The sequence below is a fragment of the Mus caroli genome, unplaced genomic scaffold (genome assembly GCF_978045245.1).
Source record: "Mus caroli unplaced genomic scaffold, Mus_caroli_1 scaffold_13, whole genome shotgun sequence".
Lineage (NCBI taxonomy): Eukaryota > Metazoa > Chordata > Mammalia > Rodentia > Muridae > Mus > Mus caroli.
In genome coordinates, this window is record NW_028227268.1 from 27,772,446 (window position 1) to 27,835,887 (window position 63,442).

General features: G+C 49.0%; 3 protein-coding genes across 4 annotated transcripts; 2 read left to right on the forward strand and 1 right to left on the reverse strand.

Annotated features, from left to right (window-relative positions):
- The first annotated feature begins 699 nt into the window (after positions 1-699).
- On the forward strand, positions 700-43,439 carry Acsf2 (acyl-CoA synthetase family member 2). Its single transcript, XM_085829641.1, has 17 exons — positions 700-714; positions 1,227-1,390; positions 26,720-26,915; positions 27,282-27,410; positions 27,653-27,706; positions 28,207-28,325; positions 28,436-28,601; positions 29,186-29,281; positions 29,435-29,592; positions 29,861-29,952; positions 30,665-30,741; positions 37,106-37,213; positions 38,405-38,556; positions 40,320-40,461; positions 40,933-41,043; positions 41,200-41,268; positions 41,551-43,439. Exons 2-17 carry the CDS (start codon positions 1,263-1,265, stop codon positions 41,599-41,601), a joined length of 1,848 nt encoding a protein of 615 aa, XP_085685767.1. The 5' UTR covers positions 700-714; positions 1,227-1,262; the 3' UTR covers positions 41,602-43,439.
- Positions 31,040-34,920, reverse strand: Chad (chondroadherin). Its single transcript, XM_029483753.2, has 4 exons — positions 34,150-34,920; positions 32,088-32,251; positions 31,695-31,840; positions 31,040-31,469 (listed from the first exon to the last, which is right to left on the reverse strand). Exons 1-3 carry the CDS (start codon positions 34,918-34,920, stop codon positions 31,699-31,701), a joined length of 1,077 nt encoding a protein of 358 aa, XP_029339613.1. The 3' UTR covers positions 31,040-31,469; positions 31,695-31,698.
- Positions 43,440-50,985: 7,546 nt separating the features above from the next.
- Positions 50,986-58,295, forward strand: Rsad1 (radical S-adenosyl methionine domain containing 1). 2 transcript variants are annotated; one of them, XM_021177515.3, is made up of 9 exons: positions 50,986-51,339; positions 51,623-51,756; positions 51,861-52,065; positions 55,380-55,745; positions 55,997-56,060; positions 56,466-56,613; positions 56,820-56,874; positions 57,154-57,257; positions 57,491-58,295. In XM_021177515.3, the coding sequence occupies exons 1-9, from the start codon at positions 51,112-51,114 to the stop codon at positions 57,606-57,608; spliced, it is 1,422 nt and encodes a 473-aa protein (XP_021033174.1). In that variant the 5' UTR covers positions 50,986-51,111; the 3' UTR covers positions 57,609-58,295. The 2 variants fall into 2 exon arrangements, with proteins under 2 accessions (XP_021033174.1, XP_021033175.1); XM_021177516.3 differs by having other exon boundaries at positions 50,988-51,246.
- Positions 58,296-63,442: the final 5,147 nt, after the last annotated feature.

The window sequence follows — 63,442 nt, forward strand, 5'->3', positions numbered from 1 at the left end:
CTCTGCAAAAAGCTGTCAGAGAGAGAGGGAGAAAGGGAGAGAGAGAGAGAGAGAGAGAGAGAGAGAGAGAGAGAGAGAGAGAGAGAGAGAGAGAGAGAGAGATATCTGGTCACTCTGGAGATCAGAGAGAGAGTAGTGTATTAGTGATGACCCCAGCTGAACCAGATCAAGGCAAAGGTTCACTAGGCTAACCTCCATCCTCCGCCAACTGTTCCTCTCTGCCTGGCTTTCTTCATTCCAAGTCAGGAGAAGGGAAGCCACCCGGCCGGGGGACCTTTCTTCTCTTCTTTCCCAGATCGTTCAGGACAACGAGGAGCTAGAAAGTGTAGGACTAGTGTGCTCATCTTTGGACACCCAGTGCACAGACTGAGCAGTCACCTCTTGTAGATCTTGTCACTCATCCTCCTTGGATTACATGTTAGAATACATTCCTAAGGGCACAGCTAGAGGGTTGAGTCACAAAGTCAGGGTCCTTTGGAGCCTAGGGGAGCAGCTGAGGAAATTGTGTTTAAGGCTTCAAGCTAGAGCAGAAAGAGGGAAGGTAGGATACAACAGACACGTCCCTGATGCCACCTAATCTTGTCTACCTGGTACTCTTCTCAGAGTCGTCGGGAGGATGCAAGGTCGAACTAAAGCTGACTCTTAGCCTCTGGCCGGACTAGCACCTCGGTCCCCCGAGGTCTCCGAATACAGAGGGGCTTACCCATCAGAGCGGTAGGTCCCAACTACCTTTCCTCTCCCCAGAGGCCCTCTGCTCCAGTTGGCAGGCCTCAGGGGCACTCTGGGCAGATTCCTTTGGCCTGTAGCTCAGCACCCAGGAAGTACCCACGTGACCCAAGCCCTACTGGGCACGTGGGACCAACCAGTCCAGGCATTGTCAACTGGCTCTATATAGACTGTTGATTGTTTTCCCGTTTATGAAACTCTTAGGCCCTCCAAAGTTAGAGTGATGATTGCAGGAAGGCCCTGTATTGTGCTGCAGAGCCGGTCTTGGGAGCCCCGGGAGGGGGAGGGGGGACAAGGGCGGGACTTCGAGGGCGGGCTCGAAGGGCTGCAGTTCCCACGCAAAGGTGGCCAGGACCCAGTCGGCACTTCCCGGCCTCTCCTCGCCCCGCCCCGCCCCGCTCCGCCCCGCGGGGACCCAGTCCTCCTCACCCCATAGGCAGAGCGACCCTCCCGCCTCCCCGTCCGCTTCTTAATTACCCTCGCCTCGTTCACTTTCAAAGTTTACTCCCGGCCCGGACCCGCGGCGGAAGCGAGCCATGGCTGTCTACCTCGGGATGCTGCGCTTCGGGAGGCTGTGTATCGCGAGCCTGGGGGCGCGGGGCCCCCGGACGCTGCTCTCTCGCCCTCGGCCGAACTCGAAGTTGCAGGGTGTCCGTGCTCTCAGGTACCTCGAGCAGCTCTCCGAAAAGAGAGGGGGCTGGGCAGTCCCGAGAAGGGAACTTGGGAGTTCTGCAGGGCTTGGCAGGGGCTGACCCCACTCTGGGTAGCCCTCACACACACTACCCTACCACTTAGGCAAAGGGAAAAGCCAGGCCAGCCCGGGATCTGGGGCTGCTGCTCGTAGCCACAGGAGTCCCAGGCTGAGTTCAAATTCTAGTTCAGAATTCTGTATGCGTCCCATGTGGTACACAGAGCCAGGAGTGGAGGCTTTTTAACAGTACACCCGAGGAACAGAGCTGAATACTGCTAGGGCATTCTCTCAGCTGTATTAACTCTCGTGAAAAACGTGGGGACCGTTTGGGGGGTCCTCAGGGCACTGAGTATAACAGATCTTTCCTCCCTTTGTTTTCTTTTCCTTCCTTCTTTTCCTCCACCACCCCCTCTACTTTTTGGATCAGGGTTCTCTCTGTGTAGCTGTGGTTGTCCTGAAACTCGCTCTGTACACCAGGCTAGCCTTGAAATCACAGAGATCTGCCTGACTCTGCCTTCTGAGTGCAGAGACTAACGACCTGTACCACCACTGCCCGGCTTCCTTCTGTTTTCAGTCATTACCACTTCTGGGCCCGTTTTTCATCTGTCTTCAGTGCAAGATCAGGGAAAGGGGTTGGCAGGAGAGAGTTGGCTGAATAAATCTAATATGACCAGACACGGAGGGGACTGCAGGAGCTTGCTGGGGAAAGGCCAAGCTGGGAGAGTTGGCTGTGCAACAAGGTGAATGGTGGTATCCTCTGCATCCAGTAGGCATGCACATCGCCTATCCTGCTCTACCGCACGGAAGGGCAAACTACTAAGCCTGTTGTCCGTATTATTATGCGGGCTGTAGTCTTGGAAAGGAATAGTGGAGGCACGGCAGAAAGAGGAATTTGTCTCAGAAAACACTACTAAGTTTAAAAGACACTACTAAAGCCGACGACAGTAGTGGTGTGTACCTTTAGGGCAGAGCCAGGGTCTCTGAGTTCAAGGTCAGCTTGGCCTATGAAGTAAATTCCAGAACAGCTGGGGCTAAACAGATAAATCCTGTGCACCCAATCAAAAGACAACCCTGAGAAGAAGTTGGACGGACGAGTTGGAAGATGTCTTTTTGGCTGGAACTCTCAGGTTCTGAGAGTTAAGAAACAAACCTGTGTGTGTGTGCGTGTGCGTGTGCGTGTGCGTGTGAATTAGCCCTCTAACACTGTTAGTACGTGTTCAGCTCCTGTGAAGTGCCGTCTTTCCTGAGGAGACCCAGGGGCTCATGGCTGGGTGCACATGCCCATGTGATTTTTGTTTTTGTTTGTCCTTTCTTTCTTTCTTTCTTTCTTTCTTTCTTTCTTTCTTTCTTTCTTTCTTTCTTTCTTTCTTTCTTTCTCTCTCTCTCTCTCTCTCTCTCTCTCTCTCTCTCTCTTTCTTTCTTTCTTTCTTTCTTTCTTTCTTTCTTTCTTTCTTTTGAGGGGAGGTTTTTTCAATACAGGGTTTCTCTGTGTAACCCTGGCTGTCCTGGAACTCACTTTGTAGACCAGGCTGGCCTCAAACTCAGAAATCCACCTGCCTCTGCCTCCCGAGTGCTGGGATTAAAGGCATGCCCCAACACCGCCCCGGCTGTTTGTTTGTTTTTTAATATGAGTACACTGCAGCTGTCTTCAGACACACACCAAAAGAGTGCATCAGATCCCATTATAGATGATTGTGAGCCACCATATGGTTGCTGGGATTTGAACTCAGGACCTCTGGCAGAGCAGTCAGTGCTCTTAACCGCTGAGTCATCTCTCCAGCCCTCACTTGTGTTTTAAGTGCAGGTGAAGGCAACTGATAAATGTGTTTTCCTTCATTTATCTCTACCTTACCATTTTGAGGTATGGTCTTTGACTGAGCCTGGGGCCCATTGATTCCGCTAGGATGGCTAGCCAGTGAGTTCTAGGGATTTTTCTTCTCTGTCCCCCACCCCCCTAGCACTGAGAAGTTACAGGTGGCTGAGCCATGGTGCCAAGCTTTTGTGTGAAAGTTGGGGATCCAGCCAGTGGTGGCGCACGCCTTTAATCCCAGCACTCAGGAGGCAGAGGCAGGAGGATTTCTGAGTTCGAGGCCAGCCTGGTCTACAGAGTGAGTTCCAGGACAGCCAGAGCTATACAGAGGAACCCTGTCCCAAAAAACCAAAAAAAAAAAAAAAAAAAAGAAAGAAAGAAAGAAAGAAAGAAAGAAACTTGGGAATCCGAACTCAGTTCCTTCTGACTGTACTGCAGTCGCTTTACTGATTAAGCCATTACCCTAGCTGCAACATTCCTGATCTTTGACATTTTTCTGTGTAAACAAAGCAGGTCACTTACTGGCCTCAGGCCTGTGATCTCTGAGGGCTTCAGTGTCAGGCCTCAGAGAAACTATGTCCAGAAGAGGCCTATTTATCAAGAGAGAGAGAGAAAAAAAAATTTCTGAGTATCTGGCCCAACTTCTTTCCATTCCTCTCATATTTGCATCCTTCCTTGCTGGCTTTCATCCTTCCAAACGAAGTATCTGGTTTGTCCCCTACTCTCCCCTGCAGAGGCCTCCATCTTAGGCTTCTCAAATATTCAGCACAGGTCTCTGAGGGCATTGATCTAGCCCTCAGAGGTCAAGCACCTAGGCCCATAGGACTCAGACCCAAACTGGTGGGAGGATGAAGAGAATCGGGGAGCGGGCACTAGATGGTGCTCCAGGCATGGTGGTGTGGGAAGCTGTTGCCCTCCACCCTCTGATTAGGTTACAGGCAGGCTTTGCTGCCGCCGCCCAGCACACCGAGTCCACCATATTTGGGTTTTCTTTTGTGTTTTTGAGGCAGGGTCCTGGTGTATAACCCGGGCTGTCCTGCAACTTGAAGCTATTAATCTTCCTGTCTCAGCCTCTGAAGCTGTGAAATTACAGGCATGGTTTTGCTGAACTGGAAAGAACAAGAATTGGAAGCTAGCTTGTCTTGAGATACACCCCTGGCTGCTCTACACAGACAGCCGAGTTAATGGCCAAGGAGGCATGTTACCTAATCTCTGAGTGTGGTTAGTGTGTTGCTAATGCAGTCTTACTGAAGGCGGAGAGGCAGAAGCTGGTAGCTATTGCTTTCAGCCTTTCCTTTGAGGTGAGACTGACCCTCTTTAGCTAAGATTTAGACTTGATCTGGACCTTAGCAGTTCCATCAAAGGGCAGGTGTGCTGAACCAGCCCCCACCCCACCCCTGACTCCAACCTCTACTACTGACAACTGGGTCCCTGTACAATGGCCTCGGCGGGGAAGCCTGCAACGTGGGTACCTGAACCCTAAGTATTTCAGACTTTAGAAATGTCTCCCAACAGCTGGGTGGTGGGGGTGGCTTGTGTCTTTAAGTCCAGCATTTAGGAGGCAGAGGCAGATGGATCTCTGAATTCAAGGGCAGCCTGGTCTACAGAGCATGTTCCAGGAAAGCCAGGGCTGTTACACGTTGAAAGTCTGTCTCGAAAAAGAATAAAACCCACCACAACTACCACTACCGCCACCACCACCACCATAACAACAACAACAACAAAACCCAAAATCAAAGGGTCTCCCACCAACCTCACCATTATCTTCTCTCTCTCTGTCTGTCTGTCTGTCTTTCTTTCATTCTCTCTTTCTCTCTTGTATTTTAGTGGTACCAGGAGTCAAACACAGAATCTTGTTATGCAAGTGCCACCCTCTACTTGCTCGTTTTGTAGAAAGAGTTTGTTACACTCAAGTGAAGACTTGCATGTGCTTTCTCTTTGTACTCATAAAGGCATATCTACCAGCCGTTCCCTTTGGATGGCAAAAGTGAGCACTCCCTCCAGAGTTGGGGCAGTCCTGGGCTCAAACTCTTTATTGCCCCTAAATAGTTCTTTGTAGTTTGCTTCCTTCATAGGCTGTGGGTTCCTTCAGAAAGGTTATATTGAGTGATCATAGGACTTTATGGTGTAATTACATATGGAAGTTGCACAGGTCTTAAATGTACTGCTCAGTAAGCTTTAATGGCTTGTTCTCTAGTGCTATGACTGACCACCAGAGAACAGAGCCATCGGTAAGCTTCTCTTCAGAGTTCATTTAACTCAGAGTCCAAGGGCACAGTGCCAGCAGGTGCTTGGCACCGGTGAGGGCCATCCCGCTGAGTCATGACATGGCCCAAAGCATCACGTGGTAAGAAGACCCAGAAAACACTCCAGGGAGAGCCATTTCAAAGTCAAGCTATCCCTCTATAACCTATCACTCCACAAAAAGCATGCATGGGTTGTTCCATTCCAAAGTGCAGAGGCCTCAATGATCCAAAGATTCTAAGAATCACGGGTATATGAATTCGTTCGGAGAATCATTTAAACCACGCTTAAACTCATTACTCAGTTTCCAAAGTTACTTTTTTTTTCTCAAGGCTTTTTCCTTCCTCCCTCCTTTTCGTCTTCTTTTCCTTCCATCCTCTGTGGTTTTATTGATTTTATTGGGTAATTTTTATTTTTATTTTTTTTTGTTTTTTTGTTTTTCGAGACAGGGTTTCTCTGTATAGCCCTGGCTGTCCTGGAGCTCACTTTGTAGACCAGGCTGGCCTCGAACTCAGAAATCCGCCTGCCTCTGCCTCCCGAGTGCTGGGATTAAAGGTGTGCGCCACCACGCCCGGCTCAGGGTAATTTTTAAAAATTGACTTTCAGGAGGCAGAGGCAGGAGGACTTCTGAGTTCGAGGCCAGCCTGGTCTACAGAGTGAGTAGCCAGGGCTACTCAGAGAAACCCTGTCTCGAAAAACAAAAACAAACAAACAACAAAAAATTTGACTTTCGTGCGCAGGGATGTCTTTCCTGTCTGTACGTCTGTGTACCACGCTGGGCTTGCCTGCTGTCCTCAGAGCGAGAAAAGGGCATCAGATCCCCCGGAACTAGAATTCAAGATGCTTGCGGAGCCACCATGTGGGTGCTGGGAACTGAAGCTGAGTCTTCTGGAAGGGCAGCCGGTGCTTTTAATTGTTAAAACATCTCTTTAGCTTCTTGCTGTTTTAGTTTTTGAGATGGGATCTCATTATGTTGCCCAGAAAGGCCTCAGACACAGCAATCCTCCAGCCTCAAACTCCGCCCCCCAATGCTGACGTCACAGGCATGGGCCGCCACACCCAGCTCTGCTTTTTTATTTCTTCCTTCTTGTTTATATGGGTCTCCTTTTCTTTACTTAAATACTTGACAAGAACAGTTTAAGGCAGATTGATGTTGGCTCAGGGTTTGAGGTTAAAGTCCATCCCCACAGGAAAGGCCTGGTGGAGAGAAGAGGCCTGAATGTAAGGCAGCACAGGTAAGTGGTCTAATATGGCAAGTTGTCATGTTGTGTTTCCAGTCAGGAAATGGAGAAAAACGAATGCCAACCCTCAGAGCGCTTTCTCCCTTTCTGTGCAGTAGGGAACCCCAGCCTGTGGGTACCATGATTAATCCCCACAGTGTGTGTGAATGTGTGTGTGTGTGTGTGAGAGAGAGAGAGAGAGAGCACCTGTGTGTGTGTATATGAGTGTGTGTGTGTATGAGAGAGAGTGTGTATGTGAGTGTGTGTGTGACTGAGAAAAAGAGTGTGTGTGTGTGTGTGTGTGTGTGTGTGTGTCATGGGTGTGAGTTCCAGACATACGGTCTTGCATATGCCACACAAGTGTTCAGCCACTGAGTTGGTTTCAACACCCTTGGGTCCTAGTTTTTTCTTTTCTTTAAACATTTTCAGAAACACTTACTTGTGTGCATTTGTCCATGCAACTTCTGACAATCTCCTCCCACCATGTGGGTCTCGGGGATTGAACTCAGGTCGTCCTCAGGCTTGGCCAAAAGGACCTTAAGCTGCTGAGTCATCTCACTGCCACCACCGAGGACTAGTTTTAGGAAGAAGGGGTTGTACTTGTTTGTTTGATTTTTACTGAGATAGAGACTCATTCTGTAGCCCAGGATCGCCTCAAACTCAAAACATCCCCTCCTGCCTCAGCTTCCCAAATGCTGAATTTAATATGGGTCATCGCGTCTGCATTTTTTGGGGGAGGGAAGGGGGTGACAGAGGTGGGAGGGACAGTCAAGGTCTCACTCTGTAGCAAGGCTGGTCAAGAACTCTGTGGACCAGGTTATCCTAGCACTTACATCACTCATACTGCCTTCCTGTGAGTTTGAGGCTTACCTCGGCTACATATTAAGTATAATAGGGTTTTACATGTACTCCACCACACTTGCTTTCTGAGATCCTTTTTAAAAACGTGTTAGCCTGGTGGTTGCGGCAGTGGTGGCGCACACCTTTAATCCCAGCACTCAGGAGGCAGAGGCAGGCAGATTTCTGATTCCGAGGCCAGCTTGGTCTACAAAGTGAGTTCCAGGACAGCCAGGGCTACACAAGAAACCCTGTCTCGAAAAACCAAGGGCTGGTGAGATGGCTCAGTGGGTAAGAGCACCCGATTGCTCTTCTGAAGGTCCAGAGTTCAAATCCCAGCAACCACATGGTGGCTCACAACCATCTGTAACGAGATCTGGCGCCCTCTTCTGGAGTGTCTGAGGACAGCTACAGTGTACTTACATATAATAAATAAAAAAAAAAAAAAAAAAAAGAAAAACCAAAAAAAAAAAAAAAAGAGTAAAGCGTTGGTTTCCCGGGGATAAAGTCATGTTAGTGGCCCCATCTTTAGGGATGGTTTCTTACCCATTATTCTCGCTTAAGATCTTGGCCTAGGTTACCAGGAACATGTAAATAAGAAAAGGAATAATAGAAAACAAAACAGATAGATTGCCACGAGAACTACGGCACAATAATTTTTCTCCGACAAGGAGTTCCACAATCGGTTTCAGGAGGCCTCCCTGTTTTGAGGTCAATTGCCTCAGTCTGTGGAACTTGTCACACAGATCCTACTGGAGGCGGTGTGGCAAGAGAGCATTGATTATAGCCTTTTTTTTTTTTTTTTTTTTTAGGCATGATCTGGCTAGCCCAGGCTGACCCAGAACTTAATATGTAGTCCAGGCTAGCCTCAAACTCAGTGATCTTCCTCCCCCGGCCTGCTGAATACAGGAATCAGGCGGGAGCAACCATACTTTGCTTTAGTACTTTTTTTTATTTTTTAAATTTCTTTGTTTATTATATCCCACCTCCCTCTCACTCTGCTAGCCCAGTTCACTTCCAGCTGCCTTCTCCTCTCACTCTGCAAGCCTAAATTCATAGGGTCAAGCAGTTCTAACCACTAAGAATTCTTAAAGGGCCAGGCACACAAGATAAATCACACACCACACACACACACACACACACACACACACACACACACACACGATACATATATTAAGGCAACAGGCTCAGGTCCATTTGTTTAGCTTTCTTTGTTTTGTTTTCTCCCTGCAATATTTTTATTTTGTTAAAGCGTAGAGCACCAAGTTGTCATGTTAACATCTCTAATGTTTTCATCGCACGTGTTAATTATACATAATACTGGGTTTCATTATGGTGTCTTCATACACGAGCATAGCACACATGTCAGCCATAGACATCCCATATTATCTCTTATCCTCCCCCGACTCCCAAGGGTTCTCCCGGCCACTTTCATGGGGTGCATGGGGTTTGGGTTGGGATGAATTGCATTAGGGTTGTTGATGTCACAGGAGCATAGACACCTTACCAGTGGTTACACCACCAAAGAAATGCTCCCCCCCCACCACCTCGTCGTCTGTTATCTTTGTGTAAATCTCCAGGGATGGAGGGAGTGCTCATGAGTCCCGCCTCTGCCCACAGCAGGATGCTGACAGAACCCAGTCTTGCCCAGATCCTGTGCTGGAAATCACAGCTGCTGTGAGTTCTGGCAGCTGAGCATTCCATTCCGGTCGTCTCCTCTGTCTTCCCCAGTTCTTCCCCTCTTCTCCCCTCTTCATCTGAGATGTTTCCTGAGCATCAGCGAGTGGAGGGTCCATCTACAGACAGACAATCAGCTGTCACTTTATTCTCCGTACTTTGACCGGCTAGAAATCTCCGCGCTCTGCTCACCACGGCAGGGAGAGGCTTCTGTGACCCGAGCTGTTGACACAGCTGCACCGGTCTGTGGTTATTCAGAAGGTGCACAATGATCTGGGTTTTGTTTCATTGAGACAGGTTCTCAAGCAGCCCAGGGTGGCCTCAAATTCACTCAGTCTTCAAGGATGACCTTGAACGCCTGACCTTCCTGCCTCTCTCCCTAAATGTGGAATTTCCAGGCCAGAGCCACTGTCCGTGCCTGGCCCATTGGCTCATTCATTTGCTTGCCTTAATCTTACTGCTGGTTTACATTTCCCCTTTCTCTCTCTCTGTTTTCTTTTTGATACTTTTAGTTAAGCCTGGGGGGTGAGAGGGAGGAGGTTGATGTGTGTGAGTGCAGGTTCCCTCCGCAACCAGAAGAGGATGTTGGGTTTGATGGAGCTGGAATTACAGGCAGTCATGAGCTGCCCGGTATGAGTGCTGAGAACCAAATTCTGTTAGAGCCGTATTTGCTCTTAACTGGCGAGCCATCTCCAACAGCCCTGTGTTGCGTTAGGTGATTAATGCTGCTCAAATCCGTGGGAGTATGCGTTTCTTGCTCCCTGCCCCAGTGTTCTGAGTTCCCAAATGAAAGACATACATAAGGGACAGGGCCTCTTCCAAACCTACATGTGGCTAGCACACTATCGCCTACAATAATCCTGAACTATTATTTACTAAAACCTAGATTCCATCCTGGCCACCCAGGACCCAGGCCCGTGACCCTCATGGGCCGAGATCTCAGACTCTTACATTCTGGCTGTCTCTCTGTCCTGCACTCCTCAGGCCTGGTCCTTCTTTGCTGTCCTTCCGTGGTCCCCTTGCCCATGAATCCTAAAGTCCCGCCTCTGTCTTCCTACTCAGCCATTGGCTGCAGACAAATTTATTTACCAATCAGAAGCAACTAGAGGCAGAGACCCTCAGCGTCTTACATACGGATTCTTGCAATTTTGGGAACCCACTGCTCTGTGTTTTTCTTATCTAAGAAACAAACAAACAACAACAACAAAATCAGGTGATCAGTGGTGACATACACCTTTTAATTTCAGGCACTTGGGAGGCAGAAGCAGATGCCCCAATCTGAAAAATCACAGATGCATCTCCCAAACTTAAGTCAACTATTGAAAAGTATTATGCCAACCTCCAGGAAAGCTGTTTGTTTGTTTGTTTGTTTGTTTGTTTGAGACAGGGTTTCTCTGTATAGCCCTGGCTGTCCTGGAACTCACTCTGTAGACCTGGTCTGTAGACCAGGCTGGCCTCGAACTCAGAAATCCACCTGCCTCTGCCTCCCTAGTGCTGGGATCAAAGGTGTGCGCCACCACTGCCCTACCAGCAAAGCTTTTTAAAATACAATAGAAAGTAATTCGAGTTTGAGGCCAGTCTGGTCTATAGAGTGAGTTCCAGGACAGTCAGGGCTGTTACACAGAGAAACCCTGTCAAAGCCTTTCTCAATCATATTTGTGGTGGCGCACACCTTTAGTCCTAGCACTTGGGAGGCAGAAGCAGGCAGATCTCTGAGTTTGAGGCCAGCCTGGTTTACATAGAGAATCCAGGGTAGTCGGGGCTATGTAGCATGACCCTGTCTCAAAACAAAATAAAACGCCAAAATAAATAGATTAATTAATTAAATTAGTAACTAAAATTAAGTTAAGTACATTACTGATGTCTGTGCTATGTCATGAATGTGGAGGTCAGAGGACAACGTGTGGGAGTTGGTTTTATCTGTGTTCATGGATTGATCTCAAGTCTCAGCCCTGAGCTCGCTAGTCCCCTGGCCTAGCAACAGATACCAGCAGAGAGCAGGAACAAAGGTCAGGGTTCGCTCGGGACTTGGGTCTAATCGGCAATTGCTTTCAATTTCATTTTAAAAGCTTTGCTGGCATCTGGCTTGATACTTAAGTTTGGGAGCTGCTTCTGCCACTCTTTGGTTTTGGGTACCTGGCATCAGCCCTGCCCATCTTCCCTCTCTAGTGGTGTCTGAAAAGATTAAGAGGACTTGCCCATGGTCTGGGGCTTTTCAGGCTTACCAACACGGTCCATCTGCTGACCTCTGGTTCAACTTCCAAGGGCCACAGCCAATAGATATGTTTTCAGGAAGTGAAATAAGAGGCTTTCGTCACGGGCCTGTTTGCTCAGGCATTATCCACATCCCTGCTCCATGGTCCAGCTCTGCTGTGACTGTGTCTGACGCAGACAAAATAGAGTAATCCTGCAGGGGAGGGGGAGATTCCTCAGTGGTTAGAGCACTCTTCCTAAGGACGCTGGTTCAATTCCTAGGACCCATCTCTAGGATGACCACAGGATATCTGATACCTCTGGTCTGACATGCACATGTCCACATATCAACATGGAATTAAAAATAAAACAAAAGTCTCCAAAAAATGGCTTCTGTGCCTATGTTCTTACTCACAGAGGTTTTGTTTTTTGTTTTAAGGAAAATTCTTTGTGTTGAGGGTGATGATTGCTAGCCCTACCTTTAGCTGCCCTCTCCAAAATGTGGTGACATGCTACAGATCCCATCTGATGTTCCCAGAGCCAGCCAGCTGTGTTTTCTGTCCAGGTTTTGTGAGGCTGGGCCAGGCAGGGAGCGTGAGACCCTGGGTTTGCCTTACCCGGGGGCTGTGGAGACAGACAGGTTTATGGCTCTGTGCTGGGAAAGAGGAAAGGTGAGCTGCACCCTGAGGTCAGGAGAGTGAGCTGAGACACAGAGTCAAGTGCCATAGATAAATGATAGAAGGAGCTGGTGTGCTTGCAGGCAGACAGGATCCCTGAGGGTGCCGTGGGGAGCTCCTCTGGGTGGAAGTCTCCAGAGACCTACCCTTTTAGTGCGCGCTGTAGCTTTAAATATAATTTTGTTATTGCACTTATCTACAAATTCACACATGGGTTCCATGGCACCTGTCGGAAGGTCAGAGGACACCTTGTGAAAATCGGTTCTTTTCATTCCACTACGAGGGCCCTGGGGGTCTAACACAGGTTCTCAGGCTGAGCACCATACATCTGCTGAGCCATCTCACTGTCCCTGGATATAATATATGGAAGAAATAAGCTAGACGTGTGTGTGTGTGTGTGTGTGTGTGTGTGTGTGTGTACATGTGTTTATATCCTGGTACCAAGGAGGCAAGAAGAATGCATCAGATCTCCAGGGACTGGAGTTACATATGGTTGCAAGCCATGTAGGGCTGTCTCTCCAACCCCCCACACCCAAGACATTTTTTTTAAATTATTTATTTATTCATGCTTTATTCATGCTTTATTTATTTATTTAATGTGCGAGCACTCTGCCGCCTGTATACTCACATGCCAGAAGAGGGCTTAAGATGGCCTTGTAGACGGTTGTGAGCCACCATGTGATTGCTGGGAATTGAACTCAGGACCTCTAGAAGAGCAGCCGGTGCTCTTAACTACTGAACCATCTCACCAGTGTCCACCCCCCCCCTCCCCACCCCCCCCCCCCACCCTCCCCACCCCACCCCGATATTTAAGCATAAAATGACAAGAGTCAAGAGAGAGAGGAGCTCAGAAGGAAAGCAAGGCACACCCCAGAGTGCTGGAGTGAACTTCTCAAAGAGTTACTTTGTTGCTGTCTGACACGGTGTCTCAGATACCACAGGCTGACCCCAGACTCACTGTGTAGCTGAGGATAGTCTTGAACTCCCTCATCTTGGTGTCTGCTCTTCCTTCATGCAGTCCAGGCATGTCCTCAAACTTCCTTCTGCCTTCTGGATGCTGCAAGGGCACATGCACCCCCGTGCTTCTTGATTGGCAGGTCACTTCCTTTCTCTAATTCCCAGGAGCTCTCAGTGCTAGGGCTGAGGAGAGCATCTCAGTGAGGGATGCTAAGAGGGCGTTTCCCAGTCAGTATGGCTCCTGCACCCATTGTCGTCTGGAAATCTATCCATCTGCATTCTGCTCCATTTCTCTGCAACCTAGCCACTGCTCTGCACCATCCAGCGTCCTTGTTTTTTGTTTTGTTCTTGTTTTTGTTTTGGGGTTTTTTTTTTCAATTTTTTATTAGATAATTTCTTCATTTACATTTCAAATGCTATCCCGAAAGTCCCCTATACCCTCCCCTCGCCCTACTCCCCTACCTACCCACTCCCACTTCTTGGCCCTGGTGTTCCCCTGTTATGGGGCATATAAAGTTTGCAAGACCAAGGGGCCTCTCTTCCCAATGATGGTTGACTAGGCCATCTTCTGCTACATATTCAGCTAGAGATACGAGCTCTGGGGTTACTGGTTACTTCATATTGTTGTTCCACCTATAGGGTTGCAGACCCCTTCAGCTCCTTGGGTGCTTTCTCTAGCTCCTCCAATGGGAGCCCTGTGTTCCATCCTATAGATGACTGTGAGCATCCACTTCTGTATTTTCCAGGCACTGGCATAGCCTCACAAGAAACAGCTACATCAGGGACCTTTCAGCAAAATCTTGCTGGCATGTGCAATAGTGTCTGCATTTGGTGGCTGATTATGGGATGGATCCCCGGGTGGGGTAGTCTCTGGATGGTCCATCCTTTTGTCTTAGCTCCAAACTTTGTCTCTGTAACTCCTTCCATGGGTATTTTGTTCCCTATTCTAAGGAGGAATGAAGCAATGAATGTTGCTTTTCCTTCTTGATTTTCTTGTGTTTTGGAAGTTGTATCTTGGGTATTCTAGGTTTCTGGGCTAATATCCACTTATCATTGAGTGCATATCAAGTGACTTCTTTTGTGATTGGGTTACCTCACTCAGAATGATATCCTCCAGATACATCCATTTGCCCAAGAATTTCAGAAATTCATTGTTTTTAATAGCTGAATAGTACTCCATTGTGTAAATGTACCACATTTTCTGTATCCATTCCTCTGTTGAGGGGCATCTGGGTTCTTTCCAGCTTCTGGCTATTGCAAATAAGGCTGCTATGAACATAGTGGAGCATGTGTCCTTATTACCAGTTGTATATGCTCAGAAGAGGTATTGCTGGGTCTTCTGGTAGTACTATGTCCAATTTTCTGAGGAACCACCAGACTGATTTCCAGAGTGGTTGTACCAGCTTGCAATCCCACCAACATTGGAGACCAGGCTGGCCTCAACTCAGCGATCCACCATCCTCTGACTCCCAAAGACTAGGATTAAACGTGTTTGAGGTGTTTGATTTTTTTTTTTAAGAGTTTCAGAACCTCCCCCCCCCCAACCCCCAAGTTGTCCTTGAACTCAATATGTAGTCAAGGATGACCTTGAACTTCTGTTGTTGCCTCTACCTTCCAAGTGCTGGGATTAGAGATGTGTACCACCACAGTGAAGGTTATGCAGCACTAGGGAATCAAACACGGGGCTTCGTGCATGCCAGGCAAGCACACCACCCACTGGGCTATATCCCCAGCTTCTCTAAGGCAATTTTGACTGTAGTCTGTGGGACGGTGAACCATGCCAGGAAGCTTGGTGGATAGAGTGGGTTGAGACCACAGAAACCCGGTGGGTACATACCAGAGACAGTAGGTAACTCCGTGTTATCAAATTCCTGGCCTGGATCATGTGCCACACCACTTCCCACATAGGAAACATGATCTGTGATGTCATGTAGGCCCAGAATTGAGTTCTCCATGCTAAAGAGGTACCTGGAGGCCCTGAAGGTTTATTAGCCAATAGGCTTCCCTTCCTGCCAAAGGTAGTTAATCTCGGGTCCACCCCGAGAAGTTGGTACGCTATGCTTCCATTTTCCATGATGAACAGTCTGGAACCAAGGACTGTCTGTCTCTTTCATCAAGAACCGCCCTGGGGAGCACAGAGCAGACCATCACCTACAGAGCTGATGCTTAATTCTCCCCTAGAAGGCCTCTCTGCGCTCCCAGCCCCAACCACAGCCTAGCTAAGGACCCTCATCAATGAGCTAAGCCAGAGCTTCCCCTCCCCGTTCCCCCCTCCACCTCCTGCTCCCCAGGGCCTGTGGACCCCTGACACTTCATTCTCAACTTCTCCGTGTTGTTCTCCAGCAGTGACTGGAGCCCTGAAACCCAGGGAATACCAGCGTCAGCTTTCTCACATCTCAGACTGAGCTTTCCCATCCCCTGGGGTAGTCAAGATCCCTGCATTTTACCTCCCTAGCAGCCAGGCGGAACACAGACCCACAGTAGTCCAGGCTCTAATCTATTTTAGGATGAGCCAGCATGATTGTGAGGGGTCAGGTCAGTAGGAATGCACTGACGTAGGTCCCAGAATGAGCTGTCAATTACTTGAGCTACTGAATGACCTGGCATGTAACGCTTTTACAAGAATGCTTTTTTTTTTTTAAAGATTTATTTTATTTTATATGTATGAACATCTTGACCCCATGTATGTATGTATGTATGTATGTATGCATGTATGTATATGTGTGCACCATGTGAATACCTGGTGCCCGAGGTCAGAAGAGGACAGCATACTCCCTGGAACTGGGCTTACGGATGGCTCTGAACTAACATGTGGGTGCCGGGAATTGAACGCAGGCAGCCTGTAAGAAAAAAAAAATGTGCATTTTAAAAGTGATTTATGTATTTTTATTTTATGTGCATTGGTAATTCGCCTGCATGCATATCTGCTTGAGGGTGTCAGATCCCCTGGAACTGGAGTTTACAGACAGTTGTGAGCTGCCATGTGGATGCTGGGAATTGAACCTGGGTCCTCTGGAAGAGCAGCGAGTGCTCTTAAATCACAGAGCCATCTTCTCCAGCCCCTACAGGAATGCTTTTACCAAAAGGTTTTATTGGGGTTTTGTTTGTTTGTTTGTTTGCTTGCTTTCCGAGACAGGGTTTCTCTGTATAGCCCTGGCTGTCCTGGAACTCACTCTGTAGACCAGGATGGCCTGGAACTCAGAAATCCGCCTGCCTCTGCCTCCCGAGTGCTGGGATTAAAGACGTGCACCACCACGCCCGGCCGATTTTATTGTATTTTATTTTTGATTTATGTGTATGTGTGCGAATATATACATATGTATGATTGCCTACAGAGGCCAGAAGAGAGTGTAAGAACCCGGAGGGCAGCGTTGGGAGCAGCCTGATGTGGATGCTGGGAAGCGAACTCCCATCTTTTGCAAGAACAGCAAGTGTTCTACCAGCAGAGCTAGATCCCCAGCCTCCTGCTTATCGCTTCCATAAAGGAGAATCATTTATTCCTTGAGTTGCCTTAAAGTCTCTCCGTTGACTCTCTTAGAGATTGCATCATGCAGCTGGTCATCTGGGTGGACTCTCATTTCTCTCTGGAGTGCTGTTCTTGTCTTATCTTCTGGACCAAAGCTTGGTTTCTGGGAAACCTTATGCTAACAATAATCAGTGTGTCCAGGGCTGTTCTCAGCCTTTTTCCCGCAGAATGCATACCTGTGTCTGCGACGCAGGGCAAAGTCACAGTACACAATCAACTCTGCAGAGAGCACACTACCACCATGTGGTTGCTGCGATTTGAACTCAGGACCTCTGGAGGAGCAGTCAGCATTCTTAACCACTGAGCCATCTCTCCAGACCAAAAGGACTTCTTTGGAGAGGAATTTCTTTTCTTTCTTTCTTTCTTTCTTTCTTTCTTTCTTTCTTTCTTTCTTTCTTTCTTTCTTTCTTTCTTTCTTTCTTTCTTTCTTTCTTTCTTTCTTTCTTTCTTTCTTTCTTTCTTTCTTTCTTTCTTTCTTTCTTTCTTTCTTTCTTTCTTTCTTTCTTTCTTTCTTTCTTCAAGACCAGGTTTCTTTCTCTGTGTAGCTCTGGCTATCCTGGAACTTCTTCTGTAGACCAAGCTGGCCTCCAATTTGCAGAAACCCATCTGCCTCTGCCACCCAAATGCTAGGACTAAAGGCGTGGGACACCACCAATCTGGCTTGGATTTTCTAATCTAGAAATCTCTAATAGATGGTGTTTCCTTGGTTTGCTCGGCATTATTTGCTGACGTGTGTACATATTTTACCCAGAAATAATGCATGCTGCTTTAAAAAAATAGCTCGAGCAACATGCTGTTTAGTTTATTGGTTATGACTGTATCAGCAGTAGCTTAATCCTTACAAGGCTTTTTGTTTATTTAGGTTTTTAAGACAAGGTTTCTTTGTGTAGCCTGGCTGTCCTAGAACTCACTCTGTAGACCAGGCTGGACTTGAACTCAGAAATCCGCCTGCCTCTGCCTCCCAAGTGCTGGGATTGGGATTAAAGGTGTGCACCACCACTGCCCGGCCAGGAATTTATTTTATTTTTTTAAAAAGGAAGTATATATTGAAGTATAGAAAAGCATGCTTTTAAATTATTTATTTATTATTTTCTCTGTATGGAGGGGGCCACCCGAGTGTCAGGTGACATGTGTGTGGTCAGAAGACAACTTTGTGGCACTGGCTCTCGCCTACCTTTAAGTGGGTTTGGGGTACTGAATTCAAGACTGTCGGGCTGCTAGGCGTGAGCCAGCTGGCTGGCCCCAGAGTATGGTATTTTAAGTGCTTATTGGAGACCAGGCTGGGCCTTGCAGTCTAGGCAAGTGCTGTATTGTCATTCCTTCTGTGGCCCTTTTACATTTGACTTCCATTTTCTTTTGTTGTTATTGTTTTGAGACAGGATATCATACAGCCAAAGCCTGGACTACACAGGAGTTTCAGGCCAGGCTGAATGACGTTGAAAGACCAAGAAAGGGAAGGAGGGAGGGAGGGAGGGATGATGTAGATGCTGGTCTTGAACTTCAGTCCTCCTTCCTCAGGCTCCCAAATAATTAGAACTTTTAGGACAAAGCTTTCCACTAGCCACTCCAACAGGCCATGTTCACCCACCCAACCCAAATTTCTACATAGGAAATCTAGTCAATGTGGCCATCTTTGGGGTAGTGACATGAGTGTCAGACTTGAAAAGTCAGGACGGCGGTGAGCAGGTGGTGTTGGTGATTACGAATTCCTGGCTGTGGTGTAGCTCTGTTCTTCACCTGTAGCCCTGGGAGGAAGCAAGATCGATTGCTGATAGCATGAGAGAACGAATCTGAGTCCTACAAAATAGTAGGTTGATAGCTCATGGAAAAGCTGGGCTGCATGCCTTACCTTAAGATAAGATGGGAAGGAAGGGGCCACTGTCCTCGGATCTCCATAGGTCACATGTGCACTGTGGCACAAGCATCCACAGAGATGTGTGAGCAAGTGTGTGTGTGCGTGCGTGCTCACACACACACACACACAAACACACACACACACACACACACACACCTGCTCCATTTTGCAGCTTCTCTACCCTTGAAATGGTATCTTGTCTGTGTTTTGTCCTGCCTTAGGCCCTACTAGGTGACTGCAAATTTAGTAGATGAGTGAGTACCTTTGTGCCTTCAACCTTGAAGGGAAATGAGATACTTTTATCTCTGCTTTCTGGTAGACACTTTGGCAGGAGCAAAGAGAGGTAAGCAGGTGTCACAAAGTGAAGGGGACAGGTGCAAAGGGAAGGCAGAGGTGCCAGGCTTTCCTGTGGACCGGAGTCAAAGGTTATTAGCAAAAGTAACTTCTAAACAAACACCTCTTACTAGATCCTAGGTGTGCGCCACCACTCCCTACGCTGTCCCCACCCCCTGTCTCCCTCCCTTCCCCTCCCTTCTCTCCTAACCTCTTCCTTTTAAGCCCCAATACCCTGCAGGAACATGAAACATTCTTAACCCCTGAGACATCTCTTCAGCATTTCTTTGTTTTTAATTTTACTTGCCTTTATTTTAAGTTTTGTTTGTGTTGAGATGGGATCTTGCTGTGTAGCTCAGGGTGGCCTCGAACTCTTGATGCCTTCGGTGTACTGAAATTACAGCCTCACATGCCTGGGTGAATATATCTATCTATCTATCTATCTATCTATCTATCTATCTATCTATCTATCTATCTGTGCGGTACTGGGGATCAAACTTATGCCTTTGCACACCAAGCCAGTGCTTTATCACTTAGCTAAAGCACTATTTTTGTTGCTTGAGTACAGGTTGGACTATGAACCCCAGGCTGTCTCTGAATTCTCTCTGTAACCCAGGCTAGCCGAAAGCTCTCACCAGGCAATGAGTGATGTTTATTAAAGAGAGTTTGTGACAGAGTCTCTTCTATCAAACTTTGGTATGTGGCTGAGGTTGACCTTGAACTCCTGGCTTCCTCTTCCTCGGTGCTGGGATGATCGGCAGGCACCACCACACCCAGCTAGATGTTGGTGACTTCTGCATTCCATTGTTCAAAGGGTTTCTAAGGAATTTTTTTTTCCTTAAACCTTTTCAATAAATGAGGTCAGAGGGTGGCTCCCTGGGTCACGAAGTCTATGGAATCCTTGCTATACAAGATCACAAGAGAGTAGAGTTGCTTTTACTGTTAACAAGGTAATAACCTTGTTTGTGAGAGCCTCTGAGAGCCATCTACAGCAGCCGGGAAAGAGATAAGGTTACATTCAAAGGTCATATGTTCCTTCATTTCATGCATCACTTTGCTGCTCTACCATTTTTACTTCAGATATCTCTGCAAAAAAAAAAAAAAAAAGAATATTTTCTTCACATGAGCAATCTACACTATACCACCACCACCACCCCACCAAGCCAAGACAGAGTTTCTCCTCATATCCCTGGCTGTCCTGGAATTCGCTCTGTAGACCAGATTGTAGTGTTAATTGTTAAGTGTATTGTTAATTGTGATGAAAATTTCAGCTACTAGCAAGGGAGAGATTTCAGATTCTAGCAAGCCACACTCCTGGATGTCACATCCCTTTCCTTTCCCATGATCCTTTCTTTTCTTAGTCTTCCTAGCCTGTCTCACTTTCTTCTATCTCCTGAGTTCTGGGACTAAGACACATCACCATACCTGATCCTAATGTCTTTTATTTATCATTATTTTTATAAGATTCATTCAAATTATCTGGTTCAGTCATTAAGATTTTTTTCTTTCTTTTTGTTTTTGTTTGTTTGTTTGTTTTTCGAGTCAGGGTTTCTCTGTGTAGCCCTGGCTGTCCTGGAACTCACTCTGTAGACCAGGCTGGCCTCGAACTCAGAAGTGTGCCTGCCTCTGCCTCCCGAGTGCTGGGATTAAAGGCGTGCGCCACCACTGCCCGGCTCATTAAGACTTTTGCTGTCCTTCCTATGTGAACTTATGAGCAATAAGTCACTATAAATCTTTTTTTTTTAATTGGTGAACGGGCATTTGGACAGTTGCATACTGGAGGTGGCACAAATATTCCAACCTGGCTTCAGAAATTAGCTTGCTGATTTGTGTGGTCCTGTCTCAACTTAAGTTCTCAGTCTTCAGTGTAGGGGTTGACAGAGCCCAGTAGCTTGGCCATCACTTCCAGTGTCAAGGTGTCTGTCAGCTCAGATACAGGTGTATATTGAAGCCAGTGGTTAGGTCCAATGAGTCTCTAAGGAAGGCACCGCAGCCAAAATCTGTCACCCACATAGCAAATCACAGCAAATTAATTACTTAGTAAGCATTCATCCTTCCGTCTGGTTCTAGGGAGCTAACCCCAGTCTTCATTGAAGGTCAGGCAAGTACTCTACGGTAGCCACACCCCCTTTTGTAATTATTAGAATACTTAATGTATCAGCGTTTTTTTCCCTCTTCTTTTGTTTTTGAGATTTTATTTAATTTTTACTTTATGTGTTTAGACATTTCACTTGCACAGATATGTGTGCACCATCAGAGGCCAGAAGAGGGCATCAGATGCTTTGGACTGGAGTTACAGACAGTTGTCAGTCAGCCACTGTGTCGGGGCTGGGGAATTGAACCTGGAGACTCTAAAAGAGCAGTCTGTGTTCTTAGGCACTGAGCCATTTCTGTAGCCCCTGTTCTTGATTTTTAGAGGTTTCTGGATTTTTTTTCAAATGCTTTTTTTTTAACAAGATTTATTTATTTATTATATGTAAGTACACTGTAGATGTCTTTAGACATTCCAGAAGAAGGAGTCAGATCTCATTATGGATGGTTGTGAGCCACCATGTGGTTGCTGGGGTTTGAACTCAGGACCTTCGAAAGAGCAGTCAGTGCTCTTAATAACGGAGCCATCTTTCCAGCCTTCAAATGCTTTTTTTTTTTTTTTAAATTTTATTGACACAGGATTTTTCTGTGAACTAGGCCTGGCTGTCCTGGAACTTGCTTTCCAGACCAGTCTGGCCTGGAGCTCACAGAGATCCGCCTGCCTCTGCTGGAATTAGAGGCTTCACCACCACCACCACCGCCCAACTTTAAAAGCTTTTTTTTTTTTTTTTTTTGAGGAGTCGGTTTTTTGTTTTGTCTGTTGTGGGATAGGGTCTCACTTTTTAGGCCAGGCTGGCACTAAATTCACAGTAATCTTCCTGCCTCTGCTTTCTCCCAAGTGCCAGGATTCATTCCCAGCCTTTTCAAGGGTTTTCTGTCTGCAGTTGGTTGATCCTTCAGTGAAGAGGACAAGGACACTGGCTGTAGCTTCCCTGAAGGCATACACCACATCATGTAGTCTGGCCACACGCATCCTCTGTCCACACCTCAGTCAGGTTGACCCACATCTTGTCCAGACATGGCAGTTCTGTTTGAACCATTCTCTGTGTAGCCCTGGCTGTTTTGGAACTCACTTTGTAGACCAGGCTGGCTTCGAACTCAGAAATCCGTCTGCCTCTGCTTCCCAAGTGCTGGGATCAAAGACGTGCGCCACCACTGCCCGGCTTCCTCTTACCCTCTTAATAATCCTATGTTCACTTCCTGTCAACTGGTTGCTTGCTCTGCCTCTTGACCGATGGGTGACTTTATTTAATCTTGTTTGCAATACTCAATCAGAAAGCTCTTGGATTAAAGGTGTGTCCTAAGACTGAGCCACACTGCAACTAAAAACAAATTTTTGCAGGAAATAACACAGTGTGATCCAATATCCTGCAACACTCATATACTTAAAAAAAGAGAGAGAGAGAAAACCATTATAGCAATGTTGTTTTAGTTCTTTTTATTTTAAATGAATGAGGCATGATCTCATGAAGCCTAAGGAATCCTTGACTTCTGAACGTCTGCTTCTATTGCCTCAGTGCTGGGATTATAGTCCTGAGCCACCAGGACCTGTTTCTGTGACCTCTGGCTTCAGGCCTGTTCGGCAAGTACTCCGCCTCCAGAAACACATCCTTAGCCCCATCGGCTTAAACTTCTCACCAACCTGTTTTCATTCCTAGGCTACCACATTCCCTCCAGTGAGTGGCAGGCTGCTAGAGGAGGCTGGCTGTGTAAACAGAGAAGCTAAACAGAGAGGCTAACCTAAGGGAGAGCAGAGAACAAAAGCACATTGACTATTTCAAAGCGGCTTTCCTTGTAAAGTTGGATGGAAAGGAACTATGGAAAGAGAACTGTGCACTGCCCCAAAGGTCATGTGTGTGTGTGTGTGTGTGTGTATGTGTGTGTAACAAACCTGTTTAGGAAATAAGGCTATTATCTCATTTTTCTGGCTTTTTAATTTTTCAGGTAAACAGTTGCATTTTATTTGATAGTTGAAAGCTTTAGACAGGATCTCCTGTAATTTCTCATGGGGGTGGTAGGGCAGGTGTGAGTATGTGTTGATGTATGTGCCTGTAGTGGGAGTGAGGGCAGAGGTCAACTTAAGTGTCTTAAATTGCTTTCTACCTTTTGTTTTGTTTTGAGACAGGGTTTCTCTGTATAGCTCTGGCTGTCCTGGAACTCACTTTGTAGACCAGGCTGGCCTCGAACTCAGAAATCCACCTGCCTCTGCCTGAGTGCTGGGATTAAAGGCGTGCGCCACCACGCCCGGCTCTACCTTATTTTTGTGTGTGTATATATGTGTGTGTATGTGTGTGTGTGTGAGTGTGTGTGTGCAGAGAGAGAGAGAGAGAGAGAGAGAGTATCAGAACAAAGCTTGTGGGAGTCATCTCTCCTTCCAGCTCAGGTCACAGTGCTCAGCATCAAGAGCCTCTACATCCTGCGCCATCTCCTCTTTCTGAGACAGGTCTCCCACTGAATCTGGAGCCTGTGGGTTTGTCTGGCTCGGTTGACTCCTTTCCCTGAGAGCTGCAGGCATCAGCCACACACACAGTGCCAGCTTTTTACATGGTGCCAAGGATCCAAATCCAGGTCCTCATGGCTGAATGGCAAGGACCTCACGGACAGCGTTCTCTGCAATCCCAATCTCCTGTCATTTTCACTGAGCAATTATGAGCACTCACCTTGAGTTTCTTGTTTTGGGGGGGCGCATATATTTTTACAAGTACAATTGTTAGGTCACGTGGTGATCCTGTATGTGTTACCTTTGGAAGAACTGCACCCAATTTTCCACAATGGTGGAACAAAATTTTTTGCACTCTTGCCAGCAATGGAGGAGGATTCAGTTTCTGCACAGCCTCATGACACTTAGGGCCGCTTCCTGGGATTCTGTGTCTTACCTTCTACCTTCTCAATTCAAATGGACTAATACCTCATCATAATTGCACATGTGTGTGTGTATGCACACACAGATGTACACATCTGTGCTGTAGGTGTGTTCTTGAATGAACATATATATATATGTACATGCATGTAGAGGCCAGATGACCTCAAGTGTCATTGTCCCCAGCTCTAGCTACTTTGGCTTTGAAGGCAGAGCCTTTTATTGGCCTGTTGTTGTCTGGCTAGCAGTGAACCCGGAATCGTCTTGTCTCTACCTCCCTAGGGCTAAGATAATACGTTTTTCTGGTTTTATTATTGTTGTTGGCTTTGGTTGTTTTGAGACAAGTTCCTCTGTATATCCTTGGCTGTACCGGAACTCAATCTGTAGATCAGGCTTGAACTCATAGCCAGCCAACCACCTGCATCTGCCTCCTGAGCGCTGGAGTAAAGGCATGCACCAACTTTTTACATAGGTTCTGAGGATCAAACTCGGGTCTTCATGCTTGTGTGGTAACCAGTTCCTGGCCGAGCCATCTTCCTAGCCCCTCAGAGAGAGCAGTAGTTGTAATTTGCAGGTTCTGCCCCTGTTGGAAAGGTGTGTGTTTAGATTCTTTGCTTTCTTTCCCCCCCCCCCGGCCCTTCCCCCTTCCCCCTTCCCCCAGTGCTGAGAATTGAACCTGGGGCCTCGCATATGTCAGGCAAATGGTAAATGGTTTTTCATTAAGCTGTGGCCCTAGGCCCTGTTGTCTGTCCATGTGTTATCCCAGTTGTTAGCTGGGATTATTCCTATGTTCCAGACACTTAGCACATGAAGTGTCAATACATCAGTTGCCAACATGAAGAAGTCAAGAGAATGTTGTTTTTTTTTTTTTTTTTTTTTCCTTTTTCTTTAGCTTCCTTGTTGTCTTATGAAAACAGATCTGGGCTTAAGTTCCCACACACCGATTCTCTGGGCACACCTGTGGTCGAGACTGTGCTTGTCCCTCGATCCCTCACAGCACCTCCTTGGCTCAGTCCCACCTGGCCACAGAGGGCCTTGGGTTTTGCAATCCCCAAATGAAGTTGCATTGTTACTTTGCTTTAATTGAGAGAGATTAATGGGCTCTCCTCCAACTCTATCAGCTTCTCCCATCCTCATTAAGAAGTTAAAAGTTCCCCTCCAGTTCTTTTAAAGAACATTTAAAAAAAAGAAAAAGAAAAAGAAAGAAGCAGCTAAGGTTTGGGGCCAGGTGTTCAGGGCGTGTGCAGAGAGGTAAAACTGCTCAGGTCTTTGACTTGTCTAAATGACTGGGGTGGTTCCTCTATTTATGAGCAAATTATACTGGCATGAGTTCCTAGAACTCGTTTTTTTTTTAATTTTTATTTATTTATTATTTTATGTTTTTACCTTTTATGTTTAGTCTGAGCAGATTTTTTTGGTCTGTGCAGCTTTGTACCATATGCATGCAATTCTTGTGACAGCCAGAAGAGGGCGTATGTTTTCCCCCTGGAACTGGAGTTAACACCCTGTTATGAGCTGCCTTGTGGGAGTTGCAAATTGAACCTTGGAACTCGAGAAAGGGTAGCCATGTGGTTTTAAGTGCTGAGCCATCTCTCCAGCCCTGAGTTTCTAGAACTCTTAACTCCGGAGAAACTGCTCTCCCCTTAACACTGCCCTATCCTCCTGTGTCACTTGGTAGAAGTACAGAGAAAATGAACAGAAGTTAGATACTCTCTGATGATCAGGCTTGGGATGAATACAAAGAAGAAAGGGCAGGTAGAAAAGGCTTGACCATAACATGCGGCAGTTGCGCTGGCTTCCATTTCCGACTTAGCTGTTCCCCATCCTTTAGGACCCTTGGCATCTTTGCTCCTCAGCCTCCTCACCTTGAGAATCTGAGATCCTAATTCTCACCTGTTTTTCATGGTCTTGTTACATAGTAACTGGAGCTGGCCTGCTACTCACATGTAGCTCAGGCGAGCCTTCTCTCATCAGCTTTCCAGCTGCTGAGATTCCAGGGGTGTGCGCCCCCCTCCCCCACTTTAAAAAACAACCCTGTTCCTTGAGGGTGATGGAAAGGAGGTGGAGTTTCTTTTCCAGGGACAGTCTGAGTTGGCTGGTGTAGGACATCTTTACTGGGACACCAGCTGCTCTTCTATAGTCCTATGGTGCTTGAGGTTACCATACCGTCTGAGTACCGTGGTCCTTTTCTGGATGCAATAACCTCTGCTTTGCCACAGCATCTTAAGATGGGAGTCTGAGGGCTCTGCCAGTGGAATGTGGGACTCTCTTTCCAGGCACACAGTTCTTACTCAGACCTTTCAGCAGTCCCTCCTAGTGCCACCATCCGGTCCCTAAACCCCTTGCCTATTCTGTCTTTGGAATTCTGACCCAGAAGAGATAAACTGGCCCATAAAGGAGCCAAGAAACCCAGAGCCCTGGACCCCAGCTCTGGGTCTAACCACGGGCTTCACTGGTTCCCTAAGAAGGACCACAGCATCTGCCGACCTCCAGGAGGCAAGGGCTGGGGCGCAGGTGAAAGTGTCTGCATCAGCTTCTCCAGTCACCCCTCATTGTTTCCAGGAAGGTGCAGGAGGCCCCTTGGCCCCAGCTTAGGATAGCCTGGTCCCCATCCTGCTGCTTGGAGGTTAAAACTCGTGATTAGGAAAGGAGTGTAAAAGAGGATAGTCTAAGTTTACAGGATCTGGGGACGGACTGAGGATGTAGTTCAAGCTCCAGCAAAGAATGTAACTGGACCTGGTAGTGCATGCCTCTCCTCCTAGAAGGTCAGGGGCATCCTTTGCCAAATCATAGTGAATTTGAGGCTATCCTGGAATACAGTAGACTCTCTCTCTCTCTCTCTCTCTCTCTCTCTCTCTCTCACACACACACACACACACACACACACACACACACACATCTAGAGAAAGTCTGTCGGTACTCAACATACCAACATATTATAAACAGCTGAACTCCTAACTAGCTAAGTGTGCCAGAGTGTTGGATCCAGGCTGTCCAGCCCATAGTCCCTCTCTCCCCACAGTTCTGGAATGGTGAACTGCACCAACCCCTTGCCCATCGGAGGCCTCAGCTACATTCAGGGCCACACCGACTCCCATCTTGTGAACACAACTGTGGGTGAGTGCCTCGACGCCACAGCGCAGAGGTTCCCCGACAGAGAGGCTTTGGTTATCCTCCATGAAAACATCAGGCTGAACTTTGCGCAGCTCAAGGAGGAGGTAGGTGCCTGCCGACCTTGAACCTTCAGAGAGCAGCTGCTGGGCCCTAGATGCTGTAGTTGAGTGGAGCTGGATCGTGGGCATGTGGCCGTGGGGCAGTGTGAAAGAGACCCCCGAGGGCCCCTGCTGTGGGCATTAGGAGACAGAGGCAGAAGTGATCTAGATACCTCCTGTCCCAGTACTTCCTGGAATATTTGTTTACTGTGTCCCCACCTTCACTGCACTGAGGAGTCCACCAAGGCCTGGCGATCTTAGTTCCTGGCGATCTTAGTTCCTGGTGATTCCCGGGCCTGAGATAGATAGTAGGAATCAGGGTTCCTTCCTGCTTGTTGTCACCTCACCCGTTGTCCCCTTCTGCTTGACCAGGTGGACAAAGCTGCTTCTGGTCTTCTGAGTATTGGCTTCCGCAAGGGTGACCGGCTGGGCATGTGGGGACCCAACTCCTATGCCTGGGTACTTATTCAGCTGGCTACTGCCCAGGCAGGCATCATCCTGGTGAGAAGGGGTTTACCTAGCACAGCTGGGTATGTGGAGGGATGTAACTCAAGGGGAACCTCTGAGATACAGAACTAAGCCAGTTCTGTCTGGCTTGAGACTTGGTGATACTTTCATCCCAGGCTCACCATAGAGCCCTGGCTGAGTGTCTAGTGCTGCCTTGCCCTTTCTGAGGGGAGCGGTAGGAGCGTGGAGCATCTTTCCAGGACTCTGGTGTATTCTCTCTGTCCCCCGCCCTCCAGGTGTCTGTGAACCCAGCCTACCAGTCCTCAGAACTGGAATATGTCCTCAGAAAGGTACCACTTGCTCTTGGTGGAGAGGGGGCATTTCTGCTGCAGTTTTGTAGAGGCTAATTGGATGAGACAGGGCATGCTAGTATAGTATATGGAGTATTATGAAGTGTCTTTCCTCAGGCTTCATGTGGTTGGAAGATCTTAGCTCCACAGAGAGGGTCAGTCATAGGCTGATAGGGGTATTGTGGGTGGAGTATGTATATCAGGGTAGTGTGTGTGTGTGTGTGAAAGAGAGAGAGAAAGAGAGAGAGAGATTATGTGTGTCTGTTTTTGGACTGGTGTGTGTGTATGTGTGTGTGTGTTTGTTTTGGAGTGGGGTATACATGACTGCATTAGAGGCAGTGGTGCAGGTGTGTGTGTGTGTGTGTGTATGTGTGTGTTGCTACATGGGTATGTCAGGATAGTTATTCATATATATATGAGAAAGTGAACTATTGATTACTGAGGACTGCTAAGTCTGGGGCTTCCTGCTGACCACAGGTCAGAGACTTCTTCTCTCACAGGTAGGCTGCAAAGGTATTGTGTTCCCTAAACAATTCAAGACCCAGCAGTACTATGACATCCTGAAGCAGGTCTGTCCTGAGCTGGAAAAGGCTCAGCCAGGGGCCTTGAAGAGTGAGAGGTGGGTATGTCTTGGTTTTAGGGAATATCATGTGACATTTCAGACTCTTACCTCCTACAAAGGTGGAGCTGATATCTTCCTGGGCTGTCACTATCTTTTCTGTCTCTTAGACTCCCAGACCTGACTACAGTCATCTCGGTGGATGCCCCTCTGCCGGGGACCCTGCTCCTGGATGACATTGTGGCAGCCGGTGGCAAGGAACAGAACCTAGCCCAGCTGCGATACAACCAGCGGTTCTTGTCCTGCTACGACCCCATCAACATCCAGTTCACCTCGGTAGGACAACAGTCTCCAGTCCCAACCTGGGCCCGGCCATGAGGCCCCTCCCTGGGATGAGGGAGAAGGCAGAAAGGTGGGAGCAGCCTTCTCTCGTCACTCTGGCCTCCAGCCCTCCATCTGCCTCAGAAAATTAGCAGCTGGTGTTTCTTTGTTTGGTTTTGTTTAGTCGTGGTCACATCTGCTTTCTGGGTCCTGTTGCTTCCAGTGCAGAGCAGGTTCACACAAATCCCGAGCTCACAGAGCTCCTTAAGGAGCGTCAGGCCCAGAGAGAGAGAGAGAGAGAGAGAGAGAGAGAGAGAGAGAGAGTTCCTAAACCCAGTCAGTGGTAGAGTCCTCTGTGCCAACTTACATGACAGTGTAAACCGAATGAAGAAAGAAGTATTGTGCTCTCTTTTGCATCCGGGATGCTAACATCTGGCCCTGCACAGCTCGTTGTGCATAAACAAAAGGAGGAAGTGGACTCGGGACAACCATATCCTACTCTTCTGACTCCGCCCCCAGCCCCCCTGAGCAGTGTCAGGTCAAGGATGGGAAGGAAACACAGAGAAAAAGAACAAGCTGTCACTCGCTTCTCTTCTCAGGGGACAACTGGAAACCCCAAGGGGGCCACTCTTTCCCACCACAACATCGTAAACAACTCCATGCTGATAGGCCAGCGTCTGAAGATGCCCACAAAGGTGAGGTTGGGATGGGCCCTGGTGACCCTGGTGGTTTATATAGGCTGTGGTGGGGGAACAGCTGGGCAAGGAGTGACACAGCTTGCTGGGCTCTCCCTGCTGGCTGGGCGAACTGGCTGCATGATAGACCCAGCCTCCTGTCTCCATCTCCAGACTGCAGAGGAGTTGCGCGTGGTCCTGCCCAGTCCCCTGTACCACTGCCTGGGCTCCGTGGGGGGCACAATGGTGTCTATGATGCATGGTGCCACCCTCCTCCTGTCTTCTCCAAGCTTCAATGGCAAGAAGGCATTGGAAGCCATCAGCAGAGAGAAGTGGGCATTGGTGACAAGCCGCCCATGGGCTGATAGGACCCTCCAAACTCTCACTCCTGAACCCACCCTCCTTCTCTAAGATGCTTCCTTCCTCCAGCCAGGAGACCTGGGATGGGTGGCAGTGGGAACTAAAGGACCAGGTCCCTTCCCCCCCCCCCCAGGCTTCTGTTCCCCACAGTTTTGGCCCTCACAGAGAGTTCATGAGGGATGGGGGAGAAAGGGGTTCCTCTCACTTCTAAACCTAATTTTGTGTCCTTTCTTTGTGCAGAGGCACCCTCCTGTATGGCACACCCACGATGTTTGTGGATATTCTGAATCAGCCAGACTTCTCCAGTTATGATTTCACAAGCATTCGTGGAGGTGAGGCACTGTCAAAGGCCGCATGGCTTGGGGAAGGTCCGTTTCCACAGCCTCGGGGAAGCCAGGTTTTTATAGAGGAGGTAGGAAAGACACTATAGAAATGTAATGAGAGGGGACAATTCCCAAGTGTCCCCGAATGAATGCTGGGCCAACTTCAGCTTTTACGTGTTTTACCAATGCATGGGGGTCTCTCCCCTTTACAGGAGTAGGTGGAAGGGGTCTAGCAACCAGCCCTTAAGAATGTAGAAATGATGCCGGGCGTGGTGGTGCACGCCTTTAATCCCAGCACTCGGGAGGCAGAGGCAGGTGGATTTCTGAGTTCGAGGACAGCCTGGTCTACAAAGTGAGTTCCAGGACAGCCAGGGCTATACAGAGAAACCCTGTCTCGAAAAACCAAAAAAAAAAAAAAAAAAAAAGAATGGAGAAATGTGTTAGCTTCTCTGTCTGTCTGTCTGTCTGTCTCTCCTCTCTCTCTCGTACTGAGGATTGAACCCAGGGCCTCCTGAATGTCAGGCAAGTGATCTATGACAGAACGGTCCCCAGTCTTCCTGTTTTTGAGACAGGGTCTCACTAAGCTACCCAAGCTGGGCCTGGAACCCACTCTGTGTTTCCAGTCAGAGTTTGAACTTGCAATCCTCCTGCCTCAGCCTCCCAAGTAGCTAGCATTCCAGGCTTCTACCATTGATCCCATCAACCCCTCTTCCTGATCCAGGTGTGATTGCTGGGTCCCCAGCACCCCCGGAATTGATTCGAGCCATCATCAACAAGATGAACATGAAGGAGCTGGTGGTGAGTGGCTATTAGAGCCTCCGTATGGCTGGGAGCTAGCCAGGCCCATAGTGTGTAGGGACTGAGAAGCCAGACCAAACCTGAACCTCCAGCTTATTCTCTGCTCCAGGCAGCAGAGGTAAAGCAAGATGGTATGAGTTAATTAACACATGCTGAGGTATAGGGATAGGTAAGAGGCGGTGAATGTTGAACACACATACATTTATGTTTATAGAAATCTGGAGCGCAAACAGGAAGAATATGCAGCCAAGCGCTACTGGTATCCTGGTAGCATGTCCTGGCAGGCAGGAACTGGCAGAGTTGGGGCATGGGTCTGAAATTCTTTCTGGCAATCAGGGTGGGTCAAGGACCTGTGTTTGTTTCCAAATGGCAGGGGCAGAGGGAACCGAGGAAGGTGGTAATAACGTGGTCATCCCAATGACCACTGCGTTTTAGCTCCGATGGACAGAGGGTGGGAGGTTCTACAAGAGCTTCTCCCAAAGGAGCCATGGCAGAGTCCAGACACAGTGGCTGGGAAGGGATTCTGTGTTCTTCCCTAGGACCCCACTGGGTGGAGCTGGGATGGTGATAGAGAGCCCAGTGCCCCCTGCCAGGATGTACCTAGGTGTGTGGGGGGGGGGGCAGCGCTGTGCATCTGTAGAGGCTGTAGGAGAAGGTGTGGATGATGGGAGGGAACGTCAGTAGTCTCTCCAGCGGAAGGCAGTCACCAGGACTGGCTGGATCAGGACCTATAGTGAAAGAAGATGGGTATTAGGACTCCAGTCACCCAGAGTCATCAAAGGGACCCATGGACGTCCTAGGCCAAGCCATGGGAGAGGGTACCCAGTCCTCCCTCCTTTTCTTGTAAGGCAAGGATCTGATTGCTCCTCTGGAGGTGGTGCCATGGGATATAGCAGCACCCCATCTGGAATCTCCAAAGGTAGACTGTGGTGGCCTCCCTACCCGGCCCCCACCTGTTTAATGGCGGCCAGCTTTCTTGGACCTCTTGGTTGGGGATTTGCAGCTGCGAAGGGCATCTGTGTCACGAATCCGCTGACCCTTGAACTTGGCTGGCGAGGAGCAGGTGGCATCCGGTCGAGAAGCCTTGGCTTCCAACCACCTACAGAGACAAAGAGTTGCTGGGCTTGGAAAAGCTGGGTGGGAAGGCTTGGGAAAGAGGCAGTGACCGGGATGGACTATGGCCTTAGAAATATCTGGAGTTGTCATCTTCATTTGACAAATGAGAGAACGGAGCCACTCAGTACCCGACGTGCTAGGTAGCTGACTAGGATGTCCAGGCTGTTCTCCTGCAGGACCGTCCGTCATGTGGACGGCAAACTGGGGGTTATATGGAGGAATATTCTCACCGCCGAAGGCCACGGAGCTGGCAGGTGCATTTCCATGGGTTGTTGGTGAGAGTGAGGGTCTCCAGGTTGTCAAAGGGGAAGGAGGAAGGCAGTTGGTTCAGGCGGTTGTTGTCCAGATGGACGTGTTTCAGTGTGGTCACACCCGTGAAGGCAGCATCTGAGAACTGTGATGTGAGGGAGGCAGAGTGAGCACCTCAACTCAGTCTCCTGGCTCCCTTCTCAGAGGACCAGGGTCGTCTTTCCCTGGACACACGCCCTGGCCTGTTGAGGAGCCACAATTTTCCAAGCAGAATGACCGAGTTGTCTGAATGATGTCATCCACAACACCTTTTTTTTTTTCAGAGAGAGGGGGGGGGAGGGGTCCTTCCCAATGTGTAAATGGAAAAAGTTCAGTCCTCTGGACAGGGTCACCTAGCTAGTAAACAGTAGCTGCAGGACCACACCCTGTCCCCCACCTCCTAGGCAGCACCCTCCCTGCACAAACACTGGGTCTGGGGAGCAGGCAGAGCTTGGCTTTGAGTGCCCGGGCAGGCACACGATGAACCTGGTCAGGGTTTGGTGGGATGGGCAGTGAGCCCAGGCTTCCCACAGCCCCCGGGTCCCAGGATTTCCCCCAGTAGTGTCCTCATTGCTCTGCCTTCTGCTACATGCTATTTGTAGAGCTCTCTGTGGGCACTTTGGCCAGGATGGATGGCTCCAGAGGAAACATATTGGTGCCCTCCTCTGAGCCCTGGTGCCAGTTTCTCTCTGGCCTCCTCATTCTTTTTTTTTTTTTTTTTTTTTTTTTTTGCGAAACAGGGTTTCTCTGTGTAGTCCTGGCTGTCCTGGAACTCACTCTGTAGACCAGGCTGGCCTCGAACTCAGAAATTCGCCTGCCTCTGCCTCCCAGGTGCTAGGATTAAAGGCGTGCACTACCAAGCCCGGCTTTGGCCTCCTCATTTTAAATCAGCCTTCGTATGCTGTTCTACTGGCCACAGTTTTGGCACTAGGGTGGTCTACATTTAGCTGGGGTAAGGCCAGGCTAAAGAAGATCCACCCAGAAGGCTCCATTTACCTAGACAAGGTTGGCCTTCTGTCCTCAGCTCCATATCTGTGACCTCTCACAGACCAGATTGGGCTGTGACGTTCTCTACAAACAAAACTATTACACCTCGCTCTGGTCTCTGCCTGAACCTTCTGGCTGAGACTGTGATGTGTACCAGGGTGATTCCCTGAAAAGGACTCTGCTCCTAGACAGCCCCAACCAGGCTAGCCTGAGCATCCCAAGGGAGGAAGGATTGAGGAGCCTGGGATCTGGTGACTGGGGAAAGCAAAAGTCAACAAACTGTCTTCGGGACAGTGAGACAGTCAGTCTGTGCTCTGAGGAGACACTTGGGGGCATGTGCCAAGGATTGCATGTGTTCATTCACAGGCTGCAAGAGTACCAAGCCAGCAACTCGGTGAAGCCAAGTCAGGTCTCTGTGTCTTGGTTTCCCGTACTTATTTGAAGTCGACCTGAGGTTGCAATAAAATTGAGTGTGTTCCGACCCACGAAGGGAATGGGTCGAGGGTATGGGAGATTTCTCCTTAAGGTACCTGCTCCCCAATTCATCCTCCGGCCTCTCACGTTACCTTAGCAACACAGGCCAGCACCCACTGGGAACAGGCACTCTTTGTGTTCTCTCAGCTTCTGGAAGGTGCCTCAGTAGACAAACCTTCCTTTATGAAATGGTAGGCTTGCTGGAGACTGGTAAAAGAGGGGTGGAAAGTCCAACAGGAAGAGGTGTCTGCTGTTCACCGTGGGGTCTGGGGCAGATACCTCCCCAGAGGCCATTTGTGGGACCAGAACAGTTCCATCTCTTACAAGGAGTCCCAAGAGAGCCCTGCTGAGAAGCCTCGGGACCAGGTAAGGGTGAGAAGGATGGGAAGGGGTGTGTGTCAATGCAGAGAGAAGTGGCAAAGGCCCCTTGCTTTGGAGGATAATCTGAGTGACAAGGAGTCCAGGAGGAGGAAATGCTGTCCTGATTTGGTCCTGGGGTGGCATCCTAGAAAGAGCCGGGAGAACTGCAGCTGGGGCACTTACCTTCTCCAGGTTGGTGTTATCCAGCCAGAGGGTCTCCAGGTATCTACCGAAGGACTGGAAGGCATTGTCTGGGATGCTCTTCAGAGGGTTGTGAGACAGCTTCAGCTCCTCCACCACCCGAAGTTTGCTCAGGGCTGCTGAGGGGTAGCTAGACAGCTGGTTCTTGTCCAGGTGGAACTTGGCTAGGTTCTCCACATCATCCAGGGAACCAGGCTGCAGGGAACTGAGGGCATTTTCTGACAGGTAGAGCCAGCGCAAGTCCTTGGCCCCCTGGAAGGCTCCAGCACGCAGCTCTCGGATTTTGTTGTTGTTGAGTTGCAAGATGAAGAGGTTGACCAGTGGGGAGAGCAACCCCCGGGGCAGTTCTGACACTTTGTTGTGGTCTAGATAGAGGTAAGTGAGTTCAGTCAGGTCATCGAAGGCTCCAGCTCGCAATACCCGGATGTCGTTGTGGGACAGGTACAGGTAGATGAGCTGCTTCAGGCCTCGGAAGGCACCAGCCGCCACCTCGCGGATGTTGCAGTGTTGCAGGTGCAGGGAGACCAGGTTCGGCATGGTCCGAAACGAGTTGGCAGCCAGCACCGGGAAGTTGTTGCGCTGGAGATTGAGCAGTTTGGTTGTCTCTGATACCTTGGGGATCTTCTGCAGCCCCACCTTGTCGCAGATGACATGCTGCAGATCTCCATGGCAGTGGCAGTTTTGGGGGCAGGCGGCCAGCGCAGGCAGGAGGATGGCAAGAAAGACCAGACTGAATAAGAGCGCGCGAGCCATGGTTGGGACGCCTTGAGCCGGGGCTGGGGGCTAAGGCAGCGACAAGTCCTCGACTCTCGGGTCTCCCGGCCCATTTATAGGGCAGCCTTGACCGCAGTTGGCAGCGGAGCCAGCTACTACGTGGAGCACCGAAGCCACTGATTTAACCCCTTCCCGCCCAGAGATGCGCCCCCATCCTCGATGGCTGGGGGCCCTCTTTTCACAGCAGGAGACCATGTGTAGGGCTGAGGGTCCTTCCTCTGAACCCCAACCCCTTGGTTCCTGTTTGCAAACATTATGCTGCACTTTCCCCTACCCTCTATCTGGACCAACACCCCGAGGTGGGGTGGACGGTGATAGGTGTGTCGAGGGGCCTCTGAATTTCCACTGGGCAGAGGGAGGTGTTCCCAGAACTTATTTATTTGCTCAAGTTTGAGTCTCTACATCTCCCTCCCCCATAAACCCTTGGCAGACAGGTCACCCTGGACTCCGGGAGGGAGGAAGTGGGGCCCGACAGCCGGATGCGTCTCACCGCGGTCGGCCAGCCGGCGGCGCTTTAATGGAACTGTTGTGCCGCGCAGGCGGAGCGTGAGAGCTGCTGTGGGTTGGGCTCCCGCTTCTGGGTTCCTCAGTTATCCCAAGGAGGTGGGGGAGCTGGTTGCAGAGGCTAGCTGACAGCCCTGCATTTGGCTCTGCCCCTTCTCGGAGCCCAGTGGCACCAGGCCTGTAAGAGCTCCGGATTGTGGGCTTATCCACGACCCCTCTTAGCTCTGGGCTTCCTGTTCTATCCTTTGTACCCTCATTCCCTTTTCTAGGGATGAAGGCCACACAGAAATGTGGGAACTGGTGTGTGTGGGGAGTGAACCACAGGACTGACTGGCAACAACACACCTGGAGACCACAGGCCGCTGAACAAGCATGGTTGCACAGTCTCCTTCTTAATCTCCCCCAAATATCCTCATCTCCGGATCCTCCCCTCACCGGTGGTTAGAACCCACCCCTAAGGGGGGGTCTCAGAGTGGCAGCCTAGTGGCGCCAATGTGTACTTGGCAGAGGCCATAGCTGGGCAATGACCCCAGGACTGTGAGCTGGTGGGAGGTGGGGTGTTGGCTACAGGCAACCAACTCTGGCTAGCCAGATGCTAGGTTGTGGGCAGCCCCACCCTGGTGGACCAGGCTTCTGTTCACTTGCCAGCCACAGTGTCTGGAGTCCTGTGGACAAGGGAGGGTGAGCAGGCAGGTTACAGCTTTGGCCCAGGGTGAGCTCTGGGTTGCTTGGCCAGAGATGGCTTCTGTTTTGGGGAGGTGGAGGACGAGAGTCATACCTCAACTACGCCAGAACCACACCACCTGATGGTGTGCAGGCATGGAGGCCACCAACAGAGAGCTGGTAGAGGACAAGGTATCTAGACCTTCTCATGACACTCAATACATAGATGTGGGATTTGGGCTCCAAGCCTGCACTTCCCCTAAGCCTCTCTTACTCCTTGTCTCTAGAATGGGGTGTGTGTGGGTCATTCTTGGCCTAGAATGTTCTCGGATGGTATTTAGGGTGGCTGCTAGTTTTCCTGATGCACAGGATGTTCTAACCCCTGGAGGTTGCAGGGGTAGGTGTGTGTGTGTGTGTGTGTGCGCGCGCACATACACACACGTGCCTGGGACTGCCACAGGCCTTTTAAATTCATGCTCTGGCTATATTTTTGTTTTAATGAAAATAAACACACAGGATCATCTCCAGAGCTTGCAGGGCACCCACCCTAAGGCCAGGCACTTGTCCCAGGTTGGAGGGGAGTGGTGTCTGTGTGTCTGTACCACTCCCAGCTCAATCACAAGCCAGGCTGCCTTTCTCATCAAGTTTATGAGGCCTTTGGCTAAGAAGAGAGGGAGGGAGGCTGTTGTGGCCTGAAATCAAGACGGAAGGACCAAAGCAACCTGGAGATGGAGAGAGCAGCCATGGGTATCAGTGATGCCAGAAGCCACAGGCATCACAGGGCAGTGTCGGAACCTTGGCCACGAGAGGACTGGCTTCTAGTCTCAATTTGGTTTCTGACCAGGGGCCCTGCAGAGAGCTGCACTTCTGGCTTCTGACCTCTGGCTCTTGTCCCCTTGCTTACCTCAATCCTCACCATTCAGCTATCTAGGGTGGGTCACCCCAGCCCTCCTCTGTCCCTCACTTCCCTTCAAGCCATCTTTTTTGGCCCCTCTAGGTTGTTTATGGAACCACAGAGAACAGTCCCGTGACCTTCATGAACTTTCCCGAGGACACCCTGGAGCAGAAGGCTGGAAGTGTGGGCAGAATTATGCCTCACACGGAGGTGAGCCCCCGACGGATGCCCTCAGAGCCCACCTCCCACCGCGTGAGGACAGTTAGGGCTTTCCATCAGACATCTAAACAGCTCACTCAAATATAGAGGGCCCCAGCGCTGGGGGCTTGCTGGAGCTGGCCGGGGGTGGGGGGGTGGGGGGGTGGTGGTGGTGCTGGGACAGCAGCCCTGAACAGCAGCCAGCCAAACCTCTCCTCAGCCACCCTTCCTGTCTGAGGTGTGTTTTTGCCAAGCCCACTGTCTGTCTTGGGCAGCTAGGCCAGTCTCAAAAAGGAGCCAGAACACAGGGAATTTTTTCCTCTTATGTAGCTTTCTTCCCCCAGGCCCCTGCCTCTCATTCTTCTTTTGTCTGAGCATGGACTCTTCTTTTCTCAAGGTGTATATCCCTTGAAGGTCCCTTACACTTCAAAGACCCCAGAATACTCCTCAGTCTCAGACTCCTAGCTGTGACTCCTCTCTGGCTCCGACCGTGCAGCTTTATTCAGATCTTACTTAGTTTCTGTGCCTCTCTGGGGCAACTTAGAGGATGCCCATGCACTGGTTTTCCACAGCATCTCAGCCACCCTCTTTGGGATGTACCCTGAGGTTTGTCAGAGAGACAGCCTTCTTCCCATCCCTCAAGGGCAGACATGGAAGTACCCAGACCCACCTTCCCTTGGCCCATTGGCCATGGCTCTTGGTCTGCTAAGATTTTGGGTTCTCCCGCTCCTGATCACGTGGCACTGCGGTCATCTTCAGCTTCCTTGTTGCCTTGTGGGAAAAGAGGGGAGACAGTGGCCGTCCCTTCTGCATGGTTTATAATTCAGCATCTGGCACAACACTCCAGCAGGCCTCCTTTAAGGCTGCTCACTACCCAGCCCTGTCCTCAGTACCCTGTGTAAAAATACAGCCAGGGCAGGAATTTAAAAGGCATGTGGCACCCCTTCATAGAGACATAGCCTCCCCGTGGTTCAGGCCCAGTGTGGGTCTCTTCATGGCAGTGGATCTATTCAAGCTTCTCTTTCCTTTCCCTGGACTTCGATGAGTAGAGCCAGCAGCTTCATTTCTGAGAGGGTAAAGGAGAAAGAAAAGCCCCCTGTTCCCCCCCATCCCCCCCCAACCCCCCCCCCCCCCCCGTCTCCAAGGAACCTATCCCCAAGGCAAGAGAGCTGGAGGCTCAAGCTGAAAACTCTCCCGTCCCAGGCCCAGATCGTGAATGTGGACACGGGGGAGCTGACCAACCTGAACGTGCCTGGGGAGCTGTATATCCGAGGGTACTGCGTCATGCAGGGCTACTGGGGTGAGCCACAGAAGACCTTCGAGACGGTCGGACAAGACAAGTGGTATCGGACAGGGTGAGATACCAAGATGGTGTGGACACTGGCTACCAATTGGGGCTAGGGTTCTAAGGTTGAGCTGGGAAAACTTAACAGGATCCCCCTTGACCATGAGACTTGGTTTCCAAAATTTGTGTGGGGCTGTAGCTTAGTAATAGATCTAGTTCTTGGACGCCATATGGGAAACCCCAGTGCTGGGGCAGGGTGGGCAGGGGGCACCTCCAAGACTTGCTGGAGATGTATCTTAGTTTTTAGTCTCCTTGTCTACTAAACTTGAAGTACTGGGTTCAGTCTTCAGCACCACATAAACTGGCATGGTGAACGTGCCTGTAACCCCAGCACGCGGTAGAGAGGAGTCGTAGGATCAGGGCTTCAAGATTATCTTTACCGAGCAGGGTGTGGTGGTGCATGCCTTTAATCTCAGCACTTGGGAGGCAGAGGCAGGCGGATTTCTGAGTTCGAGGCCAGCCTGGTCTACAAAGTGAGTTCCAGGACAGCCAGGGCTATACAGAGAAACCCTGTCTCGAACACCTCCCCCCCAAAAAAAAGATTATCTTTACCGATATAGTGAGTTGAGAGCTAGCCTGAGCCCCGAGAGACCTTGTGTCCAATAAGGGGAAAGAAATGGGTTGTAGAGGCAGCCTGGTGGGTAGAGTGCTGCTTGTTCAGCATGCACGTCGCCCTGGGTTCTATCCCTAGTGTCTCATAGTCCCCGGGGCATGGTGGCGCATGTGTTTGTCAACATAGGATTTGGGTGCAAGCAGGTTACTCCATGTTCAAGGTCACTTTCTGTCTCAAAACATGCAACAACAACAAAATTTCCCCAAGTCAAAATGTGTGTCATGGGATGAACCTATTTCTCTCAGAGATAAGACACTAGGACACAACATTTTCATCCCCAGAATCGGAGCCAGTTTTCAGTGTTTATTAATGAATATACCAGGACAAGAGCAGGCAGAACTTTTACCCTCTGAGCCAGCTCTCTGGTCCCTAGATTCCTCTCCTCTCCTCTCCTCTCCTCTCCTCTCCTCTCCTCTCCTCTCCTCTCCTCTCCTCTCCTCTCCTCTCCTCTCCTCTCCTCTTCTCTTTTTCCTTCCTACACCCAGCCCAGAGCTGAGGACTGAACCCAAGGCCTTGTGCTTGCTAGGCAAGTGCTCTATTACTGAGCCAAACCCCTGAGCCCTACATCCATCCTTTATTAGATCTGCACATTCTCCACGTATATCTCCTATGTGCCATTGTGGTTTCCCACTGGATGGGCCAGTAGGGAACAAGATGAGAAGGGGCTTGCTTCTCCTTCCCACATGACTGGTGAAAGGAGACAGAGAATTTCAGACATCAAAAAAATCAAATGGGGTCACAGGAGAGGAAGTGGCTATGGTGGAGAGAGATGATTTTCTTAGACCAGGGTCAGAGAAGAAGGCCTCTGGAAACATTTGAGCTGAGACCTAAATGATTCACAAAAGAAGCCATAAAGACAAGGGAATATATAAATAGGAATACAGAGAGGACGTGATGGGTGCTATACTGATTGATATATATATATATATATATATATATATATATATATATATATATATATATATATAAATTTCCAGCCTGGCCTGTAGGCTCCAAAGTGTTTTTGTTCCTGTTGGTGCTCCTAGAGTCTAGAGCAGTGGGGTGGGGTGGCACATAATAGATGCTCAATAAATGATTCTGTGACTGAGTGAACAGGGGAACTAGTGGGCTAGCCCAATAAAGCAAAGGTGAGAAGTCACTCCTGGGTTTCTTGTTTACAGAGACATTGCTTCGATGGATGAACAGGGCTTCTGCAAGATCGTCGGCCGATCGAAGGATATGATCATCCGTGGTGGCGAGAACATCTACCCTGCAGAGCTAGAGGACTTCTTCCTCAAGCACCCACAGGTGCAGGAAGCGCAGGTGAGTCCCTGGGAGTCCAGTGACACTCTGGGGTTTCCTGATGAAGGGGTTCGTCTTAGGTCTCTTGCTGCGATGAAACACTATGATGAAAAGCAGCTTGGGGAGGGAAGGGTTTATTTCATCTGATACTTCTACATCAGAGTCCTTCCTCAAAGGGAAGTCGAGGCTGGAATTTAAGGCAGGACCTGAAGGAGTGCTGCTTACTGGCTTGCTCTCCATAGCCTGCTTTTTAAAACAGTATCCAGGACCACTAGCCTAGGGATGGCACCACCCACTGTGAGCTATCTCTTTCCATATCAATCATTAATCGAGAAATGTAGCATAGGCTTGCCCAAAGGCCCACATGGTAGGGGCATTTTCTCAGTTGAGGTTCTCTCTGTCCCAGATGACTTTAGCCTGTGTGTTGAGTTGACATTAAAGACTAGCCCTGGCCAGGTTTGATGTGTGGTATCTGTCTCTGACCTTGGATAGGTGGTTGGGGTGAAGGACAAGCGGATGGGGGAGGAAATCTGTGCTTGCATTCGGCTGAAGAGCGGAGAGACCACCACAGCAGAGGAGATCAAAGCTTTCTGCAAAGGGAAGGTGGGAGCCCCAGGCACCCCCACTCACTCACCCACCTCTTCCTGCCAGTCACCCTGGGTGGCTGTGGGGGTTGGACTGCCCTGATGGATCCCACTCCCCAGCCAAGGGAGCACTCTGATTTTGTCCAGCCTCATGCTTCCTCTCTCTGGTCTGCAGATTTCCCACTTTAAGATTCCCCGATACATCGTGTTTGTTAAAGACTATCCTCTCACCATCTCAGGAAAGGTGTGTGAAGTGGAGGAGACGGGAGAGGGGCAGGGCAATGTGGGGTCGTGTGGGGCTAGGTGCAGAAGGCCAGGGGGGTGTCACCTGGGCCTCCCTCAATGAGCCAATGATGAGCTTGACAATAGGAGGGCCCAGAAGTCACTTCATCCTGATTTGCCCTGGGCTTTCTTGGGTTTAGTACTTGTCCCCCTCCCCCATCATTCTTTCCAGGCAAATCAAGGATGGTTGGTTACCATAGCACCGCAGTACAGACTCTCACTCTTACTCTTATCTTTCTTCTAGATCCAGAAATTCAAACTCCGAGAGCAGATGGAACAGCATCTAAAACTGTGAAGCAAAGGAGGGTCCTCCCAGCCCTCCCAGGGCCCCTCAGCCCTCCCACACAAAGGAGAGTCCTCCCAGCCCTCCCAGAGCCCCTCAGCCCTCCCACACAAAGGAGGGTCCTCCCAGCCCTCCCAGAGCCCCTCAGTCCTCCCACACAAAGGAGGCTCCTTCCCAGAGCCCCTCAGTCCTCCCACACAAAGAAGGGTCCTCACAGCCCTCCCAGAGCCCCTCAGCCCTCCCACAAAAAAGGAGGGTCCTCCCTAGAGCCCCTCAATCCTCCCACAAAAAAGGAGGGTCCTCACAGCCCTCCCAGAGCCCCTCAGCCCTCCCACACAAAGGAGGGTCCTCACAGCCCTCCCAGAGCCCCTCAGCCCTCCCACACAAAGGAGGGTCCTCACAGCCCTCCCACACAAAGGAGGGTCCTCACAGCCCTCCCAGAGCCCCTCAGCCCTCCCATAAAAAAGGAGGGTCCTCCCTAGAGCCCCTCAGCCCTCCCACAAAAAGGAGGCTCCTCCCAGCCCTCCCAGAGCCCCTCAGCCCTCCCCCACAAAGGAGGCTCCTTCCCAGAGCCCCTCAGTCCTCCCACACAAAGGAGGGTCCTCAGCCCTCCCAGAGACCCTCAGTCCTCCCACACAAAGGAGGGTCCTCACAGCCCTCCCAGAGCCCCTCAGCCCTCCCACAAAAAGGGAGGGTCCTCCCTAGAGCCCCTCAGTCCTCCCACACAAAGGAGGGTCCTCACAGCCCTCCCAGAGCCCCTCAACCCTCCCACACAAAGGAGGGTCCTCCCAGCCCTCCCAGAGCCCCTCAGCCCTCCCACACAAAGGAGGGTCCTCACAGCCCTCCCAGAGACCCTCAGCTCTCCCACACAAAGGAGGGTCCTCCAGAGCCCTGACTCAGCCCTCCCACACAAAGGAGGGTCCTCCCAGCCCTCCCAGAGCCCCTCAGCCCTCCCACACAAAGGAGGGTCCTCCCAGCCCTCCCAGAGCCACTCAGTCCTTCCACACAAAGGAGGCTCCTGAGCCCTCCTCAGGCCCCTTGTCATCTTTGTGACTTGGTGTAAAGACGTCCCTGTTTGGCCAGTGTCTGGCTGGTGTGCTCCTCTGTAGCTCCTGTGTGATGGAGAAGGGAAGAGACAGGAGGGCAGCCAGCGCCCTCAGACCTAATCTCCCAGCACTTTGCTGTCTGTGCGTTAGTTACTTAATCTAAGCCCCACTCAGTCCTCTTGAAATTCCAAGCCACCCTCATTTTTTCTTTATTTTTGGTTTTTTGTTTTGTTTTTGTTTGTTTGGTTTTTTGTTTTGTTTTGTTGTTTTCCCTTGAGACAGGATCGTCCTCTGTACCCCTGGTTGCACAGGGTAGATCAGGCTGGTTTCGAACTTACAGAGATCTCATTGCCCCTGCCTCCGGGGTGCTGGATCAGTCTTTTGTGCTACCATGCCTGGTTTTTGTATGATTTATTCATTTAATCATTTTTCAAATTGTGGCCACAGATCAGTCCAGAAATGAGGGTTCTGTTTTGCTTGTTTTCCAAGGCTGGGAACCTTAAAGCCCCTCACGAATACATAAGCACCCTTCCCTGGCCTGCACTCCCGGCCCAATAATTATTGTTTTGTTGTTGAAATAACAGTTTTGAGTGCTGGAGAGGGGACTCAGTGGTTAAGAGGACTGACTGCTCTCCCAGAAGATCCGAGTTTGACTCCTAGCACCCACATTTGGCAGCTCACAACTACCTTTAAGTCCACCTACAGAGGGTGGATGATCTCTTCTGGCCTCTGTCCCCCCTGCCCCCTAGCATGTGGTATGTGCTTACATAGACACATGCAAATAAATCAAAACAAATCCGTAAAGCCTGATTGGACTGTAACTCACATACTCACACCCTATCCAGCACACACGTTTTTAAAGCACACACCCCCCACAAGCATTTTAATTTGCATATATGTATGACAAGTACCAAAGCCAACTTTAATCATTGTTGTCAGTGATGTCACAGCCAGGTGGTGGCAGCACATGCCCTTTAATCCCCAGCACTCAGGAGGCAGAGATGGAAGGATCCAGGAGTTTGAGGCCAGTCTGGTCTACAGAGTGAGTTCCAGGATAGCCAGGGCTACACAGAGAAACTCTTTCTCGAAAACCAACAACAAAAACCAGCCAAATTTGTCATCGCCTCCTAAAGAGACCCTGAAGAGGCCGGAGAGACGGACCAGTGGTAAGAGCCTGCTCTTGTAGGAAACCTGAGCTTGCTTCCCAACACCCACATGGTAGTTCAAAACCATCTATAATTCCAGTTCCAGGAGATCCTGCACCCTCTTTTGGCCTCTGTGGGCCACTTGGTAAGTGCACAATACACACACACACAGTCAAAACACTTGTATACATTAAACTATTCTCTTTTTTAAGATTTACTTATTTATTTTATGAATATGAATACATCATATCTATCTTTAGACACACCAGAAGAGGGCATCAAATCCCATTATAGATGGTGGTGAGCCACCATGTGATTCCTGGGAATTAAACTCAGGACCTCTGGAAGAGCAGTCAGTGCTCTTAACCACTGAGACATCTTTCTAGCCCTAAACTATTGTTTTGTTTTGTTTTTTGAGACAGGGTTTCTCTGTGTAGCCCTGGCTATCCTGGATCTCATGCTGTAGACCAGGCTGACCTCAAACTCAGAGATCCACTTGCCTCTGCCTCCTGATCGCTGGGATTAAAAGCGTGCATCATCATCACCCAGTTCCATTAAACATTTTTTAAAAGGTTTATTTTAAAGAAAGAGGAAGGGAGGGAGGGAGGGAGGGAGGGAGGGAGGGAGGGGGGAGAGGGGAGAGAGAGAGAGAGAGAGAGAGAGAGAGAGAGAGAGAGAGAGAGAGAGAGAGAGAGAGAGAGAGAGAGAGAGAGAAGACATGGAAGCTCACACCTTCAATCCCAGCCCTCGGGAGGCAGAGGCAGGCGGATCTCTGAATTTGAGGCCAGCCTGGTCTACACAAGTTCCAGGACAGGCAGGACGATACAGAGAAAACCTGTCTTGAAAATCAACCAAACAACAAAAAACAAAACTAAGCAAAAACTCCCCACAAAACAACAACAACAACAAACCCCAACTCTGGTCTTGCTGGGTGTGGTGGCATAAAGCTTGTAATTTCACTACTGTAAAGACAGAAGCAATGTGATTGTTGCACATTCATGGCTAGTCTAGGCTAATGATGACTGGTGGCTTGAATATGCTCAGCCCAGGGAGTGGCACTGTTAGGAGGTGTGGCCCCCATAGAGCCTTGTTGAAGTGGGTGTGGCCTTGTTGGAGGAAGTGTGTCACTGTGAGGGTGGGCAATGACACCCTCCTCCTAACCACATGGGAGCCAGTCTTCTCTCTGCCTTCAGATGAAGATGTAGAACTCTCAGCTCCTCCTGCACCAGGCCTGCCTGGATACTGCCATGCTCCCACCTTGATGATAATGGACTGAACCTCTGAAACTGTAAGCCAGCCCCAGTTAAATGTTATTCTTTAGAAGAATCACCTTGATCATAATGTCTGTTCAGAGCAGTAAAACCCGAAGACAATGACTTTGTCTTAAAAAACAAAACAACGACAAAAAGTGCAAAAGCTTTAACATTAACCCAAGAAACCTTGTATTTATCTTTCTCCACTTTTATTTTCTACAATTTTTGATTAATCAACCTGGGATTTCTCTAAAGAACAGACCCTGCATCAAAAAACAAAAACTACAGCAATACAGAAGCAGTATGAGAGCTGGAGAGATGGCTCAGTGGTTAAGAGCATCGACTGCTCTTCCAGAGGTTCTAAGTTCAAATCCCACCAACCACATGCTGGCTCACAACCATCTATAATAAGATACAGCACTCTTCTGCTGAGTCTGAAGACAGCTACAGTGTACATAGAATAAATAAATCTTAAAAAAAAAAAAAAGAATCATTTAGGACATGGGGCAAGACTGGGTGAAGGTCAGTGGCCTGCCAGTGCATAGCCAATCTTCGTGACTCTTGGAAGGTCACTTGTTCAAGAAGAAAGGAGATCTACACCATGATCTCTGGGTACAGCATTCTATCCTTTGATGCCCAGAGGTCAGCCACAGAATACTTGACCAGGCTGAAATAGAGTCAAAGACAAACTGCAGGTCTCAGGAAAGTAACACAGACAACAGTGATCTTAGTTCATAGCGCCGACTACAGCTATTACTAAAGTTAATTATTAAAGTTATTACTAACACTACTCAGTCATGTGACCCTAAGAGTTAGTGGGTTTTTTCCCCTTTGTAGTGGGGATGGCACCCAGAACCTCAAGCATGCTTGAGCAAGTCTTCTCCCGCTTACCCACTTCTTCAGTCTAATTGTTGTTTGTTTGTTTGTTTGTGGCTGCGTCTAGTTTAGTAAGCTACTCTCAAACTCTGTGGAAATGAGGATGGCTGCTTAAACTGTATCCTCCTGCCTCTGCAGTGAGGGGTGTGAACCACTGTGCATGGCTCCTGATTATTATTGTTATCATTTTCATCATTATTGATTTTTTAAAAGGTTTGGGGTATAGGTGGAGTTTGTTCTCTCTACTTTCTTTTTTAAAGATTAATTAATTAATTAATTTTATGTATATGAGTGCTCTATCTTCATGTACACCTGCATGACAGAAGAGGGCACCAGATTCCATTACAGATGGTTGTAAGATGGTAATGTGGCTGCTGGGATTTGAACTTAGGACTTCTAGAAGAGCAGTCAGTGCTCTTAACTACTGAGCCATCTCTCCAGATAGTCCCCGGTTATTGGTTTTAAAGCTGAGTAAATGTAGGGGCAACCAGAATCAAGTGAAGCAAGACCAGTGTCTTAGTCGGGGTTTTACTGCTGTGAACAGATACCATGACCAAAGACAGCATTTAATTGAGGCCAGCTTACAGGTTCAGAGGTTCAGCCCATTATCTTCGAGGCAGGAACATAGCAGCATCCAGGCAGGCATGGTGCGGGAGAAGCTGAGAGTTCTACATCTTCATCAGAAGGCTGCTAGCAGACTACTGGCTTCCAGGGAGCCAGGGTGAGGTCTTAAAGCCCACACCCACAGTGACATACCTACTTATAATAGTACCACTCTCTGGGTCAAACATAACCTAACCATCACATTCTGCTCCCTGGCCCCCATAGGCTTGTCCAAACAGGAGTCTATGGGGACCATACCTAAACATAGCATAGTGTAAGATACATTTAGTCCCAACTTCAAAGGTCCCCATAGTCTATAGCAGTCTCAACAGTGTTAAAAGTCCAGAGTTCAAAGTCTCTTTTGAGATTCATCCAATCACTTAACTGTATCACCCAAGGCAAGACAGGAGACTAGCTGGGCAAACTCCAAACTCTGCATCTCCATGGCTGATGTCAAAGCGGTCTTCAGATCTTCAATTCCTTTTCATCTTTTGTTGACCGCGACAAACTTTTTTCTCCTGGGCTCCACTCCCTGTTAGCAGCTTTCCTCAGCAGACATCCCATGGTTCTGGCATCTTGGGGTTTCCAAGGCAACTTCAATGTTACAGGTTCTTGTTTCAATGTCTGGGATCCATCCATGATCTGTGTTGTTGTCACTTCTCCAGCTCTGCCCTCTGTAGCACGCTAAGCTCAGATTGATCCACTCATTTGCTGCTGCTGTTCTTGGTGTTCATCTCATGGTACTGACATCTCCAATACGTTGGGGTCTTCTGCTGCAACTTGGCTTCACCAATAGCCTCTCATAGGCTCTCTTCAGGGTGCCAAGCCTCAACTCCTTTGCATGACCCCTTCAGTCCTGGGCCATCAATTGCAACTGAGGCTGCACCTTCACCAATGGCCTCTCACAGTGCAGAGCCTCAGCTGCTCTTCATGCCTTCAAAACCAGTACCAACCGCCTGGGTGACTCTTACACATTACTAAGTACAGCTGCTTCAGGAGGTACAACCTTGGCTATATCTGGAACACAGCTTCGTGCTCTTGGAAAACACTTCCCAGAAGATTTCTCCTCGGTGGGTAATGCTGGTCTCTTCTTAATTACCACTAAATTCTTAGCTCCAGCTAACCAGCATCAATGGTCCCAGTAGTCCCTTCTATTTTTCACTCTAACGCCAGAGCCACATGGCTGAAGCTGCTGAGTTCTGCTGCTTGCAGGAGCTGGAACATGACTCCCTTGTTCTATTACATTATTACTCATTTCTTCACTGCCTAAACTCTGCTCTGTAGATTGACCTTGAACTCAGAGACCTGCCTGCCTCTGTCCTCTGTAATACTGGAATTAAAGGTGTGTACCAGCATGCCTGGATCTAGATTTAGCTGGATGGGATCTTGCCCCCAGATCCCTTACTCTGTTATCTCCAAGAACATAGGATTCAGCTTCATTTTACTTCCTGGTGCCCCTTTAATACTTGAACCATTTATTTTACATTTTTTCTTTTCTAAGTTTCCTACGCTTGTTCAAAAAGCTCTTCATGAGACTTAACCAGAGAACAAAGTCTCTGCTGGGCTTTTTTGAGACTTCCTATGTCAGTGCAATTAATATAACTCTCTTTACCTTAGACTCAGGTAGACTTTTCAGTCAAGCAAAAAGCAGCCACATTCTTCACCAAAATACCACAAAAACAGTCTCTAGGCCACATATGAAAGAAATTCTTCTCCACTGAACCCTCTTGGGCCAGGTCTGCACAGTTCAAATCATTCTCAGTAATGAAGTCTTCCATATTCCTACTAGGATGGCCCATTAAGCCCCAATTTAAAGCATTCCACTGCTTTCCAAATCCAAAGTTCCCCAGTCCACATCCTTCCAGACAAAAGCATAGTCAACCCTATCACAGCAATACCCCACTCCCTGGTACCAACTTCTGTCTTAGTTAGGGTTTTACTGTTGTGAACAGACACCGTGACCATGGCAACTCTTATAAGGACAACATTTAATTGAGGCTGGTTTACAGGTTCAGAGGTTCAGTCTGTTATCATCAAGGCAGGAACATAGTGGCGTACAAGCAGGCATGGTGCAGGAGGAGCTGAGAGTTCTACACTGTCATCAGAAGGCTGCTAGCAGAATATTGGCTTCAGGAAGCTAGGAAGAGAGACTTACAGCCCATACCCACAGTGACACACCTACTCCAACAGGGCCACACCTCCTAATAGTACCACTCCTTGGATGGAGCATATACAAATTATCACACTTATTGTCCACCCTTCGGTGGGTTTGCATTCCTTTCTACTTTAAAAGATGCATAAAAGGAGACGGTGAGAGGGATCGGTGGGTAAAAGACACTTATCAAGCTGGATGCTCTGAGTTTGACTTTTGGGACCCCCCAAAATAGAGGCAAGGAACTAAATCCCTTGGTTTGTCTTCTGGTCTTCACATAAGCACTGTAGTATGGGTGCCCATACACATGCACACACAAATAATCAAAATGAAAAAATGCAAAAAAAAAAAACCCACAAATATCAGTCATAGCAAGATGGTAGCAAAGGGATTTTGACCTGCCGTTTCTCAAGCCAGCTCTCTTCTAACACCGTCTGCCTCCTGAGCCATTAGATCATTGGCAGGAGATGTGACTCTCTTAGACCTAGCTGTCTGAAGTAGGTTTAATTTGCACTGGCTTAGCCCCATAGACAGAGCATTCAGTCGTGTTACATGAAGAGTGTATTACAGCAAGGGAGAGAAGGCCAGGATGTCCTGAAGCTGGTGCCCTAGGCTTGGGAGGGCGCCTGGTGTAGATAGAGCCTCATCTGTGTGTGCCCCACTCCAACCGCAGCTGAAGGACAGGAAAACAATGCTCCCTAAGTTGTATGCTCTAGAGCCACATAGTGCTGGGCTAACACACTGAAAGACAATCCTACTTCTAGAGGGGACCAAAACAGAGAGAGTAGCCTGTTCTGACTGGTTCTTCCTGGATGCTGTACTCCGGACACCTCACTTTCTTGAGGAAGAACTGCCCTACGATAACTTGTGACTCCAAAGTCCATGATCGTTCCATTCTGGGGCATAGCCCCTCCAAGCCTCTCACACGTGTCCTGCCTCTCCTGCACACACCATTGCTGCGACCTCTTCCATCTGATGCCAAGGACTGGCCTGACTCAGAGACCACAGACCACCCTCCCTGCCAAGCTAGTTCCCAGTGGAATTCTTTTCTTCTTCTCTTTCCCCTCCCTCCCTTCCTTTAAAAAAATATTTATTTTATTTCATGTGTTTTGCCTGCATATGTCTGTGCACCATGTGCGTGCTGGAGGAAGTCTCGAGTTTCCGACTTACAGATGGTTGTTAGCCACAGTGTGTGGGTGCAGGATCCTCCTCAAGAGCCGATAGTGCTCTTAACTGCTGAGCCAGCTCTCCAGCCCTGCTTCCTTTTTTTCTGAAACATTGTCTTATGTAGTCAGCCAGGCCTGGATTATAGGGCTGTTCTGCCACACATGACTTTTTTTAAAACAAAGTTTTATTTATATTTAAATTTTATTTATTTTTAAATGTATGTGTTTGTACGCCTGCGTGCCAGAAGAGGTCATTAGGTCACTTTATAGATGGTTGTGAGCCACCATGTGGTTGCTGGGACAGCCTCAGGTTTCTCTCTCTCTCTCTCTCTCTCTCTCTCTCTCTCTCTCTCTCGTTTGTTTAAACATAATTGGGTATTTTGCCTGCCTGCATGTATGTATGTGTACAGTATTTATGCCGCAATTATTTATTTTATTATTGTATCTGTGTGTATTATGTGCACACATGCGTTTGCTAGAAGGTGCACCTATGGAGGCAAAAGGACCACTATGTGGAGCAAGGCTTTCTCCCACTACATATTTGGCATCCAGAGACCATTCAGCTTTGTAGGGCAACTGTCCGTTCCTTGCTGAGCCATCATGTCTTCCCCCTCTTTTGTTTCTATGAGACAGGCTCTCACACTGTACCCCAGGCTGGCTTGGAATTCCCACAATCCTCCGGGAGTTCTAGTATTCCAGGTGTGAGCCACCGCCCCTGGCTTCCAACGATTTTCTGTTCCTCTAATACCCAGCCCGTGAGCTTCCTTTCCGCTGACTCCCACGCACACTTCTGTAGGCCCACCAGCTCACAGCCAGTTACCTAGCATCGAATTAACTCTTGACTTGGTTAGTGTCTCCCCTGCCAGTTAGACTGACCTGATTTTAGTAGGCACCTATGTCGGCCTGGCTTTCAGATCTGAGCCAGGTACACACCAATCTAAGTAACTGACTGGAAAAAAAAACAAATTAAGAAATCTTGCATGGGTCAATAAAGTCGCTCTGACACAGGGAGCCAAGAGGCTGGCCGGGCATCCTACGTCCTTGGCAAAAGATAGACTGGCTGTGTCCTGGAGAACGAATAGGCTGTGTGCAACAGTGTCCACCAGGTGGCGCCGCAGGCCCGAGGCCGTGGGCTCTCTAGCCACTCCGGGAGAGGCAATACGAGGTCACGCAGCCCCTTTGACTTCCGCCGGGGCGATCCACGCGGCCCAGCCCCGGGCACACCCTTGCTGGGCACGCTGTCGAGGTCTCGCATCCCTCCTTTCTGCCGCCTTGCTCGCCATGGTTCCCTCCCGGGTCCGGACCGGCAGATGGGTGGCAGCGGCCAGGGCGGCCCAGCGGCGCCCCCGTGTGGACAGCTTGGGACAGCCTCCGAGTCCTGAGTCCGCGAGCACGCGCGCGGCGCTTTACGTGCACGTGAGTGGGCAGGGGAGAGCAGAAGGAGGCGGTGGCCGTGGCTGTTCCGTTCATAGCCCACCTGCACGCTGTCCGTGCCTAACATCACATCTGGTACAACATCTGCCCACGTCATTCGCCACCGGAATAAGTGTTTGGCCAAAGACCTCAAGTCTGGTGCTTACTAGCTGGGTGTCCCTCTTGGAACTTGTTTTGTCTCACGAAAGTGGGCATAGTAATCTCATCGCCATCTGCCCACGGGGCGCAAAGTGGCTTAGTTGTCGCAACCACCGCTGACCAACCTCAGAATGGGAACGGGGATGTGTGAGAAACCCTGGAAGTGGCCTGGGCAGCCCAGAGCCCCGCCTTAGCTCACACACGCATCCCCTGTCCCCAGTGGCCTTATTGCGAGAAACGCTGCAGCTACTGCAACTTCAATAAGTACATACCCCGCGGCGTGGAGGAGGGGACCGTGCGGAATTGCCTGGTGACTGAGGCAAGGACGCTGCTGCAGCTCAGCGGGGTGCAGAGGTCGGTACTGGGGACAGTAGACAAGGTCTTGGGCGGAGAGGACACTACAGGAGGATGTTCCCCAGGGCTTTCCTGGGTTTTATGTCTCCATCCTCTTCCTCCAGGATAGAGTCTGTGTTCTTTGGTGGAGGAACCCCGAGTCTGGCCAGTCCCCACACTGTGGCTGCTGTCCTGGAGGCTGTGGCTCAGGAAGTCTACCTGCCTGCCGATTCGGAAGTCACCTTGGAGGCTAACCCCACGTCAGCCCCAGGTCCTAGGCTGGCAGCTTTTGGAGCAGCAGGAGTGAACAGGTTGTCCATTGGTTTACAGGTGACCTACCTCACTCACCCTACCCCAGTGCTCCCAGATCCTAGGATGGTGTTTAGTTATTGGGAAAACATTTCTGGGCACCAGGGTCTAGTACACAGTAGACTGTGTAGTGACACTTTTCTTACTGTTTGTCTCTTGACATATTGGCCCATACACTTCCTGAGGCAGGCTTTGGCATTATTATTATTATTATTAATGTCTTCGTTATTTTGAGACAGGGTACCCTATAGCTCAGGCTAGCCTCAAATTTTATATGTAGCCAAGGGTTGACCTTGCGCTCCTGACTCTTCTGTCTCCATCTTAATACTAGGACTACAGACGTGTGCCACCGTGCCCAGTTTGTATGATAATTAAAATCAAACCCCAAGGCATGTAGGCAAGCATTCTACAAAGAGCTATATCACTAGCTGCCATTTTATTATTATTATTATTATTATTATTATTATTATTATTATTATGACGACAACTTTGAGACAGGAACTCACACTGTAGCGCAGGTTAGCCTTAAACTGCCAGCAGTCTTCCTGCCTCAGCCTTTCAACTCCTGGAATTACAGGCCACAAGGCCCAGCTGGCTTAACCCTTTATAGTCTAGGCATTTCATGTAATACCTGCCACATGGTAGGTGCTGCCCAGGTGTGGGTAAGGGATGGTGCAGTGGTTAGAGCACTTACTGGGCAAGTGTAAACCAGCCCTTGGATCCTCACCCACCCACACAAACGCTGGCTGGGTATGGCGGCCTGCCTGCAATCCCAGCACTTGAGGGCACAGATGAAGGAATCCTCCCTTTCGCCTTGCTTAATGCTGGCTAGCCAGACTTAACCGTATCAACTGTGGTTTCGACTCAGTGAGTAAGATAGCAAAAAAATTAAGGAAGATGGGCTGGAGACACAGCTCAGAGGTTAAGAGTGTTGTTGGCTGCTCTTCCAGAGGACCTGGGTTCAATTCCCAGCACCCACATTGTGATTCATAAGCATCTGTAATGAGATCTGGTGCAGGCACAAATGCAGGCAGAATACTGTATAATAAATAAATAAATCTATAAAAAGTTAAAGAAGACCCCCATTATCAACCCTGAGCTTCCACAAACAGACACACACACATTCACCCCTGCCCTCACACACATGTGAACAAATATATACATAGGCACACTTCACATATATAGACATGAAAGAAAGAAAGGGGAAAAAAAAAAAAAAACCCAGGATGTGGCTTGTTCTGTGATTGGAGACCTGGAACAGGCTGGCAGCCGGACCATGGCATGGTAACTGCTACCTCCAGAGGAACCTCCGAAGGCTTATTAGAGTACCGAGGGGAGCCCAGCCTGATGAAATCCTGGAAGCCTTCCTGGAGGAAATGATGTGTGAGTGAGACAGAGCAGGTGTTGACCAGGTTGGAGGGGTGTGGGAGGAAAGGGCACAGGATGTGGAAGAACTTTGCATGTTTGGAGGAGAAGCCGTGTCATTCCTGTGACTGGAGAGGCAGGAGACAGGCTGCCAAACAGGACCGAAAGCCTTCCGCTCCTGTGGGAGTTTGGGGTTTCTCCCATTGGAGAGCCTCTGAAGGTGTGTTTATGAGTCAGGAGAAATCTCTCTAGGTTGACCTCTGGTGACTTCTGGTGTTTGGGTATCTGGGATTGCCATCCCTACCACGCCCATAGGTGCTTCGCTTCTGGTGAAGTGCTCCACCTAGGGTTTAGGGTCGTAGAAGAGCTGCAAGGGGGTGTACCATGTCTGGATGCTCTTGCTCAAAACGCTTCCTTTTTTTTTATCCCCCACCCTCCCTGTTTGATTTTTTGAGACAGGGTTTCCTCGTGTAGCCCTGGCTGTCCTAGAACTCACTTGTAGACCAGGCTGGCCTCACACTCAGAGATCCACCTGCCTCTGCCTCTTGAGTACTGGGATTAAAGGCCTCATGGGCCACCACCACTCGGCTTCTCTCTTTTTTATGACAAGGTCTTACTGTCTACTCTGGCCTGAGACTTGTTATGTAGCTTCAGGAAGCTTTGAACCCCTGATCCTCCTGCCTCCACCTCCCCAGGGCATGGGATTACAGATGTCCACCACCACGCCTGGCTTCTCCTTATGAGAAAACATCTGCTAAAACTAAATTAAGAGACCTTTGGGTCTGGATGTGGTGGGCACACAATTGTCATCTCACTACTCAGGAGGCTGAGGCAGGAGGGTTGCCATGAGTTCAAAACCAGCTTCAGCTCTTTACTGAGACCGTGTCTCAGAAGGAAGCAAGTAAGCCAGCCTTCTGGAGACTGATGGTTGTGCTGTGTTGTGCATAGATGGGGACCTTACTGAGCCTTTATGCTTAAGCTAATTGCAAATGTAAAAAGTTAATTTAAGGGCTGGTGAGATGGCTCAGTGGTTAAGAGCGCCGACTGCTCTTCTGAAGGTCCTGAGTTCAAATCCCAGCAACCACAAGGTGGCTCACAACCATCCATAACAAAATCTGATGCCCTCTTCTGGAGTGTCTGAAGACAGCTACAGTGTACTTACATATAATAAATAAATAAATAAATCTTTTAAAAAAAAGTTCATTTAAAAAGAAGGGCCATAGAGATGGCTTAGTGGATAAAGAGACTTGCCGCCAAACCCGATGACCTGAGTTCTATTCCCTGTCAGAAGGAAAGAACCAACTCCTCCAACTTAACCTTTGACCTCTATATAATCCCTGTTGTGCACCCTCAATAATTAATATAAACATATTATAAATAAGTAAAAAATGTTTGCTTTTACAATAAATATTAAATATTTGCTTTAATAATAAATGCAATAAAAACATCTTCTAATACATGTAATAGATATAATGACAATATAATAAATATAATAGAAATAATACAAAAGTAATAATATAATAAATATAAAAACATTAGGAGGGAAAAACCTGTTAGAAGCCGGAAAATCCCAGGCTTCTACATTCCTGGTTTGACACTGCAGTTACTATCTCCGAACCTTCAACCTTAGCTTTCTCATCTGTCAAATAGAACTGATGACTGAGCACTGTGGCTCTCCACCCAGCACTCAAACAGGCAGAGGCAGGATACCCCACAGGCTTGAGGCCAACCTGGGCTACTTAGTGAGTTCCCCGTCTAGTCAGCACTATAGTAAGACCCTGTCTCAAAAGGAAAGAAAACAAAAGGCGGGGGGTTTAAGGGTTCAATGCACCGTTCCTTGAAGAGTAACTCTCTGGGTCTGCCTTGACGCACTCTATCTCCTGTTCTGTGTCCAGTCGCATCTGTGCCTTAAGGCTGAATGTTGCTGCCTCCCTCTGGGACAGTATTTACACCAGACCCTCTCTCTGCAGTCCCTGGATGACACGGAGCTGCAGCTGCTGGGCCGGACTCACTCAGCCAGCGACGCTTTACGGACGCTGGCGGAAGCCAGGCTCCTTTTCCCTGGCAGAGTGTCGGTGGATTTGATGCTGGGGTTACCGGCGCAGAAGGTGGAGCCATGGCTTCAACAGCTTCAGAAACTGCTGTACCACTGTGACGACCACCTCTCCCTCTACCAGTTGACCCTGGAACGGGGCACCTCACTCTTTGCCCAGGTGCAGCAGGGTACCCTCCCGGCCCCTGACCCGGACCTGGCTGCTGAGATGTACCAGGAGGGCAGGACAGTCCTTCGAGACGCTGGCTTTCGCCAATATGAGGTCTCCAATTTTGCACGGAACGTGAGTGAAGGCTCATGAGGGGTGGGGATGGTGGTGGAGTGGAGTGGGGGTGGAGTGGGGAGTGAGAGTGGTGGTGGTGTACAGAATTAGAGGGTTGAGATTGACCAAGGGACTGAGACCTTTTGAAGAGAAGGGTTCCTGTTGGGTGCTCTGAGACCTGAGGGGTTGGGAAATTCTAATTAGATGCCTGGGACCTAAACAGAAGCCAACATCACTTCCTTCTGTGCTGACGATTCCCATCTTCCCCACAGGGGGCGCTCAGTACCCATAACTGGACGTACTGGCAGTGCGGTCAGTACCTTGGCATTGGGCCTGGTGAGTCGATCGATCGTGAACAACCGAAAGCATGATTCAGGGGAGGAACATTCTGGTTGTGTGAACCTGGGCTGCTCCTTTCACCACTCAGAGCCTGCATTTCCTCATGCAAACCTACCCAAAACCTCTCTGTAGAACCGTGGAATGTGAATTTTCAAGCCTGGTACCCTGGTTCTTTCTGAGTCTGGCATAGATGAGAAGCCCCTAGGGGCTTGTTACAACCCAGAAAGCCCGGCTCTACCTCCAGGACTTCTTATGGGCAGGGCTGGAGCGGGGCCTGAGGATTTACATTTGTAGTAGTTGCTTCGGGGAACACCCTTGGAAAAAAACCCCCATTTTAATCTGGTAATTCACCACATTAGCGTCTATTAATGTGTGTGTGGTGGTTGTTCACTGCTATCCCAGGAGCCCATGGAAGATTTGTGCCTCAGGGAACTGGAGGCCATACCCGGGAAGCACGGATCCAGACACTGGAGCCAGACAATTGGATGAAAGAGGTGATGCTCTTTGGTCATGGCACGCGGAAGTGCGTTCCCCTGGGAAAGCTGGAACTGTGAGTACCAGAGTACACAGGGCGCTTCCCTGGGGTCTCCTGTACCCCGGAAACGCCTCCATGTTGGTACATCTTTATTACCTGCTTTGCCCCTCCCACTTTGCCCCCCATACCACGTGATTTCTAGGCACACTATTACATCCCAGCATTGCATTTAAAGAATGTGAGGTCTCATCTCTAAGGTCCCGTGGTGATTTTTCTTCCAGGCTGGAGGAGGTTTTGGCTATGGGGCTACGTACTGATGTTGGAGTCACTCACCAGGTAAGGGACTGGGGGGATCTCAGATATTATTAGCTCCTCCTAGGGTCACTTCCCAGGCCCTACTCCCTCCATCCTCTAGGTTGGCAACTAGAAGCTGGACCTGGTGACAGAGGCAGTGGGTAGTGCTGTATGCCAGTTAAAGATTGCACCTAGAGTTCTGTGCTGGGCAGGTGCTCTACCACTGAGCTATTATTCACATTAAATCCAAGTGTGTGTGTGTGTCCAGCCAACCACATGGCCCTCGGCCAGCTCATTGCGCTGACTTCTTCTGATTCCTAGCACTGGCAGCAGTTTGAGCCCCAGCTGACCCTGTGGGACGTGTTTGGAGCAAGCAAGGAGGTGGAGGAGCTGCTAGCGCAGGGTCTGCTGCTGCTGGATTACAGGTATGTTGGGAATATTGTGTGGAGGGGGCTTCACAGACCCTGGGAGCTCTTGATTACAGATTGGGGCATGGCAGGACTGCCATAATGAGTGTGTCACAACTAAATGTGCTCCTCCTTTTCAGAGTGGTAGAAACAAGAAAGACCAATAGAGGAGGGCATGGGCTGCCAGGGGTGGGCAGGAATGGGCCTTTATGGTAAAGTTAGAGTCATATCCAGACCTCTCGGTTTTCCAGGGGTCTCCGGTGTTCCTGGGAGGGCCTAGCTGTGCTGGACTCCCTGTTATTGACCCTCCTACCTCAACTCCAAGAGGCCTGGCAGCACAGGCCTCCCTCACCCGTGTCAGGAGGATGACCAGACATTCTTGTATCATGAGTAAGCACCAGTTGGACTTGGAGGGCTGGGCCAGATGGTGGGCATCTGCTGGTAGGTGCCATCTCTGCTCTGAGGTACTATTGCTTGGCTCTGACACCCCCATGGGAATGGATGTGGTCAGTTGGATGAATGGCTGCCTCTGTTCTGGGGACTGGTATCCCTCACAGCGTCCCAGGAGTCACAGGTCAGCATGTGTTCCCTGCCTAGGATGTCCTCACTACCCCCACCCCCATCCCCCACCACTGGCTTTTGTTGACGTTTTTGGACACCAAATAACACAAAATCTTCCTACAGGGAATTGTATCTATCAGAGAAGCCTCATTCTAGAGAGAAGCCCTAGCTTGTATGGTTCAGTAGAACTAAATCCCCTCCAGATACCTTACACAAGATGAAATATAGGAATGAGATGTTTACAAAACCATTTGAAGGGCTGGAGAGATGGCTTGGTGGTTTGCTCTTCTAGAGAACCAGGGTTCAAGTCCCAGCAGCCATGTGACAGCTCACAACCATCAGTAACTCCCATTCCAGGTGATCTGGCGCCTTCTTTTCACCTCTGCGTGTACCAGACACCTGTGTGGTGCATAGATACTCATCTAGGCAAAACACTCATATGCATAAAATAAAAAGAAATAAAAAAAAAGATTTGTTGTACAGAAATGTAACCTATACTCTGTGTATGTCTCATTATTTCCTAAGGGTTGAATTCAGGTTCAAAGTTTTAAAAATTATTTTAATTTTTTTTTTTTTTTTTTTAGTTTTTCGAGACAGGGTTTCTTTGTGTAGCCCTGGCTGTCTTGGAACTCACTCTGTAGACCAGGCTGGCCTTGAACTCAGAAATCCGCCTGCCTCTGCCTCCCAAATGCTGGGATTAAAGGCGTGTGCCACCATGCCTGGCTTATTTTAATTTTTATTATTTATTTGGGTTTTCAAGATGGGGTCTCTCTGTGAGGCCTTGGTCCTGGAGCTCACACTGTAGACCAGGCTTATCTAGAACTCAGAGATCTGCTTGCCTTTGCTTTCCGAATGCAGGGATTAAAGGCTAGCACCAACACTGCCCCAATTTTTTTTTAAGTATGTGTGTGTGTGTGTGTGTGAGTGTGTGTATACGCGCATGCGCGTGGCCATGGAGGCCAGAGTAGAGTGTTGGATCCTCTGGAGACAGAGTTACAGAGGAATGTGAGCCATCTTTTCTGAGCACCACACTCTGGTCCTTTGGAAGAGCAGGGAGCACTCTCTCCTGCTAAGTTATTTCTCCAGCTTCTATTTTTAATGTAAAAAATTGTGTTTTTTTTTTTTTTTTTCCCCTGAGACAGTGCCATATGTACCCGAGACTGCAAACTCACTGTGTGGCTGAGGACAGTGTTTAGCGTCTGATCCCCTGCTTCTGCCTCCCAAGTGCTGGGATCACAGGCATGCACCACCACACCCATTTTTCTGTGGTCTTGGACTTCATGCGCTGAGGCAAATACCACTATCTAAATCCCCGACCCTATCAGGTTCATTATTATCTTTCTAAATTTAGATTTATCTTTCTTACTATTTAAGTTTAAGTATTTTGTGTGCATGCCTTTGAATGTGCACACCATGTGTGTGCCTGTTGGATCCCCTGGAACTGGGCTTGCGGATGGTTGTGAGGCACAATGTGGGTGCTGGGTATTGAATGTGGGTCCTCTGCCGGATCAAATAAGTGCCCTTAACTGTTGAGCCATCTCTCCAGCCCCGAGGGTAACATTGCACAGCTGCACCTTTTCTTTGAAATTAAGGAGCTCATTATCTTGGCTTGAGACCATGAGACCAAATGTCCATCGCCTGATAATCATTTGACCAGTAACTTTAGCACCTACTAGTGATTCTTTGCCAAATTACTTTTAAAATTTACATTTGTATTTTTAAACATTTACTTATGTCTACAATTGCTCAATCTGCATGTATACCTGCATGCCAGAAGAGGACCTCAGATCACACTATAGATGGTTATGGGCCATTACATTGGTGCTGGGAATTGAACTCAGGACCTCTGGAAGAGCAGACAGTGCTCTTAACCACTGAGCCATCTCTCCAGCCTCAAACTTATGTATTTTATGTATATGAGTGCTCTATTTGTATATATGCCTGCATGACAGAAGAGGACATCAAATTATATATAAATGGTTGTGAGCAACCATGTGGTGGCTGGGAATTGAACTCAGGACCTATGGAAGAGCACCCTGTGCTCTTAACTGCTGAGCCATCTCTCCAGCCTAGCCAAATCATTTCTTGTTTTTTTTTTTTTTTTTTTGGTTTTTCGAGACAGGGTTTCTCTGTGTAGCCTTGGCTGTCCTGGCACTCACTTTGTAGACCAGGCTGGCCTCGAACTCAGAAATCCGCCTGCCTCTGCCTCCCAAGTGCTGGGATTAAAGGCGTGCGCCACCACGCCCGGCTTTTTTTTTTGTTTTTTGTTTTTTTTTTTCAAATCATTTCTTAAATTGAGGATTGCAAAGTATTGGTTTCTGATTCTATTATTCCTTCCATTTTCCCCATAAAAAAGAACTTCCCTCTGTTATTGTTACAATGCTAAGAATCAGACCTATGGCCTTGTTCAAGCCAGACAACCTCCTTCTATGGTAGGAATCTCAAACCTGTAAGTCCCTAACCCTGTAACAGGCTCATCCCACCGCATAGACCTTAGGTTGTCAGACTCCCTGGACATAGGGGATGGGGGGCTGCCATAATGGGTATGTCTTAACTAGATGTGTCCCTGCTCTTCAGAGGGACATATTTCTTCCTGATAATGCAAGACCTTTTTTCTCCTTCCCTGCCGCCTGCAGGGGAATCAGAGACAGCCTGGTGGTGTAAAACCTTCCCCTTCTACTGAGATCTATAGGAAGGGGCCCCCCACTCTACCCTGGGGAACTTGGATCCTCTTCAGAACCCCAGCTGTGTCTATGGCACTGGGGCTTGAATGTTCCCGCTACTCTACACTGTGCTGCTGTATGCCTGTGTGTCTGCGGCAGTGATACGTCTCTTAATAAATCTCTTACCCCAAAAGACAAACCTGCGGAGCTCCTCCTTGAGCCGCTCCCAACCTTTCATTCTTGACTTGGAAATTGTCATGCCATGCATGCAAGTATGTGTGTGTGTGTGTGTGTGTGTGGTTTGTTTCATTGTGCTAGGGCTGGAACTCAGGACCTCCTGATATTAAGCAGTCCTCTGTCACTGAGCTACTTCCTCAGCCTAAAGCTCCTTAACTAATTCCTTATTGTGGCAAAGGGTACCACGGTGCCAGAAGTGATTTAGTAACCCTGCAAGTGGAAGCATGCTGACTTCTAGTGGATGATAAAAGGCCAGGGGACCCCCCCCGCCCCCCCCCCCGCACTGCTTAGGAGTAAGCACGTGTATTTCCCATGTGCCAGTGGGTGTGAATGCCAGTCCTTCTTTGACCCTGTGGTAACGTGGTAACTGTTACTTTATTCATGAACCAGTCACCTAGCACCAGTGGTCTGCCAGGCACCGTGCTGGGCATGAACAGAGGAATAAGACCTGTCTGTGCTCTTGAGAGCTTGATGCCGCATTGACAGATGTTCAGAGATAAAGCGTTGCTGGTTAAGGTGTTTCAGACAGCTATGGGAGCCTGGAGGGCACTGGTTTTTGAGGGGCTGAGAGGAAGAAAGAAGGGGAAAGGTGTTTGTCTTATCAAATCTTGTACCCCTAGAGCCCTGGTGAGTCTAGGCTTAGAGCAGCTGGTGGGTGGCTGGGGCCGCTCAAGGGTATCCCTGACCCAGCCTTCCCCTGATCTTGATATTCGAGAAGCTAGCACAGGGCTAGGGGAGGGGCTCCATCAGATAAACCTCGGCCACTCGGGTTTCTCCTAACTGCCAGGGCTTGTGCCACCTGAGATGTCTGAGCCTTCCCTGCTCAGGCACCTCAGGGAGCCTGTGTAGGGGCTGGATGGGAGCCAGGGCCAGATCTGGGTGCCCCCCCCCCCCCCGTCACCTTCCTTGACTCAGTCTGGTCCCACCCTTTTCAGATGAATCAGAACGTCCTGGAGGTGGGGCCCAGGAATCTAACTATTGAACGCTTCCTCAAGGCTCCTGGGGTAGGGACAGGAGGCATATGGCTGCTTCCTGACACGGCAATATGGGAGTGGGGTCCTTCCACGGCTTTGTTCACCAAATGGGTAGTCTTCCATTTTGGGACATGGGTCGCTGTCTTCTCAGTAATGTTGTGTGGTTTTAGATGGGGTTTCATGTAACCTGGCCTGGAGTTCTGTGTAGCTGAAGGTAACCTTAAACATCTGATTCTGCTGCCTCTACTACCTCCCAAGTGCTAGAACTTACAGTCATGTCCTACCGTGCCAGGGAAGGCCCATTTAAAAGAACTCTAGGTTACATGTAATAGCTAATACGGAATAAATCTGGGTAAGTAGGGCTAGTGAGATGGCTCCGTGGGTCTAGGCACTTGCCATCCAGCCTGATGATCCTGGTTTGATGCCCAGGACCTCCAGGGTAGGAAAGAGCTGCCTCCTGAAAGAGTGCCATGGTGTGTGCAAATGCCCCACATAGTACATGCAATGCTTAAAAGAAGGAGTGGCTGGAGCAGTGGCCCGTCAGTTAAGAGCAGTTACTACTCTGGGAGAAGACTTGGATTCCGTTCCCAGCACTCACTTCATGGCTTGCTCCAGGGGATATGACATCTTCTGGCCTCTGCAGGCACCAGGTATGCATCTGGTACACAGACGAGCAAGTGAACATTCACACACATAAACTTTTTAAAAAATAATTTTTAATAAAAAATACAATATATAATATACACTACTGTATTGTTTAAGATATAATGATCAGGAAGAAAATATATAGGTTGCTTAACACAGAAGCAATTTTTGAAAATTCCCCATTGGGAACTTGTTAAATCTGCAGGTAATAGACCCACAGATATACCATTCAAGTACCTCATTTTGAGCAACTCTAATGAAGATCCATTTTATTCTGGCCCTGCTGTGTGGCACCGTCCATTCCCTGGAAGCACATTTTCCTTTGCTTGATTCAGCAAAGGAAGCCCCAGAGTGAGATGCCTGAGTTTTATAGCTGCTCAGTATTTGCTGCTACTCCTTGGAGTATGGAGGGACCATAGAAAGCTGTGAAGGGGGCTGGTGAGATGGCTCAGTGGGTAAGAGCACCCGACTGCTCTTCCGAAGGTCCAGAGTTCAAATCCCAGCAACAACATGGTGGCTCACAACCATCCGTAACGAGATCTGGCGCCCTCTTCTGGAGTGTTTGAAGACAGCTACAGTGTACTTACATATAATAAATAAATCTAAAAAAAAAAAAAAAAAAAAGAAAGCTGTGAAGGACCATGAGACATGCCCAGCTCCAGTTGTATGAAGTTACGGGTGAACCACTGTCCATGTGTCCCTCTGTCACAGGCACCTGCATTGTTCACACAGAGAGACTGTTACAGCTGTCTGGTCTCAGAGTGGAGTCAGTGGTGGATGAGCAGAAGGACATTAACGTTGGCTTTGCAGCTAGTATATTTTCAGATAGTGCAGCAAAATTGAGACTAAGTTGTCAGGTATAGTCTGTAGTTCAAGCATTCAAAGATTAGCCATTTCTAGGCTGAGTATGGTCGTGTGGCTCAGTGGTAGAGTGCTTACCTAGCATGCACTGTCCCTGAATCCCATCTCCAGTACTGAGAGATTTACCACTGTTATGGTGCTCTGGATAGGATGAGGATGTAGCTCAGGTATCAGAGGCTTGCCGAGCATACACTGGTGGGATCCCCAGCACTGAGTGAGCCTGCCAGGTGTCCAATGTCTGCGGGAACTTCAGGAGTTCAAG

Bases quoted from the DNA above. Each gene is read 5' to 3' on its own strand.
- Acsf2 (XM_085829641.1), top strand. From the start codon at position 1,263: ATGGCTGTCTACCTCGGGATGCTGCGCTTCGGGAGGCTGTGTATCGCG. The intron at 26,916-27,281 runs GTAGGTGCCTGC...CTGCTTGACCAG, and splicing joins TTGCGCAGCTCAAGGAGGAG to GTGGACAAAGCTGCTTCTGG. The intron at 40,462-40,932 runs GTGAGTCCCTGG...GACCTTGGATAG, and splicing joins CACAGGTGCAGGAAGCGCAG to GTGGTTGGGGTGAAGGACAA.
- Chad (XM_029483753.2), bottom strand. From the start codon at position 34,920: ATGGCTCGCGCGCTCTTATTCAGTCTGGTCTTTCTTGCCATCCTCCTG. The intron at 32,252-34,149 runs GTAAGTGCCCCA...CTCACATCACAG, and splicing joins ATAACACCAACCTGGAGAAG to TTCTCAGATGCTGCCTTCAC. The intron at 31,841-32,087 runs GTGAGAATATTC...TTGTCTCTGTAG, and splicing joins CAGCTCCGTGGCCTTCGGCG to GTGGTTGGAAGCCAAGGCTT.
- Rsad1 (XM_021177515.3), top strand. From the start codon at position 51,112: ATGGTTCCCTCCCGGGTCCGGACCGGCAGATGGGTGGCAGCGGCCAGG. The intron at 52,066-55,379 runs GTGACCTACCTC...CTCTCTCTGCAG, and splicing joins GGTTGTCCATTGGTTTACAG to TCCCTGGATGACACGGAGCT. The intron at 57,258-57,490 runs GTATGTTGGGAA...TCGGTTTTCCAG, and splicing joins CTGCTGCTGCTGGATTACAG to GGGTCTCCGGTGTTCCTGGG.